Source organism: Coffea arabica, chromosome 11c, assembly GCF_036785885.1.
Source record: "Coffea arabica cultivar ET-39 chromosome 11c, Coffea Arabica ET-39 HiFi, whole genome shotgun sequence".
NCBI classification, from domain to species: Eukaryota; Viridiplantae; Streptophyta; class Magnoliopsida; order Gentianales; family Rubiaceae; genus Coffea; species Coffea arabica.
In genome coordinates this window covers 3,664,007-3,736,095 of record NC_092330.1, presented here as the reverse complement: position 1 = coordinate 3,736,095, position 72,089 = coordinate 3,664,007, and the positions used below count along the sequence as shown (strand labels likewise).

General features: G+C 38.1%; 2 protein-coding genes and 1 long non-coding RNA gene across 4 annotated transcripts in view; all 3 read left to right on the top strand.

The window, feature by feature from the left end:
* Positions 1-18,549: 18,549 nt before the first annotated feature.
* On the top strand, positions 18,550-20,257 carry LOC113715682 (uncharacterized). The gene has a single exon (XM_072070978.1). It carries the CDS (start codon positions 18,815-18,817, stop codon positions 20,093-20,095), a length of 1,281 nt encoding a protein of 426 aa, XP_071927079.1. The 5' UTR covers positions 18,550-18,814; the 3' UTR covers positions 20,096-20,257.
* A 27,128-nt stretch (positions 20,258-47,385) lies between these two features.
* Positions 47,386-51,522, top strand: LOC140016425 (uncharacterized). The gene is made up of 2 exons (XM_072069940.1): positions 47,386-48,744; positions 48,850-51,522. The coding sequence occupies exons 1-2, from the start codon at positions 47,386-47,388 to the stop codon at positions 51,520-51,522; spliced, it is 4,032 nt and encodes a 1,343-aa protein (XP_071926041.1).
* A 10,893-nt stretch (positions 51,523-62,415) lies between these two features.
* LOC113716610 (uncharacterized) overlaps positions 62,416-72,089 on the top strand; it is a 10,518-nt gene continuing 844 nt past the window's right edge. The window contains exons 1-3 of one of the 2 annotated variants that reach the window (XR_003454159.2): positions 62,416-62,673; positions 64,833-66,513; positions 70,753-72,089. The exon at positions 70,753-72,089 is cut by the window's right edge and continues 429 nt beyond it. This is a non-coding gene — a long non-coding RNA (uncharacterized lncRNA). Of the gene's footprint in view, positions 62,674-64,832; positions 67,067-70,752 lie in introns of those variants that run through there. The other variant, XR_011822849.1, reaches the window with a different exon arrangement.

Sequence of the window (72,089 nt, the reverse complement as noted above, 5' to 3'; positions counted from 1 at the left end):
TTATACCTTGAGAACAATATGCATATTAAGTGTGGGGGGAAAGGGGGGAGGATTGAGATTATATGCATTGTGTGCGATTGATTTGTTAGTTGTAAATATTAGACTTGTACTTAGAAATTGTTTAAAATAGGGTTTGTTGGCAGGGAGTTTCGTCCATTAGAAGGGGAAACTCTGCCAAAATTTTTTCAAAATCTTGTTCAATTTTGCAAAATTTTCCCTAAAGGTTCCAAATTTTTACAATTTTATCCAAAGGGCAACAAGTTCCATACCATTAGTAATTCAAATTCTTTCTACTTTTGAAATAAATAAATGTGACTTGAAAACTTCATTTCTCATTTAACTTGAAAATGACTATTATGTGATTATAATTTGCATTTGTAAGAAAGTATATCGTGAAAAGTGGAGAAAATTATGCCTAAATTTGTCATGTTTAATGAAATTTTTTCTCCTTACTTGATTTTATAAGTTAAGTGATAAATATGGTCAATAATTGCAATACTTTTCTCTTGATTATTCTTTTGTGGAAATAATTATTATCTTTACTTAAAAAAATAATAAAATGAAAAGAAAAAAAAGTATAAAAAAAACAAAGCAAAAAAAAAAAGAGAAAAGAATAAAAATTGTTCTATTCCAATGGTTCTTGTACTTAGTAACCGGGAGTCTTCATTTACAAATGTCAACATTCACGTAAAACGGTACTTGAATTAAGAGTATGCAAGATAACTTAAGTATGTGAAGTGTTGAGTAACCGGAAATTTTCATCTGAAAATGTTAATTTTCGCGTAAAAAGACACTTTTACAACTAGAATATATATTTAGATATACTATATAAGTAAATCTCTCGTTGAGCTTGAGAAGAAGATGATCATGGGCTTAACTAACATTTTCATTGACCATATGAGTCACATGCTTGTAAAATTGGGTAAGGATGAGAAATTGAGTTGAATTAGTTACAATTATGGCATAATTGGCTCTCCTTTACTTAATATTATGAGTACTTGAGCTATGTTGAGTGATTGCATAATGGTTATTTACCTTGTTTTGAGGAAATGAAGTTGAATTGTGCACATGTGTTTATTTTTAAAGTTTTGGATCATTGTTGGTTTGTATTTCTTAATTGTTTGAAGACAAGCAATGGTTCAATTGTGAAAGAGTTTGACAAGTGTGTATTTTACATGTTTTAAGTGTTTTTTATCATTTAGTTTTGGTGTGTTTTATTTAGTTTTATAGTTAATTAGCTAGGATTCTAGTGAAAATATGCATTTTGTGGTTTAAGTGGTAAAAATTGCATTTTTATGGATTTTAATGGTGAAAACTTCATGTTTTCGTAGGTTTAAAGATTCAATCATCAAATGGAGTGCATTGAGAAGATAGTTAGATGATTGATGATGATTTGAAGTGATAAAAAGAGAACATGAAGTGCAAAATAGCCATATGATGAAATGCAAGTTTTCCAACTTTGACACCTTGTGGTATTTTGGCTATATCTTGAGTTAAAAGTATCGGATTGAAGTGATTCTTATACCATTTTGAAGTAAGAGATAGATCTACATTTGGTATGAAGTTATTGAAGTCCAGTGTAGTCGTTTTCCTTGTCAAAAAGTTGAAATACAAAAGTGCATTTTTATGGTCGAAAGCTGAAACAGAGTTCTAACCAGTTAAGAATATTTTGGTCATTTATAGGTCCACAGAACTCTAAATTGGATGATTTTTTATCTATTGGAAAGCTAACTCAAAGAACTACAACTTTCATATTTTGTACAAGAGTTAGTTCAGCCTCTATCATCAAGAAAATATCAGTTGAATTTGGACAGAAAACAAAGCAAGAATGAATTCTACCCAGAAAGTGCAAACTTGCAAAGGAGAAAACGTGGGGTTCAATACACGACCTTAGGTCGCGTATTCAAGGTTGCGTAATCTAGTTTTTCCGCTACAACTTGCTCTGCAATTTGTTTTGCATTCACACAACCTTTCCAACTCATCTACAACTCAAAATTTTGGTTGTATCTAACCAAGAAGAGTGTGGAAACTTGGAGAACAACTCTTGGTGAGTTCAAAAACCAACTTTGCCAATCAAGAAACAACTCACCTTAAACTTGAATTCTCTATAAATAGCAGCCTTTGGAGACCATTTTCACAACTTTGGAAGGCTAGAGAAACTCCACAAAAATGTAGTTTTCACTAAAGTTTCCTTAGTTCATTAGTTAGGTTAGTATAGTATAGTTAAAGTAGTTTATCTTTCTTGTATTTGTAGTTAGATTTGGAAGAAGATTGAAGGAGTAAAGATGGAGAGTTAGAATTTATGTGATAAGGGTGATTTTTCTCCAATCACTTTCTCTTTTGTATTTTAGTTCATGTTTAATTATAATACAAGTTTGGATCTTGTTTTTCATGTTTAGTTAAAATTTATACCTATAGTATGGATGAACTTTTCTATATCTTATTTGTGATATTTATTTGATTATTTGGTGATATTATTTTGAGCAAATTATTTATCACTTTTGCTTTCTAATCATGATTAACCAGCCATTAATTGTGATAATCTTAAGGTGTTAAGTTTGCAATGAGAATTGGGATTTAACACTAGTTCAAGAAAGTGATAAACGTAGGAAGTACACTCACGAGAGTAGAGGTGCACCTTTGTAGTTTTAGGGACTTGTTTCATGTAATTTCATAGAAGGAATGAGTTTATAGTTAATTTCAGAACCACGAGAGTAGGTATGGCTTAACTACAAGTATAGTTGATTTACTACGAGAGTGGGTTTTACATACATTAGAAAATTACGTCATAACTAGCCAAGATAATAGCATTCACTTGATCGGTAATTTCATTCGCAAGAGTAGAAAGAAATTCCATACCTCTAGGAGTTTTTTATTGTTATTTTTATTACTTTTATCTCATGTTTATAGTGTAGATTTAATCTCTTGCATTTGTAGTAGTCTAAATAATAAAGGAGTTCGAAAATCATCGGTAATTGACAAGTTTCCCTATGGGATCGACGCCTTAATACCCCCATACTCAATAAACGACTCATATACTTGTGAAAAATCGCATGTGAGATATTTAGAAATTTATAAATGTAAAACTTGACTGTGGAATGAGTTTATTGTTATATATATACCCCGCGCTTGTTACTTTTGTGAGGACCTGAAAATTCCTTTAGAATTTCCTCCCGTTGTTGAAAAATTATTTTATATTTCCTTCTATATTTCTTTACTTGACTATTTAACTATTTACTAGCTTAAAATTTTATAGTGATTTCATTAGTTGAGTCAAGAGTATTACTTTTACTTTTAAAGTTACAGTAAGTTAGGGTTTTGGTGCATTGTGGTAGTGTGTTCGAATGGTGAGGTGCATGCATTAAATTAGGTGGATAAGAACGAGTATTAAGTAATAGGAAGTATGTGGTTAAAAAGTGCTAAAAGTAAGTTAGTGAATTATAAGTTAAAACAAAAGTACAAGAGAGTTAAAAAAATAAGTTTGAATCGACTTGCGCTGTTTGTACCGGTCGAAGGCACCACTTGACAAATACTTTCTTATCCTAATTTTCTTATTTTTCTTTCATTTATTCTTCCCTAATAATTATCCTAGTGTGGCCGAAATTTTTGACCAAAGAAAAGGGATAGACATTTCTCCTCTTATTGCCAATTGTCAACAAGCTCTCAATGTTTGACTAAGACTTGATCAAGACTAAGCTATCATTCCATCACGATTTTTCCTCCATTGCTTCCTTGTCTTGGCCGAATTTTTGAAGGAGAAAAAGAGAGATATTTTGGTCAATAAATGGACATTATTTCTTGCCTTCACAAGTTTCAATCAACTACATAACTTTGGACGAAGACTTTGACTAAGATTAGTCTTGTCTTTACTTTGGAGTAAACTTCCATTTCACCACAAAACTCAAGCTTTCTTTCCTCTTGATGGCTGAACTATTGTGAGAGAAAAGGAACCAATTTCTAACCTTGATTTCTTGCTCAATCCATGAGAAATCCAAACACTAACCCTTAATCCATATCGATTAATCTTGAGTTAAGCTTGGAGGGAAGCTTTTGGTGGAGTTATTTGGGGAAGAAAGCTCTTGAGTTGCTTGTTATCTTAGAGTTTTGAGGTAAAATTTCTAGAAAACATCTCTTTTTACTTGTTTCTTGAGATTTATGCAAGATATGTTATGATTGAAGTTGAAGGAAACATGTTTATGATGATTTCATGGTTTTGCTAGGGTTTGGTGAACTTGTTGCTAGGGTTTGGTTAATTTCCAGCTTAGATATATATTGGTTATAGCTAGTTTTGTGGCTAAAATAAGTACTCTATGTATCTTATACCATGTGAACTTGATTTGGGGCTGTCTTGTGGTGAGAATGAAGCCTTGAAAATGGCTGAAAATTAGGGAAAATAAGGGGAAGTGCTGCCGAAAATTTTTCCACGGGAGACCTTGAGCAGTCTTGGGAAATCTGTTATATCTTGACGTAAAAAAATTCAAATTGAGTTCCATTTGTTACATTTGAAATAGACTCATAGTCTTTTAACTGTGAAAATTTCAGAATTTTTCTAAATTCCTATGAATATCTGTGATTTTCCAAAGTTAGCTGAATTTTCATTCCTGTTCTGCCTTTCTACTGGATAAAGCAGCCACTTGAGATTGGATTTTGACTGACTTGTGGACAGAATCTTGCAAAGGTGTCTTCTGAGAAATTGTAACCCTTTGAATCTATTTTCCAACGATATAAATTTTATAAATTTTGGACTTAAGAAACTATATGATTTTTCAAATAGTATCGCGCAAAACTGAGAAAAATTCTGTTTTCTTAAAACTGTCCTTACTTTCACTTCCAACTTCAAGTTGGAGTTGTTGAACCAATTTGAGCTTGATTTTTAATAATGTGACTTGGCATAGTGGATCTCATGGCACTTTATAAATGTGATTTTAGGACGTGGAGGTGAGGTCGGAAGTGCACATGAGGCGAACACTTGAACTTATACCATGGTGAGTGATCTTTGCATGTGTATGCTTTAAATGACTATGTGAAATGTTAAATGCTTTCCAATGATTGCTAAATGGATTTTGCGATAGGCAAGTGTGTACTTTATCGCACTCGATCCAAGTCAAAGTGAATTTTCAATGATTGAATGCTACTTGTGCATGAATGTAAGCCTTTTTGGCTGAACTGGGCCTTTGCCCTTCGTTGCTAGTTGACTTGAGCCAGAAGCAGACTCGGTCGAGCGGCTGGTGACCCTAAGACAATGTTTGGTATACTCGAGTATCACCACGAAATCTGGTGGAGAATTGGCCAATGAATTCAATGCAATGAAATCAATGAATGAGTGACAATGAATACTGAAGGAGTTTTCACTGTTAAATGTTTTCAAATGGCGGAGGAATAAGGGAAATGGTCGGCGACTGAATGACTGAATGAATGGCTCCAAATGAGCACATATCCTTCAAATGAATGAATATTTATTTCTTGAATGACTTATTATGCAAAGTGTTCACACTGTTAAATACCATACTTCCATGGTTTCTCTACCTGATTGCTTATTTGGAAACCTCACTGGGCTTTTAGCTCATTCCTTTAATTTTGTTTTCCTTACAGGAATGGAGGTTTGGAGCAATTAAGTGTGACCTAGAGTGTATAACCCTCTTGTACTTATACTCTTGGTTGATAGAATGTATTTTGACATTTGACGTTGTATCATACATTTGACTTTTGGGTTGTAAATAAGTTTGCATTTTGGTTGAATGGTAAAACTTAAATGTTATTTTGGAGGCTTGAATGATTAATCTTGAGAGTTGAGTGAGTGAGTTTTGACGAGAGATAGGCAGGCGGTCCGCCAAATCCTTGGGTACGCCCTAGAGGGAGGTGGGGTCGTCACAACTTTTACTATTCATATCTACTTTATTATAAGTTGTAATATTCTATGTATTTGAATTATTGAATGCTAGATTATATTATGTTTGAAAATATAAGTAAGAGGCATATAATTTGTTGTATTATAATATTGATGAAGAATTATTAACAATGAAATAAAACAAGTTAGAGAAAAGCAAAAGAATGCAATTAGAACAAATTTAAAACTCTATTCTACGTACACAAAATATTAACAAACAGAAGTAAGTAGCAACTTGACAACAACCACCAAAAAAAATAGAAATAGGGGAGAAAAATAGCATACTCTTAAAAGGCATAATAAATTATTATAGAAGTTGAGCAAGTTTAACTATTATTGTAAAAGTAAAATGAGCATGAGTTTTTATTTTAAATTTTTTGTCTTTTAAAATTTAAAAAATTGATTGAAAACACATAGATGAAAATTTTGAATACAAATTGGTCAATGAATTATTAACACATGTCCAAATGCAAGTGGTTGGGCATATGTGTATGGAATCTTATATTTATTGTTTAGAATTACTTTGAAATAAGTTGGGTATTGGGTGTCCAAATAAAAAATTTAACACGCCCAATGAATAAGTTGGATTTTCTTATCCAACTCAATAACCCAATTGACCCTACCCATCTTTTGAAATTAATGGGTGGGTTGTCGAGTTATGAACTTTTTTGCCAACTCTAAATTTAACTAATAAAAGAGTTTGATAAGCTGTGGGATCAACACTAAATCTACCAGATACTAGTGTATGTTCTATGCACTTGCAAAACAAGAAGTCAGTTAAATGAACTTTGCCTCATGTATCATGCAATTTTCTTTTTATCTGGTAGTGAGACTAGAGTACATGTTTTATTTTTCTATGGAGCTAACGTTTCATCTTCTATATCTTGTGCCCACTTTGGATTTATAAAGGAATTTGCACTCTATTTAGAACTTTAGATGAGCATACACTTTGCACAAACACCTCAAGTAGTTCTGACAATTTCTAAGTGGTATTACAAGAAAATTAACTTTTAGTGACAAGATTTGCTGTGAATCCAAATATCTTATCATTGGACAACCCTTATTGTGACAACATTTGAAGTTGACACTAACAAATTCAAGCTTCAAGTTTATGGTTAGTGACAGCATTGACTTGTCACTTCTTCTTCTTTTCATAAAATGCTTAGAGCGAACTAGAGGAAAAGTTTTCCATGACAACACGTGCAATTGTTGTCACTATGCTCTACATAGTAGTAACGACATTCATTATTGTCACTAGTCCTCTACCAAGTTTCTACTTGTGACAAGCTTCAATTATCACAACAAAACTCATATGATAATTGTGAGGACTCAAAAATTTTCACATTTTCTCAGCATTATTTTATTTCTTTGACTATATTTTATACTTTCCTTGGAAATATTAAATTTTCTATGCATTTTTACAAGTAAGTACAGTTTTAAAATCATCTTCCTAGTATGAGTTAGTGTACGTTGAGTTTGAAGTGTATTATGGACGTGGGACCCGCTAGTGCGGTAAATGCGATATATTTTTGACCACTTGTTGGAGTTTGGTTAAGTGATATTATTTTACAAGGTGCTAAGAGATAATTAGAAGTTACCTATATGGATTAGTATTAGAGAGACAAAGAGATAAGCTTAAGCAAGCAAGGTGCCAAGTGTCACAAACCCATTGGATGTTGGATTTGACCAAGACCTTCTTAACTTTCCTAAAATCAATTTTGACTCAATTTTCTCTCATTTTTCTTATGTCTTGGCCGAACCTCTTGAGGAGGAAAACAAGAGAGAGCTCTTAATTTCTAGCTTCCAAATCTGCTCAAATCTTGAGTTTCAACCAACTAAATCACAAACTACACCATACAAGTGATCATTAGGGAAGGTTAAAGGTGTTGGTGGAGTTGTTTTGGGGGAGGAAAGATTAAGCTCCTACCTTTCTTGTGGTTTTAAGGTATTTTGCCAAGAACATCCTCTTTACTTCAATTAATTGCTTATTAGTGGCTGTTAGTTGTTTTAGATGTTGTTTTGTGGAAGATTAGCACTTGAATGCATGAATTCCAGTTTAGGGTTTCATTTTCACCCTGTTCTGCCTGGACCTGTTAGGCCATGATGGAGGCCAAATCAGCTCTTTCCCAAAACATAAAAGTTGTAGAAAATGATGTTTTATAGTTTTCTGTAAAATTTCAGCTCAATCGGAGCAATGTAGCCTATGACAAGACCGAAATACCCCTGCTGCCCTGTTTCTGTCCGAAACTGATAATCAGGTTATGTAAGTGTTTAGTTTGACCAGGAATATTACCGAATTGGTTGTTGATGTCTTCTTAAGAATTATAGCCTTGTATCTTAGCTTTCAAATGGCTTTAGAATTACCTGAATTGGAGTTGTGTGTGCTGAGATATGAGTGAATGAATCAGGACTGCTAGTTGAATTTCACAGTGAGCTTCGAACTAGAAAATCTGGAGTTGTTTTGATAAATTTGACCTAGTTAGGGTGAGAACTGGACTAAGTAGTCTTCATCAAAATTATAGCTCTTTGTCTTAGCTTCAAAACAGTATATATTTGACCTCAATCCGACAAGCATAGCCTGGGTTGTGTTCATTACGCAAAACCACGTCAAATCTGTCCTTTTGCTAAACTTCATTTCCGCACATGTCGTTAGCTTGATTTTGTACTTGTATGACTTTGAGCCTATGGAATGGCTATTGAAATGAGATGATATTGTGTATGAATTTGGGATTGATTGAGGAAAATAATGAAACCATAAATGGTTGGAAAAATAGGTAAATACAAAGGGCGTGCTGCCCAAATTTTCGCTCGATGGCTAAATTTCTATTTGAACTTGTATATTTTTGTTTCGCAAATACTATGACCATTTTTTTCCATCTTAAAACATGATCCTTCTTCAATTGGAAACTCCAAATGTTTACTTACTCTTACAAAATAAAGAGGAGTGGTTTAGGATTTTCTTGGGTATTTTGACCTCCCTTTTTCATGAATTTCATCAAGACCTTTAGTGTATAATATCTACTTGAATATGAGATGATTTTGAACCATATAAACAATTCCGAAAACAGTAGTTCTTAGCCTATCTAGTTGGATTCCGACTTGTCTTTAGTTCAAGTGTTTCCATTAGAAAATTTTATAACCCTTTTGAGTTTGGTTTTATGTTTGGTCTACGAAACCCTAATTATTCTTGTCCACGGGTCCAAAGGTACTCGTTTCACTTTAAAGTCTTTTTATACGTTCTACTCATCAATTGTCGAGTTTCTTTGATTTCACCTAATTGTTTGTGCTAGATGAGCTGTAATATTCTTTCTCGTTTAATCTTAGGTTTTCTCGGTGATTAAGGATAATTTCCGGAAGAATATTTTGCACGTTGTTTTGCGTACATAGGTGAGTGTTCCTTGTTTGTTATATCCTCCTTAACTTCATGATTTGTTGTTATTGTTTGATAATGTGTTAAGTGTTTCCAATGATTTCCAAAACGAATTTTCCAGGCGAACGTGTACTTTATCGCGCTCGACCTAAATGAAACATGAAATTTTCAACGATTTAATGATTGATACATTAGTTGTGCATGATGTAAGCCTTTTGGCTGAACTGGGCCCTACCCTTCGTTACCGATCGACTCGAGCCAGAAGCGGACTCCGTCGGGCGATATGGTGACCTTGGGTGTGAACGCTGGTATACTCGAGTATTACCTTGTAGATTGGTAGAGCCTGGCCAATGTCCAGAAGGGGGTGAATGAAATGAACGATCGAACGAGGGTTTTACTTACAAAAATGTATTTTAAATGATTGGAGGAATAAGGAGAATGACAGGAGAGCGAACGAACGAACGAACGAATGGCTCCTTGTGAGCCCGTATCCTTTTAATGTATGTGTTATTATCGCTTTCCATTGTAAATGTTTCTTGAATTATTGTTTATCGATGGTTAATGTATTGGCTTTGTTGTTGATTATGTGTTCCGAACCTCACTGAACTTTTAGTTCACCCCTTTAGTTTGTTTTCCTTAACAGGGGAAGGCGAGCAAGGACATGAGCTCGATATAGACTAGCCAGTCTAGTTCTTTTGTTTCTTTTGTAATGGTTCTCGCCCTAGTGCTTGGCACGGGCTGGACGTATGAAGGATTAAGAACCTTTGTATATTCGATGTTTATACTCCCTTTTGGGGATAGCAATGTATATAAATTCCGCTTTAAGTTTTGGATCGTTGTCCTATTTATTCTTGTGATTTTATTCCGATTTTAATTGAGAAATGTAGAGAACGACTGAGTCCCGGCGAGAGTTGGACAGGCGGTCCGCCGAACCCTCTGGTTCGCCTTAGGGGGAGGTGGGGCTGTCACAATAATGGTACTCTTTGAAAATTAAGTTTAATCTATAAAATTCTCCAATATATTACTTTTAGATGTCTACTTTTCTGAATTCATTTTTTGAATTTTTCACACTAAATTTTCTTCAACATATTTTTTTGGTTGGGTCATAATGCTTACACTATTAGTATCATTATTTTTTATTTTTTTTCCAATTCTATGGCAATTGATATGACTACCAACTAATGCTAATTTACTATTTTGGCAATACTACTCTAATTGAAAAACCTAGAATAGAGCCTACTTCTAATTGATTTAATTGATGAAACTCTTCACAATTTTCCTTGTAATGCATAATTTAGAGTAATTATACTATGACACTAATAGTATAATTGGGGCCCCATTTGGTCCTACTATATCTACTATGACACCAGCGATATATCCAAAGCCCTACTAGTTTCTATTAACGCTAATATGACAACCTACAACTATAATTTAAGCGCTCTTAGTTATGTTAATACTATAAAAGATATCATATACCCAAATAACCCATGTCTGGTATGTTATGTATACTCGCAAAGCTTTTCTTGATTTATGTATAAATCTCAAGTAATTCTATAAGCTTTCAATTTACTCCTATTAATAACATCTATGTAAGTTTCTAATTTGACTTGGAGATAAAACAAAATGAACACTATATAACATAAAGTAAATTTGACACATTAAATATAATATTTGTCTGTGTATGTACAAATATATTCCTTTTGTTTTATATTTGTATTTATAAAAGAAAAAGAAAAATGTAGAGAAGACATATATGTAGGGTGGCCCTCTTAAAAATATATATATATATATATATGTAGGGTGATTATATACATCATAGACAAAGGCATTATAAATCTTATTGAACTTTATTTTCTATACACAATATAGTTCATTTATTGAACTTTAGATTTAGTTTGTTTAAAATTTTGCTGTTTATGGTATCTAAAACTAGCGTACACATAACTACATACATATCAGTAAGAATTTGTATCTTGTGTTTCATAATTTTGTATAAAGCAATTTGTTGTTAAGGTATATAACCTTTTTGTAAAAGTACACTATAAGTTTTTTTATAGATATGTACAAGAAATACCATAAAAGGAATTGATATTGATCAATAAATAATCTTTTAGATTATTATACTTCTTATTTTCCAAATATACACATACACACACAGAGACACACACACACACACACACATATATATTTATGTATGTATGTATGTATATGTATTTATGTATGTGTCTTAAAATTTATCTTAACAAGAGCTAAAAAAATTAATTGAAAAACATATGATTTATAAGTTATATCTATCCTAGGAGAAAAATATAACAACATGAAAGAATATATCCAAAAATTAAAGTAAAATTTTATGTAGACAAATTTATGTAATCTAGGCTAATATTTTCAATAAAACTTCTACATTTTGATTTTCCTCCTACAACACACGGACACATGCATAGTCCATACATATCCTTGTATTCTTCTCACTTTATTCAAATTGTGTTTCCTCCTCTTCTTCCTTTCTTCTACACACAGATTTACCTTATCTTTCCTTTAACTCTCTTTTCATACCTCTAGACTCTGCATACACCTTCTCCTAAAGCTGCAAATCAAGTGCACATATAAACACTATCTCCCTAAAGCCACAAATTAAAGGAAGATGAATTTGGGTACAAAGGAAATAGATCTAAGGAATAAAAAGATGGGCTTTTTCTTTTAATATCGGAGTTCATGATCAAGAAGAGACCTAAATCTTTGTGATATACCACAAACACAAGTTTTTCCTCATATTCATTGTGTTTGGTTATGTTTGTTTTAGTGTGTTATTATTTAAGTTCAGCAAAGATGGAGAATTTGAACTCATGCGATAAGGGTGATATCCCTCCTAACACTCTAACTCTTCTATTTGATTCTATTATTAGTTGTAATACAAGTTTGGAGTTTTCTTTAATTTCTATTATATTGTGTTAAGTTTCATGCATATGGTTTGATTTAATCTCTTCTTTGTTGGTTGAGTTGTACTTGGTTGTTGTGCTTATCTTTTGAGCAAGTTATTTCATGCTTTTAGATTTCATGTTTGCAATTAATTGGCCACTAATTCTAAACCATCTCAGGTGTTGGATGCCGAAACAAAAGTTATTGTTCAATGCTAGTTTGTGAAAGTATGAAACTAAGGGAGTTTATTCATGAAAGTAGAGGGACACCTTTGTGACATTGGTGGCTTGTTCCATGTAATTTCATAAAATAAATGAACCTATAACAAGTTTCATAGCCACAAAAGTGGGTATATAGTAGTTATAGGTATAATTGATTTACCAGTAAAAGTGGATTTCATGTACATCAAGAAATTACACCGTAGTTTAGCCAAAGAGATAAAACATGATAACCAAGTTACTTAACTAATAAGGTAGAGAGAAAACCAACCCTAAGTGCTATTTATTATTGTTTCTAGTTCCTTTTATTGCATGTTTGTAATGTATTTTGAATTGCATTGGTAATTGATCAATCTTTCTTGTGGAATCGATACTCGAATGCTCGCTATACTCATGTACAACCTAAATACTTATAGTAGCAGGAGTTAGAATTTAATTAAAACTTCTCAACAAGTTTTTGGCACCGTTATCAGAGAAGATTTTATGTAAATATCGGCCTAAAAAGCAACTTTATTAGTTTAAATATTTTACTTTTTGTGTATGTTTATTGAGTTATTTATGTGTGCGTTTGTGTTAGTCATACCCTGTCTTGTTATTTTCATTGTTTTGGTTGATTTTGTATTTGATTTGTTTTGTGTGTTATACTATTTATCTTTCTTACCTAACCTTGCTTTTGAGTGTTTCAAGGCATTTTTAAAAAAATTAAATGGATAAATCCTTTTGAGGGACAATACTTGAGAGGAGGAAGAGAGGAAATGAATCCTCTATGCTTTAAAGGCTACAACAATAGAGAAATTCATAAAAATCATGTAGCTATGTCCTTTGATGATAGCATGTGGAAGTTAAATGCTAAAGTGGACAAGTTGATACATTTGGTTGAACAAAATACGAATGTTAATACTTTTAATTCTAATCATTTGGTTTGTGTCTTGTGTGGAAGGTACCATGCTAATTATCAGTGTGTGCAATCATAACATGTGGATCATTTTGATGAATTGGAATATTGCAATCCTTATGTTGATGAACATCATTCTCGTTGGGATAATTTGCATGATTATGGTTGTTATGATTATTGTGCTTCTAATGGTTCTCCAAATTTTTATGATTTTTATGATTTCCAATCTAAACATGTCCAACAACAATCTAAGCCATATTGGGAGTTAGCAGTTGAAAGATTAGCTAATGAAGGTAGACTAGCTTGGGTGCTAGCTCTAGAAAAGTTAGCGAATAAAGTAGATTTAGACATAGAAAAATTTGCTAGCAAGGTGGATTTAGATTTAGAAGTGCTAGGTAATATAATTTCCTACTGTTTTGCTAGGATTGAATATAGAACAAAAGAATTGCTTTTGCACTTCAATAAACTACATGATTAATTGCATGAAGTGTGTGAAGTTATTTTATCTAGTTCTATGCAAATTGTTTCTAAGGCTAATGATGTGAATATTACATGTAGAAGTAAGGTTTGTTTTGAAGAAGATGATGAGATTACTTCCATCTCTTGTGAATATATTTTTGGAACTAATTTTAATACTCAGGAGATAACTTTGAATGATGTATTTGTCACCCCTCTTGAGGATTATTTATTACCAACAGGTTCCAAAAATATGATTGAATATGAAATTCCTGCAGCACTTGAAATAGGTAAACTGCTTCCATCTTTGTCATTTTTAAGATATATGGCTCAAGTGATACGAATTCAAGTTCTTACTATCAAGATAGATAAGTAGTAGTGTAGCGATCAGGTATGAAGTTCCAAACTCCCTTTGCAATGTCAAATAGCTTAAAAAGATGATTAATGGCAAGCACATAAGTATTTATAATTCAAGTGATAATTTTATAATTATCGCTATCCCATTCTTTAAAACGAGCATCAAATTTTTCATAAGAATCTCCGACGGTAGCAACAGGAAGCGTTACACTACCAATGACATATTTTTATAGTTTATGACCACGGAGAGAATTTTGAAAAGCCTGAGCCCCGTGAGAATAGTTAGTGCCATCAAGAATAATGTGAATAGGTTGAGAGACATAACCTTAAGCCATGATATAGGTGCAAAATTAAGGGCAAATAAGCAACACTAAGTGTAGAAACAAAATTTGGCAAAATGGAGGCCAAAATCGAATTCAGAAGGCCAAAAACCCTTATGAACCAGTCTAAAAGTTAAGAAGAAATTGGAGCAACAATGGTTGAACCAAACAAAAAATAGAACCTGATTGAATCGGATGAAATGAACTACATCTGGTAAAGTCAAGGGCAGATCACATCAACAGACCAGTGGAATGGGCCTCCGGTTGGAACACGGAGCAACACGCGAATTTGGGGCTGTTCACCGGTCATGGAGCAAATGACGGTCCTGACTGCATGGGTCGTGGACTAGTACAAGAGCTCATGAAAGCTGGAGAAATCTTTTTGAGTCACGAAAGCCTGATGACCCAAAAGGTGCATAGATGATCACCAGCAAATGGAGATACACAGAGTGCTTCTGGTAGCCAATGAAACCGTCTGGAAATTGACAAATTGGAAGAAACAATCGTGAAGAAGAATCTCTTTGTTGCAAAATGGGACACCTATAAAAGGGCAATAGTATAAATTCAAGGCTATAAGAAAAGTCCACTTAAGAATTTCAGGTGATTTAGATTCCCTCTTTTATTCCATGAAACAGATTTGTGCCATACAACCTTAATTCCCTTTTCCACGGTAGGTTTTAAGATTCTAAGGCATTTTTAATTCGGCCTGTCTAACGAGTTATTTCAGGTGATAAATTTTTAGAAGTATAAGGTTAATTAAGGAAAACATATAAATGTAAGGGGATTAATTATGGAATAGTGTATAAATGCAAGAGAAGGTAATAAATTCAAGGCTATAAGAAAAGTCCACTTAAGAATTTCAGGTGATTTAGATTCCCTCTTTTATTCCATGAAACAGATTTGTGCCATACAACCTTAATTCCCTTTTCCACGGTAGGTTTTAAGATTCTAAGGCATTTTTAATTCGGCCTGTCTAACGAGTTATTTCAGGTGATAAATTTTTAGAAGTATAAGGTTAATTAAGGAAAACATATAAATGTAAGGGGATTAATTATGGAATAGTGTATAAATGCAAGAGAAGGTAATAATTATTAGTGGGTACATATACATCGTAGATTGGGTAGAGTGTAGGTATGTTAACGAGTGTCCATTGGATATCTATTACAAAACCCGTTTTAATTCTGTAAATTTGTTTTTGGGAATGTTTTGCGTATTGTGATAACGGTAAATCTTTTATGCAATAGCGGGTATAAATGTATGTTACATGTGTAAAATTTGGTATTCAAATTTAAATTAAAATGACGTAACATATATTTAGATTCGTCAGTGTACACATGGACAATGTAGAAAATATTAATTCTTGTGATAAATGAAAAGTGATAGAGAGTGTTTGGATATGGTCATTAAAAGATTTCGCGAAACAACAATTGAAATCTAGAGGAGCAGAGTTTTGTTTTTTGGTATCATTTGTGGCATTTCTTTTACTTCAAAAAGCTTTTTCCACTTGTGGTTTTTTTTTTTTAACAAATAAGAACTTGTGCTGGTTTCTGCTTGCGTTAATCAGCCACTTGTGCTTTGTCGAACGTTAACTTTCACTCTCTCTAACTTGGAAATCTATATAATAGCTCCTCATGGAGTTTGTTAAAGTGAAGTTTGAATGGAACACGTCTAAATTAGCAGTTGCTTGCAAAATCTTCGAATTGCCTCTTTATAAAAAAATACATCAGAAGATCTTTCTCTCGTTTTCTTGTTATGTTGTTCGAACAATCGAGACAGAGGCAAAGCAAGAAGAACTCTAGTAATACAAAATCACAAAAATCTGAAATTCTTTCAGCAATCTATGGAGAATTCCAGCAAGGTAAATCCAGTGTTTTGAAAAATTAAATCAAACCGGCTGGTTTGATCGATTGAATGACAAATTGATCGTGACACTATTCTAGTTCATTAATAAAGTCAAAAATCAACTGAATCAGTCAAAAATCTAAATTTTTTTTCTTTTTTGTGAATTGTCATTGGTGACCCAACAAGATCATAAGGAATCGACGGGAAGTGAACCACCAACCCATAGGATATAAAAGAAGTCACATTAAGTGGCAACTTTGATAGAAGATAAAATTTGAATTTTTCATGCGGTGGCTAACTACTTTAGATGTAATTAGTTAGCCAAAACCTAATTGAACAGGTCAAAATCGGTAAAAACGGACTTTCGAATTGGTTCATTCTAAATTTTTTTCCAAAAAAAAAAAATTAGTTCATTCTAAAATTTCCTTTTTCTTTTAAATTTTAAAGTCATCTAATTTAGATAATAAATTAAAAATTTTTAAAAAAAAATTGATCGAATTAAACCTTTTGAACCAATTTGCATCTTGAATCGGAAATACATTCAGGGTGTGTTTGGTTCCCACAGAATTGGAGGCTTAGAATTAGAATTGGAGCACCGTTTCCAAATCTTCGGTTTGGACGCTACCAGTGCGAGAGAATTAGAATTCAATTCGAATTCTATGGGCCATCAATTCCACAAATTTAATTCTTTGGCAAGACCTAAGAATTACAATTCCAATTCCATACTTTCACCTCCTATTCGGGTTAGTACGCGGATCCTAGATGGATTAAATCAGTAAATTTACGGGTCTCCATATAATGAACAAAAGCAAAACTGAAATGAAAGTCTCTCTCTCTCTCTCGTCACAGACCAACCACCGTTTCTTGTGCAGCTCTTTCTCCTCCGCATCTTCCTTCTCCGCCTCCTCCCATACTTCCTCCTCTGCCTCCACCTATACTTCCATCGCACCGTTCCTGTTTTCGTGCGCTGATGCGTTGGAAATTGACGGGCGTGACTTCAAGATGGCGGAAGTTTGTGGGGCCACGACTGCTAGCCGGGCCATGGGGCTGAGGTCAATGGATGGGAGAAAGAAGATGGGGGCCATTGGTGGTGGGGTGGCCATGAGCAATCCAACGGCTGCAGCTATCACTCACGTGCTAAATAACAAGCAAGAATTCTGCAAGGGAGTGGAGGATTTAATAATGGTGTCTTTGGGCAATGGTGAAATGGATTGCGCTGTCGGAAATCACTGGAATTCTTCCCCGGCGGAGTATTCTTAGGAATGCTTTAGCACCAGCAATGTTTATTGACTATCAAATTAGACAAGACCATCATGAAGTTGAAATTTGATAGGAACCTATTCGAATTTAATTTAATATTAGAATGACCATTTATTAAAAAATAGTAGTAATGTAAAATTGTGTTTTTCTTTCTCTTTTTTCTTTTGGCTAAAATTACTTTGTTTGCATATTCATCTATTAAAATTTCTTGTAAGATACAAAGTTCAAACATTTATAATAGGTACAAGTTATGAATTTCCTTCCTTATTCATATCATAGAGTAGTCATTTGATTTTCTAAAATTTAAAGTTCTTAACTTTAAAAAAAGTATCAAGGTTTTAACTTGATAAATATTAACTACATTTTAAGTTAGAATATACAATTATTTTTTATTTAATATAATTTAATTAAGAAAAAAACAAGAATATTTTTTTTTTTTGCAGAAAAGGAACTAATTTGTTTTTTTTCTTTAAAGCTTTAGTAAAAATTAGTTAAATGCAAGAAAAAATAAATTATTAAAGGCACTAATTGGCTTTTTCCTTAAAGCTTTAGTAACAATTAGCTAAATGTTAAAAAATTATTATATAGTAAAAAAAAAGAATTTTTTTATGTAAGAAAATGTTAGTTGGAAACAATTCTAATTTTTAATGAATTCTTCTCCCATCCAAACAAAGAATTTGGAATTCCAAATGAATTATGTATCAATTCTATGCATTACCCAAACAAAAGAATTCCAATGTTTTGGAATTCCAATTCAAGAATTCTAATTCTATAGAATTCCAATTTCAATTTCAATTCAATTCCAATTCTGTAGAACCAAACGCACCCTCAGTTCACTAAATGGTTCGAATTTAAAACACTGGGTAAATCATCACATCGCATAATCTCCTGCAACATTTTTTTAATTTCTTTTAAGAAAAGAAATAAGTACCGAGTTTAGTGCTGTGCTTAGTATAGTAAATCACTTTATTCTAAGTACTTTTTTTTAAGCTAACGTAACGTAACCTAAATTATCACTCAACTTTTTCAGAGACAATTCAAGATAGTGGAGCAGATGTCTCTGTTTTAATGGGGTGGCACCTACCTCCACGTCATCATGCGTGTCCTTTTGCATTCATTAAGCAAGTCAAACCTTATCTTTTTACGGTTTGGATGATTTTCATATAGTCCAAATTCTTCTCGTGTCCCCCTTTCATACCAGCATCAGTGCATCACCACTTGCTCTTCCCAATTCGTGTCTGAGTTCGGCACTCAAAATCTTTAGCCGATCTCCACAAAATTCCAGCCACCATGCCTTCTACCCCATCTCCATCAGAAGATAAATATCTCCATGACCTTCTGCAACTCGCCCGTCCTTTCCTCCGTGGAGAGCTCGAAAACGTCGACAAAAACCTTCCTTCTCTAGTCTCAGTCCTGCGCTCAGTTGGGGCAGGCGAGTGCTGGCACAAGCATGGAAGTTTTCTTGAACATTTGGTTGACATATATCGCATTCTCAAGCTGTGGAAAGCCCCTGATGCTGTTTGCCTTTGTGGGCTCTTTCACTCTGCTTATTCCAATTCCTATGTCAATCTTGCCATCTTTGATCCGTCCACCGGTCGGGATGTAGTTCGTTCCCACGTCGGAGAAGCTGCTGAGAGGCTAATCCACATGTTCTGCATCGTCCCTCGTCAGCCTTTGATCCATGATGATCTTCTATTTCATTATAACGATCAAGAATTGGTCGAACACCTCAAGTTTTCGGAGATTTCTCTGAGGAATGCGAAGGAAAAAGATTTGTTCAACGAGGACGAAAGTTGGAGACGAAAACTCAACTCTGTTCTGCCTGCTGATGGGGTAGTAGTGAAGCATATCAAAACAGGCGAAGAAGTTCCGGTTTCGCGAAGATTGGTAGCTGTGTTTCTCCTGATGACAATGGCAGATTTTTCCGACCAGCTGTTCTGTTTTCAGGATGTTTTGTTTGAGAATTCCAATGGCCGTTTAGAATTCTCAGGCAATAATTTCTATGGTCTATGGCCAGGTGATGGCAAGCCGGGATTATGGCTGAATTCAATATCGAGGATGGGTGCGCTATACACCTTGATTGTGAGAGAAGAGGAGATTATCCTTGAGCAAAGGAGAAGAAATAATGGAGGGGTTATTGTTTTAGCAGATGATAGAGATGAAGAGCTTGAGCTAGTGATCCCACCTGTATTTGAGAACTGCACAAGGGTCTTGGATGCAGAAGAGCAGAAAATTGGGAGGGAGCTGTATTGGGAGGCTGTTTGTGAAGCAGAAAAGGTTGGGTTACAGAGAGCTGTGGAGTTGTTGATAAGGGCAATTGAGAAGAACCCTTTTGTTGGAGAGCCTCATGTGGTTTTGGGTCAGATTTACTTGAGCAAAGGGAAGTTTGAGGAGGGTGAAAAAGAAGCTGAGAAGGGGCTGAGAATGATATTGGAGTGGGGAAGTCCTTGGGATAAGAGGATGACTTGGGAAGGATGGGTTGCATGGGCTAGAGTTTTGGTGATGAAGGGCAAGGAAAAATCATGGCCCAATACTTCTTGGGGCATCCTCAACTTGGGACTTGTTAAGTGAAGGGTGTCTGGATTGGATAAGATTGATCACTACTATGTTTCTTATTAACTAGTGTTAATCTTGAATATGGCACGACTAAATGTTCAAATAATGTTTGTATCTTGTCATTTTATCAATAATACTAGGGAGAAAAGCCCGCGCGACGTGCGAGAGTTTAGTGCCTGTAATTAAAGATGATTAATAATTATTATTTGATATTTTGTAGTATAAGAATTGAAGTATGACAATTTTGTTATGTGATATTAAACAGAAAAATCATAAATTACATGCTGAGTTAAAAAATATAATACACAATGAAATAGAATTATAATATGCGATCAACTACTTTGCATCAAACCTAATAAACTAAAAGACTTACTTATATCTGCTTATGAACATTATAAATATTAAAATTTGTTGTTTAGTTTGAATTTAATTTTGATATAAGGGCAATTCACCATATTATCTTGTCAAACAAGTGAGATTTGAACAATTAGCATACTTGAAGAAAATCATTGCTAGTGAAATTTCGGTTCTTGCAAGCCAAATTCTTGAATTTATATTGATTCCAAGGACATATCATCACGAGACCTTCACATTGACCAATCAATCAATTATGATTTATTGTATGATTTAGAACATATAGCAAAGCATCTCCTTTTCGATAGGGATTACAATCACGAAACATCAATTTTTGACCTAGTTGCAAAAATATACAACAACTAACATGCTAATTTAGAGGAATAACCACATCAAATAAAGTACTAAAACATCTTAGACCACTCAATTCAAGAAAACAATTAAAAGTAATGAAGTACATACTTTAGATTTGTGGCCAAATAGTTTTAAGTAGATAGCTAAACCTATTGACAAATCAAATGAAGTGAAAAAATTGCCTAAATAGAATCATCAATAAAATAGCAAACAATTTGAAAATTATCATAACTAATAGTTAAAACAACAAAAGTAGATTCAATCTGCATATGAGAAAATTTATGATGATAAACTTACTTTAAACCACAAATAATAATTAACAAATGTGAGCTCCTCTCTATCATGCCTATCTAACATGGATAATTGAATTAAAACAATAAAAAATTATCGCACATACAACTTGCAAGATTACAGATTTCTTACAACCAAAAAGTAGATTGGTTAAAGAAAGTATACCTATTGAGATTTCTTACAACCGAAAAGTAGATTGACTAAAGAAAATATACCTATTGAAAAAGGTGTTGCAAAATGGAAAAGATGAGTAGCTAATGTAGCAACATCCAAATTCAATGGGCTACATGATTGTGGTGGGAAAAATCTGTAAATATATGAAATGAATTTGAGCAGATGGGGGTAATGGCCAAGAAACCAAACTTCTCTACTAATTGGCATTAATTGTGTCTTAATATCTATATATCATAAGAAACCAAATAACTGCTGAAAAAGGCTTTAGGAAATTAAGAGATTTGGATGTTAATACAATTAAATGATTAGAAGGGCTTTTATGTAATTCCACTAAAACACAAGCAAAATTTAGTTGTACCCTGAAGAGGTGATTTCTGGATAGGTAGCTGAGCTAACCTAATACGGTTCCCTCTTAAACGAGGTGACTTTGTGCTGTAATCTTCCTGACCGAAGTAAGAGGCAGTGCTTTTTCCCCTGAGATCACTCCGGCGGTCAAGTCAGTTTAGTGAGAGAAAATAATAATACTAATTGATTTGAATATAATAGTACTCTTACTTGTTTTGGAGGGGGGAGATGGTATTTATAGGGTACCGGTTGGAGGGAAGAACTAGGAATTCAAGTCTTAGGGACCCACAACCTGTATATACGGCCTTGTCCTGACACGTAACAATAGTCTAGGCTCACTGCCATGCAGGTACATGGTTTCCCTATAAAGCGTCCCGATAAAGCAATATTTACTACTCACCCGTTAGTCGAAATGATGAGAACTAACTCAGACATCATTTGTGCGGTGGCAGGATGACTAATATTGTGCGGGAGTTCCATGTTGCATTAGGGACCCGAGCTAAGATGATCTCGGACCGAAATGATGAAGATGACACCGGGCTCGGGTTCGTAGTTCGGGGAGAACCGGTCGAGGTGATCGTCCTCAATAAACTCCCCAAGCCTCGGGAATGAGAAGCCTAGGTACCTTTACATCCCAAGACTTTCTCATTCCGATGTCTTCACGAGGATCAACTGTAGTTCACGTTCTGTCATTATAACGCATCAAACGTGGGTACAAAAATCGGAGAGACGTGGGCTGACAAGACAGTTACTAGTAATTAACATGATGTGAGATCGTGGGGACAAGCGTGTAGTAGTCTATTAGAGAAACGACTGAGCATTAATGAGGAGAGAGGGGCACGTTCTTTTTGAAATTTAAAGTTGCCACCTTTCCACCTTCCCTCGCACCCTATAAATAGGGAGTTTTTTACACCGCCCGCTCTATCATTTCTCTAGTAGTAAAAAGCCAAAGCAGATACCGGAGCAGCCATTTAAAGTCTTTTCTGTCGGTCGACGTCGACTCTTCTCAGAAAACAGTAAGTCACTTCTTCTCATCCTTGATAATGCATGACTCGAGTGGCGCGTACACACAAGGAGACCGTGAGGCCGAGCTACCAAGAAGTGGGGAGGCCTGACCCATCCGAGGAGGAAGAGGCATCTCGTCCAGCCCTGAGGTGGAGGTAGCTGAAGTGTTCCAGGAAACGGAGGTGTCTCATGAAGCAAAGGCATCACAAGAAGCCAGCCAGGGGAGGGTCTGAGGTGTTATACAATGACGCCCTCGGAACCGAGGTACCTTCCGATGAGAGGGTACTGGAGCCAGCCACCCTACTAGATCTCGCCGCCGTAAACTTCAGCCAGCTCCCCATATTCGTAAATGTGATAGGCATGATCAAGGCGAATGCGGTGGTTCAGAAGTACCCATTCAAGCAGGGATATAGTATCTACCCTTCCGGGCTGACTCGATCTGCCGAAAGGCCCCCAGCAGGTAGGGTGGCGGTTTACACTGATCATTCGGAAGTCGGGTTGAGGATGCCAACCATGAGATTCTTCAGGGACAGCCTCAGATATTGGGGGGTAAGGATCACCCAACTGGTCCCTAATGTGGATCGAATCCTCATTGGCTTTGAGATATTATGCCGAGAACAATGAGTGATCCCAACCGTCAACCTCTTCTGCCGATGCTACACAATCAAGAACAGCGGAAGTGACGAGGGTTGGTTTTATTTCGGCAACCGAAATAAGAGCATCCCGAAACTTGTGGTAGATGCTTCCACTTCGATAAAGAACTGGAAGTACAATTTCATCTTCATCCCGACCGAGAACTTTCCTCGAGGCTTTTGGTGGAGACCTCATGATGCTCCGGCCGATCCTTCTCTGGGCGGAGCAGATGAGAGGGACTTTCAAAAAATTATAAGGTCAAGCCTCATGATCAACAGTTGGTTCTATCTCGAAGCAGTGCTAATCGATGGAAAGATCAGTTGAGTTGTTATCGATCCCGACAAAACTCCATATTTTTCTTCCAGACTTAAGAAACCTTGTAAATTTTCTTACATAACTTTACTTTTTACTTCGGCTATTTTAAATAGTAATACATCTCTTGTGTGTAGTGGTGAAGGTATCCGATCTGATCACCGCGGAATCTGCAACCGTGGACAAGAGACCAAAGAGAAAAGCTACAGGGGAGACTTCTGGGGTTCCCAAGAAGAAGAGTGCCCCGGGCCTCATCGTCGAGGCTTTGGCCGAGGTCAGCATTTCGGCCACCACTGCGATAGAGTCAACTTCTCACAGTTCATCTGTTCCAAAAGGGGTTGCGACCAGAGGTGTTACCATCGCCTCTTTTCCCCCTAACCAAGGCAAGCCACCTCAGTCTTCACAAGCACCGGTCACAGGTTCATCCTTGTGGAACCGCAATTATGTTCGGTCCCAATCTGCTAGTGATGATACAAGACACCCCGGCGGGCACTAGTGCCTGAACTGGGAGTTTAATGTCAACGATCGCTACTCGAATTCTCGCGCTGCCCATGAACTTCCTACGTGCTCCAGTTTGCCAAGAGATATGGAGTACACTAAAAAGCTGACTCCTCCCAAGCTGGTCTAGAGTTTGATGGTGTCGTCGGCTTCCACCTCGGGGTTTATAGTCGTGATGTCAAGGCGATATGCCGATTTACTCAAGCAGTAGCCGTCAGCCGAAATGCATGACATAATCTCCAAGTTGGATAAACACCTGGCTTTGGCCGAGCACGAGAAGACTCGGGTTCAGGAGAAACGTGACGAAAGCGTAGCCAAAAAAGATGAGACCCAGGCAACTATCAACTCTCTCAGATTGGCCTTGGACGAAGAGCAAAAAGGATGCCAAGAAGAAGAAAAGTCATATTAGGAGACACTTAAAAGGGCGGGCACCTCGGCTTTAGATGCCTTCAGAAAGTCCGAAACCTTCACTCGAGACCAGGGTGAGTTAATATTGCCGAGCTTTATGTTCAAGTACATTTCGGCTGTGAACGAAATGGCCTCACTTCTGTCCCAAAGAGGATTTGGATTCCTTAAAAAACAAGGATAGTTATAATGAGGACGCAGAGGAACTCTGCGACCGGATTGCTGAAAGTATTCAAGCCGGCAAAAACTTAGTCGATGTGCATGAGAAATTTAATCGGTGGCTCTCTGAGTTTGAGTTGGATGTCGAAGAGGAAGCAGGCATCGAGGAAGGAGAAACCGGCGGAGCAGAGATGGCTGCTGGAAAGACTGCTGGGGAAGGAGGGAGTGCTGGGGGCACCGAGGCAGGAGATGCCTAGGAGCACTCCTGATCTCGGGCCCTTGTGCTTGTAAAATTCTCTTGAGTTCCTTATAACAATCATCAATGAAAATTATCTTTTTCTATCTCGTTTCTTCTTTCTCACTTCTTCCTACTCCTGTCCTCTTATTTTTTTAGTAGCAGATAGTAATGCTTTTAAAAAATAACTAAATGAGATCAAAATTAACATATCATTAACATTCTCATATATAATATAATCTGAAATTGTCGGCATGCCAAATTCTCGGCACAAGAGTACTATCTCGGTAAGTCAATTTACAATAACCATTTCGGCTAAATTCAATGACTCGGTAAGGCCCCTCCCATTTCGGAGCTAGTTTACCTTAAGGTTCAGTTCAACTAACCGAGTTCTTCTTCAGAACCAAGTCTCCTGGGTTAAATCGAAGGTGTTTGTTAAGATATTCTTGTATAGAACTACCCGATCTGCTACAACGTCCCTCTTCTCTTTAATCAAGTCGAGGTTTGTCCTTCGTTCCTTTTCATTTGCCTCAGCAGCATACACCATCATCCAAGGGTTTGAAAGGAGGATTTCGGCAAGAATTACTGCCTTGGATCCATAGGTCAAGGAGAACGGAGTTTCTTCTGTGGTTGATCTCGACGTAGTCCAATAAAACCAAAGGACTCTGGGAAGTTCGTCGACCTAGGATGATCCAATTTGGTATAACCTAGTCTTAAACCTATGTAGGAGAGTTCGGTTAACGTTCTCAGTTTGTTCGTTGGTTTGAGGATGTCCTACTGAGATGAAGTGCTGGTTAATACCTAGACTTTCACACCACCATTCTTTAAACGGATTATCAGCGAACTGTTTCTCGTTATTCGATATGATTATCCGTGGTATTTCGAAATGACAAACTATGCATTTTTAAAAAAATTTCTGAATGGCCAGGCCGGTTATGCTTCTTAAGGGCACGATTTTGACCCATTTCGTGAAGTAATTAACAGCTACCACTAAGAAAGCATAACCACCAACGGCCTTGGGAAAAGAGTCGACAATATCTATCTCCCATTGTTCGAAGGGCCAGGGCGAGGAGATGGGGACCATGAGGTTGGTAGGTTGATGATGTTTAGAGGCATGGAGTTGGCACGAAGAATAGCTAAGGATTAGCGTCTGGGTATCTTGTCGGATAGAATGCCAAAACTACCCGAAGAGTAGGGCCTTTTCAGCTAGCATTTGATGGTCGATGTGGGCTCCGCATAGTCCCTCATGTATTTCGCAGAGGACAGGTTCTCCTTCCTCTACTGCGATGCATCATAGCTAGGGTCCGAGATAAGATTGTTTATACAATTCTCCTTCTCGGAATGCATATTGAGCAGCTTTGCGTTGTATCTTTATTGCCTCTACTCGATTTTCGGGAAGGATTCCTTGGTTCGAGAATAGAATGAGTGGCCTCATCCATGTGTCCTCTGAGTGAACAGGGTAGGCCTTTTCTTCCAAATACACCGGCTTGGTAAGGATCTCCACAAGAACCGTTTTATTGAAAACTGAAACGAAATGGAGGCCAATCAGGACAAAGCATCAGCTCACCTGTTTTACGACTGAGATATTTTTTAGATTTCAAATGACTCGAAATAAGCAGCAAATTGATGGACTTTAAAGAGGCATCATTGCATGATTTCCTCTTTGGCTTTATATTCACCAACCACTTGACATACCACGAGTTGAGTGTCACTATTAACTTGAATTTGCTGAGCACCGAGCTTGCTGGCTAATTGCAGTCTCGCAATCAAAGTCTCGTACTCGGTTTTATTGTTAGTTGTTGGAAAATCGAATCGGAGGGTATAGGAGCAAGCCTCTCTGTGAGAATCTTCGGGGAATAGCCTTGCTCCGCTACCAACACTGTTGAAAGATCCGTCAACATATATGTCCATTTTGCCAGTTCGGACGGATCCAAGGTGACGTCTTTGCTCACCGAGAACGTGAGTTCGGCTAAGAAATCTGCTAAAACTTGGGTTTTGATAACTATCCGAGGCTCATATGATAGATTGTACTCTTTCAGTTTGGCAGTCCATTTGGTAAGACGTCTTGAAACCTCGAGACGTAGAAGGATCTGTCAAATTGGTTGATCTGTCTTTACGGATATGGGATAAGCCAAGAAATAGGGTTTCATCCGCCGAGCTACATGCACCAGTCCTAACACTAGTTTCTTCACCTGGGTGTACCGGATCTCCGGTCCGCGCAGGACTCTACTGACGTAGTAGACGGGTATTTGAGTACATTCGTCTCGAATTAACACAGCACTCATTGCTTTGTCTGTTGGGGACAGGCAAAAATATAGTTTCTCTTTGGCCCGTGGGGAGGCGAGTGTAGGAAGATGATGCAAATATTCCTTCATCTAGTCGAAAGTTTTTTGGCAATCTTCCGTCCAAAAGAATTGGTCCGCCTTCTTTAACACTTTGAAAAAGAGTAACGCCTTCTTGGCGGATTGAGACAAGAATCGGTTCAGGGTGGATAGGCAACCTGTTAGTCTTTGTACTTCTCGGGAATTCCAAGCAGGTGACATCTCTTGAATGGCTTTTACTTTGTCAGGGTTAGCTTCTATGTCTCAGCGAGATACTAGGTACTCAAGAAATTTTTTCGAAGTGACGCTGAAGACGCACCTTTTTGGATTTAACATCATCCTAGAACCTCGGAGGACCCCGAATACCTCTCTTATATCGGATAAGAAGATTGAAATAGTTTCGCTTTTGAGGAGGATATCGTTCACATAAGTTTCAACAATTTGGCCTATCTGATTATTAAAGATTCGATTTACTAGCCATTGATATGCTGCCCCCGGCATTCTTCAACCTGAATGGTATGATAGTGTAGCAATAAACTTCTCGATCGGTATAGAATGTCATTTTTTTCTGATCCTATTCATTTATTCTTATCTGATAATATCCTTTGAAGGCATCAAGAAAGCAGATGACCTCATGTCCCATTGTCGAGTCGACTAAAGCGTTGATCCTGGGCAATAGATAGCAATCCTTGGGGCAAGCCATGTTAAGATTAGTAAAATCCACGCACATTCTCCACTCGTCAGTATCTTTCTTAACCATGACGGGGTTGGACAATCAGGTTGGATATTGGATTTTTTTTTATCATCTTGGAGAGTAAAAGTTTATCAACTTTTTCGCTGATGACTTTACTACGCTCAAGGCCGAAGTGCCTCATTGTTTGCTTCACTGGACGAACTCGTATGATCATGAGGTCGGGAGATACTCCAACAACCTCGTCAACTGTCTAGGCAAAGACATCTCGGTGTTCCACGAGTAAATCAATCATCTCTTCCTTAAGAGGCATAGGGAGACTTGTCCCGACTCGAACAATTTGGTCAGGTCTTAGAGCGTCCAAGGTTACTTCCTCCACATCATCTCCGGTCTCAAGTCTTCTAGACTTTCCGGTCCTCTAAAGATCAATGCAATCTACAGAGAGAATGTTTGACCTTTTCACCTCGATTTTTGGCTCGACTCTTGAGGTAGTCGAGACCTGCGTGGTGGCAAGATAACATTCTCGTGCTGCCCACATCGCTGCTCACTTCAGCTATGCCAGCAGAAGTTGAAAATTTAAAACTCAAATGGTAGCTGAACATGGCTCTCAGGGCATTGAGTGTGGGCCGACCTATCAATATGTTATAAGAGGAGTTAGTTTTACCAACAATAAAATTCACAGGAACTGTTCGGCAGTGAGGGTGACGGCCGACAATTACCATCAAAGAAATCATTCCCTTCCGGGTGAACTACGTGCCTCTTAAACCCGACAAGGGGAGTCCTCACGGGAGTAAGCTGCTCTCTAGTGAGTTTTAAACTCTCGAAGGTTCGATAGTACTAGACGTCCACTGAGTTGTTGGGGTCCACATATACTTTCTTTATAATGTAATTATTAGTCAAAACTTCTATCACAAGAGTTTCATGATTGCTAGAGGCTGGCGGGACGGGGGTCGTTGGGTCCATAGGTGATAACCTCAGATAGCCGGGAACTCGACTCGGTTAGATCCAGGTTGGCTTGTCGGTAAGTCCTCTTGTGGGAGTTTTGACTGTTCCTTCCCATCGAACCCCCTTCAATAGTGTTGATAATCCCAACTATGTTTGGTCCATAGTCTGAGGATCTATCTCAGGAAGATCTCCCAGACTCTCTATGTTCCTTGGGGTTCGGCTATGACTTTTTCGTTCCCGCTGATCTTCCCTACGCTGATCTCCTCGGTTATCACGGCGGGAGTCACTCCGGTGGATGCCCCCGTCCCTTCGAACGAACTGCCTTGTGCCCTTTTTTTAATCAAATTATCAATCGCTTTCTTCAGATTATTACAATCCTCCGTCTAGTGCCCAATATCTTGATGATAGGCACAAAAGAGGCTGGCGTTCCTTCTCTCTCTTTCCGGCCATTTTTGGAGGAGCTCAACCGAGGTGATTTTGTTCCATCACGGCAAGGATATGCGATCAGCTAGTTTTGAGGGAAGTGAGATCAGAATCAGGGATAGGCTATTCCCTTTTGCAATTCTATCGAAAACATTGCGGCGATCCCGCAAGAGATTCAGGAGTTCGTTGTTGGGATCTCGATCACCTCGGTCGAGTTCCTTCTTTCTACGGGAATCCTGGCCTACTCGCGTGGCTTGGGTTTCTCTCTTCATTCGATTTTAATATTCATTCTGTATGCCTTTGTCAACTTTCTGTCAGAGTTTCTGAAGTGTTCGGAAGTATTCCTTGTACACTTCGATGTTAAACACACTGACAACTAGTCCGTTTGTGAAAGTAGCTATGGTAACCTACTCGTTAGGGTCTGATATTTGTATATTTTCTTTGTGGAATCTCTGCACGTATGAGTATAGAGACTCCCTTGGAGCTTGTTGTATGTTCAGTAAGTAGACCGAAATTTTCGTCATCGGCCGAGATGACACAAATCGGGGGATAAACTTGTCTGCAATCTCACCCAGGGATAATATGCTCCTAAATTCTAGGTTTCAGAATCATTTTCGAGCAGTTCCTTGCAAGAAGACGGGAAAGACTCGGCAAATGATGGAGTCAGGAACAAAATATAATCGAAAAGCGTAGATGAAGGCATGGAGGTGGTCTATGGGTTCACCTCGTCCATCCTACTGCTGCAAAACTGGAAGTTTGAAGTTGGGAAAATTATTTCCCCATTTATATCATCAGTGAAAGATGGAACTCTCATATAATTGATGTCCAAACCCTCTGGTCGTCTTGGGGTCTCCTCGGGTCGCCTTCTCCACTGCTCTCGGAAAAACACCTTTGAGATAGAGGCAATCTTGGAAGTGGTCTTAGAGGAGGTACGTTTAAAGTTGCTACGGAGAGGATGACTGTCATCAGACTCCTCTTCAGATGGAATCTCGAGAGATTTGGCCGACCTCTTCTTGAAGGATTCAGTTTTTTGCTTGTTTTGTCTTTTGAAACACCTTCTCAATTATTCAAAAATGTTTCGATTTTCAGCTACAAACTCAGTCATTCGGGTAATGACTTCTTCGTTTGCAGGCTGAGTCCTCTGGGACTCTTGGTTTTCGGAAATATTTTCTTGCTGAGAGGTAGTGTTTGGTTCAGCTCTGGTGGGGGGGACCCTCCTGCTCCTAGAGTGCGTAGATTTTATATTTCAAGAGTATTCTCGTTTTTCACAGACGGCGCCAATTGAAGAGGTGATTTTTGGATAGGTAACCGAGCTAACCTAATGCGGTTCCCTCTTAAGCGAGGTGATTTTGTGCTGTAGTCTTCCTAACCGAAGTAAGAGATTGGGTTTTTTCCCCTGAGATCACTCTGACGATCAAGTCAATTTAGTGAGAGGAAATAATAATACTAATTGATTTGAATATAACAGCATTCTTACTTGCTTTGGAAGGGGGAGATGGTATTTATAGGGTACCGGTTGGAGGGAAGAACTAGGAATTCAAGCCTTAGAGACCCACAACCTGTACATACAGCCCTGTCCTGACACGTAGCAGTAGTCTAGAATCTCTGCCATACAGGTATGTGGTTTCCTGATAAAACGCATCAATGTGCCTTCCTGATAAAGCAACATTTACTGTTCACCCATCAATCAAAATGATGAGAGGTGAATTGGCTTTGACATCATCCGCGCTGTGGCGAAATGACTGATATTGTGCGGGAGTTCCGTGTTGTGTTAGGGACTCGAGTTGAGATGATCTCGAGCTGAAATGATGAAGATGACACCAGGCTCGGGTATGTAGTTCGGGGAAGACCAGCCGAGGTGATCGTCCTCATACCCAATGTTCAATCAGATATTGAACATTGGCCCTATTTGGAACCCAAGTTTTTGAGCAAGTTTGTTTGCTATTAGTTTTTTAACAACTTTTGCTGCAGGAATCCCAAAAAATTCAAAACTTTCGGCTCCCTTTGTTAAACTTTTACGAAAACAGCATCGTTTTGACACTTTCTTTTGAAACCTCAGCTTACACAGCAAAGCAGAAGACTCTTTCTCGTTTTCTTTCATTGCACAGAAGGCTTGCTCTATACAATAGTTTTTCGGAGTTAGTTGAGCAATACGAGGAAGTGTGGAGCTGATCGGAGCAAAGAGAAGCGGCGGGAAACAATTTTTTCTTGGTGAAACCCATTTGGTGTGCTTGATTGGTCGAAAACAAAGGTTCAGAGTAGCTTGGAATAAGCAATCTGTTTTGGCACTCAAGCGTTGGCTGATTCATTCCCTCCACCACGCTCCGCCCTGCAAGAAACGGCTGTTGTCATTGCCAAAGGAAGATTGCTATGCTTCCATTTAGGTGCATTCCCTTCACCCCGTAGCTTTGAATTGAGCTCGGCATTTTTGAATTTTTTTAACACAGCATTCCAGTCAACAATTTTGGGTATATTTGTTGATTACTCCCTTTATATGGCGTACTAATCAAGGATTATTTAAGGTTTTGTTATTAAATATGCTAAGTTTTTGGGTTTAGGCTGCTGCGTTAATTAATTAGAAGGCAATTCATCAGAGTAGTATGATGAGGATGTTTTCAAAACTGGAATCTCTACCTTTGTTTTTCTCTTTTGCTGCTCTTTACATTCTATACATGCTCTGTGTCCGTGTGTTTGTCCTCAGAATGTGGCCATGTATCTGACCTCAGAGTTTGCTGGAATCCTTATGCCTATGTGTTTGACCTTATGGCCGTTTAACTCTGCATGCGAGGCTATACGAAAAACAGCAGAGCCCTTTAATCCCTGACCCCCCCTTTCTTTAACTGCTGCTTCTTCTTCTTCTTTCTCTAAAACTGAAAAAGTATTCATCCATCCAAGTCTTCATCCATCCAATGTCAACATGTTATGCGATCTGTGGGATCAGAGCACCTAGCCCCCCAATCACCTTGATGAACGCCTGTAACTTTTGACCTTGTGCCCTTTCAATTCTTTCTTTGGATTGATCATTGATGGAAGCCTATGAAGCTTAGCTCTGCTACGCATGATAACAGTAGTATAGTATAACTTTTGAATTCATTCACCTCGTGATCCAATTGCTTGGTCAAGCACTACTCCTTAGCTAAGCTCTACAAAATTTACTTGATTTTCGGTTCATTGAATGCGATGAATTAATGCTTAGTGGGTAAAGATATGGCTTTGGCTTACTTTTAAGCTTCAGAATCTATGAACCAGCAAGGATTCCAGCAAAATTCCTTATGGCCGTGTCTCTGACCTCATTTTAATCTATCCCCTTGTTTGCAAAAGCTATTGCTTCTTTTCTTCCTTAGAGGATTGAATCACGGAATTTGACTGTGACCAGATTGTTGTATATTTAAGGTTATTGTAAGTAAGCTTAAGTAGAGATACGACAGAGATAGACAAATGATTTATCTTGCTTCTGTGGTCCAGTTTTATAGATCCCATGGACGTGTCTTTTAATTACAGCAGCTTTTACTTACAATTCTATATATGTCTCTGCTATGGAGGGAGTGAAAATGGGTGACCAATTATTACTTAAGGTTATTATTGTTGTGTATGTACCATATCATATATGCATTTAATTTTTAATTTGCAAAGCTATTTTTGAAGTTATTTATTTTTCCACTTTGATGCAATTTTCTGATGTAGGAATGGAAGAAGCCTTTTTTAAGGTCGATCCCTGTTTGAAGACCTTCTTCTTCTTTTTTTATCCTATCAATATGATTTATGTTGCATTTTTTTGTCCACTTGGATACTAAAGCTTTGATGCTTGGTTACTTTATACTTTACAAAATCTGAATCAAAACTTCCAAGAGTGGCAATCATGGCTTCATTTGCTTCCATTTGCCGTGTTTAGATAAAAGGAGGCCGTAGGAGTTGTTTTCTTTTTGAATTGAATTTGGTCTATTAATTTTACTTTGGTTTAATTAATGCATGAGTAGTAGTACTATTTTTCATGGTTTTATTGGATTCTTGAATGATAGGGGGTTTAGCGGAATTGGTTCAAATTCTATGTTTTCTTTTTAATATTTGAATGTGGAATTTCATTTCTTTATTTAGCGTAGTTTTCTGTTTTATTATAGAAACAAGTAATTAAACTAAATTTCAAAATTTGAGATATAGGCATACATTCTTTTGTTAACAGATTTATGTCGTCGCGCACTAGATCCATTTCTAGAGGTTTGTTTTGGGGATATATTTTTTTGGCTTTGCATGTCGGACTGTTAAGACATTGTAAAGGCTAATTTTCACTTTCGCTCATAGTCAGAAAACTCATACTTCCTGATCTTGTGAGCGCTGCCTGGTCCGAGTGTGAAGAGAACGACTTACAACTTTACATCACTAATTATTTCAAGGTATTATTGTGTATGTCTCTTTTTCCAACCCCGTCACTAATTACTTCAATTAATTATTTTGTGTGTCCCGTGTTCGTGATTGGATGCGTGTTGTTCATTGGTATTATTTACACATGTTTTTCACCTGTATTACTTCAATATTGCTATATATGCTGTGAAAATAGATGCATAACTTCTTTCTGCATCCTTAATGGCCAACTTTCGCCAATACATTTGTCCTACATAAAGTGTAAAAAACCAATGGCTGGTAAGGGTATTTCATCAAGGCAAGGTTGAGCTCAATTTCCAATGGAGAGAGAACTTGAATTTGCAGAATACTTGGTTGAATTTAAACGAGCTAATAGAATGAACAAGGGCAATCTAAAGAGTGAGGTCTTCTCGACAATTGTTGATAAATTTGCCAAAAAAGGATGCCACTTTGATCCATCTCAAATCAAGGTGAAGTATTATGCATTGCGCCATCTGACACAACAATACAATCGCATGCGATTGAGGGTAACTGAGGCCGGATGGGATCCCCTCCTATAGACTGTAACCATGGACGAAAGCAAATGGCAAGCTGTGATTAAGGTTGAAAATTAATTTTTCCTGTTGCATTACATAAGCTTATATAGTGTAAAACGTTTTTTTAGCCTCCATCTTATGTTCTTTTTGGTGTTAAATGTGTAGAAGAATCTATCCTTTGAGAGCTACCACAACAAAGATTGCCGTGTCTTCTACATATTGTCGGAGGTGCTTGACAAAATGGATGCCTAAGGGTGATATGCAAGGGATTCAAACCAACCACCAGTTGACATCAATGACGAGATAAAAGTGAGGCAAAGTCAACCACCTAACAATGTGGGTGGACAGAGCACAGAGCACGTGGACTTGACTGACGATATGACCCCGCCTATGCAGTCAATTGGAAAATCGGATGCTAAACATTCAAAAGGCAAAGGCAAGGGAAAAGGAAGACTCCGGAATTTTCATCGGCCAGAGATCAAGACGGCGACCTCTTGCCTGGTCTAAGTCGCACCTCCTACAATAATGCAATATCTTGGATAGATGCGATATTTGCTTCCTATCGGAGCACGTCCCAGAACGTTGATGCCCCACCTCCCCCACCTGCAGCTACTCCTGCTCCTCACGTGGATGATGACCCTTACTATGTGGCGAATGCAGATGAAGCCTTAGGAAAAATACAAGGCTTGCCGGATAAAATAGCAATCATAGCAGCTTTCCAGTTGGCTGATTCCACTGCCCATCGGAGGATGTTTTCGAGTCAGAAGAGTAAGGCTAGGAAGCTGTTATATGCACTGAAGATTGGGGGGGCGAACTACATGACTGAGACCTGCATGTGCCTAGGGGGGTTAAGCACTAGTTGGAACGCTTTGATAGCATGTATTAATGTAATAGATTTTTATTTGTGATTGGAAGATGCTTGTTTTCCCTTTTGGGACAAGAATTTGCACTTTCGTTATGTTATTACGTAATTTGGATCATTTTAAGACTTACTATAATATTTCTCCATTTCAAATATTTGACTTGTTCATGGCGAATAATAAATGCAAGTTTTACTTCAATATAAGAGTAGCTTCTAAGTTCTGATCTTCCTTGTTATGGTTCATTTGGTGCTTATCCGTTACTTTTTTTCAAGGTGCAGGTGTGTTGCCCAAATAGAACATAAATGGCTAGGGCTCCGCCCAATTTTGGAGTGAATTTAGATGACCTAGATGATGCAAGACAAGCCGCAACTGCTGTGCTAATACTATCGTGGCACTTTCAAACATATCAGGTACCAAGGACAAGGCAGCTAGTTCGAACAAGTGCTATGTCAGGTCAGGGTTGGGTTGACGAGCTGTTGGAGGGACATTGCACTAGGATACTCGAGAACATATGTATGAATGTGCCCACGTTTATTCAACTATGCCGGATATTGCGGGAAGGTGGATACATTACTGAGGGCCCCTGTGATAAAGTGACTTTAGAGAAAGGAGTAGCAGTTGCTTTATATGACGTGAGCCATGATTTGACATAGAAAGTTCTAGGTGAGCGATTCCAGCATTCTACTGAGACAATTCTTCGACACGTGCACCGGTTGTGTCAGGCCTTAGTCCAATTAGTACCTATTGCACTCTGACATAGGAACACAGTTACTACTCATCCTAGAATACGGAATAATCGACAATTTTATCCCTAGTTTAAGGTACGTGCCCCTCATCCTAAAACTAATAAATTAAATGTAGGTTTAATGTACCGAAGCTTGAATATAGGACTGCATTCGAGCTATTGATGGAACCCATATCTTCGGCAAATGTGCCAAAGGAGGAACAGGATACCTTTCGTAATCGAAAGGGCACGATTTTACAAAATATTTTAGCTGCATGTGACCACGATCTGCGGTTTGTATATGTCAAAGTTGATTGGGAAGGTAGTGCACATGATAGTCGTGTCTTGTTGGATGTTATTTCCAATGCTAGTGCAGTATTTCCCATACCACCCATTGGAAAATATTACGCAGTTGATGCAGCGCACAGACATATGCCAGGTTTTATGGCCCCTTTCAAGAGTGGTCCAAGAGGGAGATCACGAACTGCATAGAAAGGATTATTTAATCGCCGCCATTCTTTGGTTCGGAATGTAATAGAGAGAACGTTTGGAGTATGAAAAATGAGATTTAAAATTTTGGAAAGTACTATGAAAAACTATTCTATTCAAGCACAGAAGAACATTGTAGTGGCATGCTGTGTACTGCATAATTTCATTAAAGAGATGTAGCCATACGATGTCTACTTGACGGATGAAGCTAATATGGATGGCGGAGGTACCGAGGGAACTCAAATGCCACAATTCCACGTCATTCCAGAAGCACTCCATGATTGGAAGGAATTACGAAATGTAATGGCTGATCACATGTACCTTCACCGAAACGAATAGTATATGGTTGCCACATCTAATTTTCAAAAGGATTACTTGATTCCTACGTAACCCAAACTAGTTTTTTGTATAATATGACTCTTTTTTAATATTTCTATGAATATTTGGTCATGTAGCAATTGAAGCCTTCTGATCATGTACTTGTTTACCAGATTCCTTTCCACTTGTATGAATGTAATAGATTTCACAACATTTCCAAATTATTTTGCTATAACAAATTATTTGCATACAGGTTTTTAGATTCCATATTACTGTGAAATATAAGAAAATATACATGTTTACCAATTTGTATCAACTAGTTGAAAAAAGTCATAATAATTTTGCTACAGTAATATGGAGCAAAATTTTTTTGCTACAGAAAAAAAATTTGGAAGTTATTAAAAATTTTTTTTTGCTACAATAAAGTTTTTTAAAAACTTATACAGTAACTTTTTCTACAACTTCTACAGTGATCTACACTAAAATTTTAGACAAACTACCAAAAAACTTAGGATCCAAACAAGGCCACTGTTGCATATCAAACTTACCCCTAGTTTTAAATGTTTAAAAAGACATCTAAATAATTACAAGAAAACTAAATTAGCTATAATGACTTATATTCAATACTTCAATTGCAATTCAAATATTCTCACATTTCCAAAATAACTCCACCATTGCGGTTGAAATCCAAAGAACATTTTTGCCCTAAACTCATTCTTATATAGTATAAGGATATTAGTGTTCTATAAGATTACCAAGAATATTTGGAAATGTATTGTCTGTAAATATTCATGTGTTTTTCACTACAAGAAATTTGGCCTTTTGTGAAAATATTCTCTGCGACAAGAGAGAAAGTTGTCATACTTTAGTGACGATTTTAATGTCGTCATACTTGATCGTGGGTTCACCCATCAGCAGTGACAACACGGGATAAGTCGTCACAATACGGATGGCGCGCAACTATCCAGTATGGCGGGAGATTACCATTGTGACGACTGGAAAACATGTTGTCATTGAAACTTGTCCTACAGTGACAACTTAAAATATCGTCACAATATGATTGTCAGTTCTAAATTAGTGACAATAACTAGTCGTCATTGTCCAAAGCATTTATTCCCATCTCACTTTCACTAATTCTACTATGTCACCCTAATATTTTCAATATGGTCCATATGTTGTAAATAAGTTTTGTTAATTCTACTATGACACCCTTATATCACCTTAATTTTTTCAATATGGCCCATGTGTTGTAAATAAATTTTATTAATTTTGCTATGACACCCTTACTTTTACATTTTAACCCCATATACCACAATTTTTTCAATATGGCCTATGTGTTGTAAATAAATTTTATTAATTTTACTATGACACCCTAACTTTTACATTTTGACCGCATATACCACCTTAATTTTTTCAATGTGACCTATGTGTTGTAAATAAATTTTATTAATTTTACTATGACACCCTAACTTTTACATTTTAACCCCATATACCACCCTAATTTTTTCTATATGGCCCATTCGTTGCAAGTAAATATAATTAATTATATTATGACACCCAAGCTTTTACATTTTAGCCCCGTATTTGGTAAACTAATCTCATTAACTCTACCATGACACTTTATCTTTTGCAATTTAGCCTCGTATGTGATAAAGAAAAGTTTTATTAATTCTATTATGGCACCCTATGCTTTTACACTTTAGATTGTGTTTATCATTAGCAAAATGAGGAATGTACTGTAAAAAACAATGTTTACGTATTTTTTAATTATTCCAAACATAGCTAATACCTTGCTATAAAGTTAAAAAATATCATGAATTCTTTATTTAGTTCTCTTGACAACATATGGAAAATTACTGATTAACATAGTGTGAAAATAATAGAAGAGAATAATAAAATTTAATATGAAATTAAGTAAAAATCCTGACAATTCCGTGACTGGAGTTTGTTATGTATTACAATTTACAATAATCAAATTGTTTATGGTTTATGAATCAGTACATGTATCAAATAGATTTCGTGTTTCATGCATGTATTAGTAAACTATTTTGGTTATTTGATCAACTAAACAAATTGTTTGGTCTTGTCAGACCATAATTCGTGCATAATTGATAAAATTATTTAATTGATACAAAAAATATTTGCATTAAAATATCTTTTTTTGAATCATAAACATATTTTTAAAGTGCTTGTTCCTAACTCACTTTCATTATTTCTACTATGTCACCCTAATTTTTTCAATGTGGCTTATATGTGATAAATAAATTTTATTAATCTTATTATGACACCCTAAATTTTACATTTTAGCCCCATATGTAATAAACTGATTCCATTAACTCAATTATGACACCTTATCTTTTACAATTCAGCCTCGTATGTGATAAACCGATTTCATTAATTCTATTATGGCACCCTATCCTTTACACTTTGGTTGATGTTTTTCATTAGCAAAATGAGAAAGATATTTTAATAAAATATATATACATATTTTTATAATTGTTCCAAACTTAGCTAATAACTTGTATCGAACTTAGCTAAGGTTAAAAAATATCATGGATTCCCTATCTAATTGTCTTGACAACACATGGAAAATTATTGACTAGTATAGTGTGAAAATAATGGCAAAGAACAATAAAATTCAACATGAAATTAAGTAAAATCTTGACAATCGCATGGCTGGAGTTTATTATCAATTACAATAGTCACATTATTTATGGTTTATAAATCGGTATTTGTACCAAATACATTTGGTGTTTCATGCATATATTAGCAAACTATTTTGGTTAATTGATCAACTAAACAGCTTGTTAGGTCTTGTCAGATCACAATTTCGTACATAATTAATAAAATTATTAAATTAATACAAAAAATATTTGCATTAAAAGATTTTTTTTAATCATAAACATATTATTAATAAGACACTAAATATTCCAAAAACACTAATTTTTAAAAACACTAAATTAATCCCAAAAACACTAAATTTTCCAAAAATTATCCAAAAAACACTAAATTTTCAAAGTTTTAATGTAACAAATAAAGTTCCATATACAACTTGTGAAGTAAAAAAGCTCAAAATAATAACCTTATTGTTGCAATTTTTTTTCGAACAATAATTTGATCAATTAGCACTACAACAAAAATGGCTTTTCCTGACACGTCTATAAGGACACTTATTGGTTTGTGTCATTATAGCACTTCTATTATGACACTTGTTATCAATTCAATAATATATATTTTAATTTTTTTTTATTTTATCTGATATAAAAATAATAATGTGTCTTTAGACTCCCTATCATGACGCTTGAGAAAATATGAGATACACCAAAAAAGTTAAAACATAAAACCATGTCGTTTGATTTTGGTAGAGGACTCCTTTGCCTGCCAAAACACTTAGTCAAATCTCAAAACTTTCATTTTGCCGGCAAGTGAAATTTTGGTTCTTCTCATCTCTCTCACAAACTCTCTCATGGCAAACTATCTCTCAAAACTCTCAGCCAACATTTTCCTTTCCCCACAAAGTTTTTTCTGTTGAATCTCTTTGCAATCAAACTACCCTTGCTTTCCTATTGAAGGTATGGACTGCAGAAAGAGGATCTGGGACAAAACCCACCACACGAAAGCTTTGAAAAAAGTAAAAAGAGAGAAAAGAAATTCCCAAGGAAAGAGGAGGCTCTGTCCTTGAAACCTGACTAGTTTGACTTTTACCAAATTAGCATTTTGAATTTTATGATATGACTATTGTGAATCTCATTCTATCTTTTATTAATTCACTCCAATTTGTGCTGAAAAAGAAATTTTGTGTGTTTATACACGAGGCAGCAGGTCCATTGAGTACAACTTGGGACTCCAGAACTTCGAAAGAAGACATGGAAAATATGTGGATTCATCCTAATGTTAATAAGGAATGGATGAAGTCAGGAGAGAAAAAAAGGAAAAGTTCAATTTTCTCATGACACAGAGAAGAGGCCTTATCTTTTCCGTGTGGAACTAAGGGTGAGATATTGTTTATACAATACGTATTTAATGACTGACCATTGAATGTTAGCCTTTTTCTTTAATTTGATCTCTTTTTGGTACATATTTTGCAATTTTCTTTTCCATTGTGCTCTAAGTTCGTTTTCTGCATACCTGTGTAGTTTTACTCCATGGTAATTCCCCTTTAATGCCAATTAACTGTTTGTGCTCACAAGTAGACACGTCATGGGCTTTTCTTAGACAAAAATGCTATAGGCTTGTGGGAGTTTTTAATTTCTTTTAATAGCTGGGTTGACTGACGTATTGAGTTTTGTTTGTACCTATGTTCTTTCAATTGCTATGATTTAATCATAGGATACCTTAAAGGGGACAAAACAAATACTCAAGCAAATATCTTAATGTTATTAATTAGTTCTTTAATTCGAAAATCACTCCCTTATCCTTGTTTATTAGTATTTGATATGATTACTTACTATATAGTCTAGATGTGCTAATTGGGACAATCCAGTGAACAATTAATCATTCAAACTTCTTCATTGAGCACTTGGATTCGTTCATTTGTGATGTTAGTGCTTCATGAAATTTTGTCCAAGATATCTCTGCTGTTTGACCTTTCCAGTGAGATAAGAGGAACCAGCTAAAGATTGATGGAGTATTCGTGTCAAAGGCAGAGTAAGGATTGCAAAGTAAGGATTTTTATTCTTGTCATAAGGCAGAGATATAATTTGCTCGTTCTTGGCATCCTTGATTCTCTATGAATTTCTTGCATTTGTATATTGAAGCGCTAATCTATAAATATTGAGTGGTTGATTTCTAGATATCATATGTGATTTTTTGAATTCTTCAATCTGATTATGAGAATAATCAGATAAGTTTTCTAGTAATATGCTTTCTCTTGTGTACTTAGATTATAATTTGCCCTGGTGAGTTGCTTGTAGTCATGTTAATGCAATTGTAGGAATGGTATTTTTGGCATGGACTAATGAATGTTCTGCTTTCTTTGGGTTACTTACTTGAATGTATTAACTATTAAGAGGGGAACAGAAAGAAGATTCTAACTTTTTATCTCAAACTTAGGATTAGTTATACAGTGCTTAAGAATGGATATCTGATGGAACTTTGCTTTCTTCAAACTTGTGGACAAGAAGGTTGTCTATTTCATTTCCTGACATCTTCGTCTTCCCTTTGTAGTGGCTCCAATTTTTTATGCATGAACTATAATGAGGGCATGGAAGTACTGCCCTGTTCCTTTTTTTTTCTTGTTTGTTGTGAACAACAAGTGTTTTGATGAAATTTTGTTGCTAGGTTGCCAGCTTGTGTCCGTTCATTTTTTTGGCTTTTGCCTACTACTGCCCTGCTATTAATCCTTTTTGTCCTGTTTGTAACTAATCTTTGAGAAAGCAAGAAGAGAAAAACTGTAAATGGAAGTGAGTTAGCAAGCAAACAAGAGGATGGACACCATGCTTTTATTTTCAAATGAAGTAGATGAAATCAAGTAGAGTGGTTAAGGACATTGTTGCAAGAACATTGAGGGTACATTGCAATTCGTTGCAAATTCAATTATGTGCTATATGTGAAGATCACATAATTTAATGGCCATTTGTGCTCAAGTTGTAGTTACGCTTGAATATTTTCATTTTAACAAGTCATTGCATTCAAAAACACAATAAAATCATCAAGTGACGTGGTAACTGAGGGGGAAAAATTTTTGGTACCTTGACGTGAAGCAATGAGTAACTTTTTAAGTTGTGCTCAATATTTGTACTATTACAGAGTGGAGTAGATTGCTAAAGTACCGGGGTAATTCTTTGTATGTTGCATATTCTGCTGAATTTGGAGTGAAACAGTCTACCATTACTTGGCCTTCTAATAAGTTCTTGCTCTAGCTTCTTTTGGTGCAAGTTTTATACCTCACAGAGATTAGTAAAGCATTTTCAATGTATTGAGTTTCCTAGCTTGTATCTTCTCCATCTCAATCTTGTGAATTGGATTTTCAGATGGATGTCACACAACGACTTGAAAAAGCTAGCCCTTTTCGGTTGCCCTTCTCTTGGCAAGAAGATTGTCTTTTCCTCTAAAGATTGCGTAGATTCTTGAAACTTCAAGAGAACACTGTGAGTCGATTCCCTAACTTTTGTTATTCGTTTTGTAAACCATTTAAATTTTGTAAATGGTTGGTTTAGAATTGAAGCTAGAAAACTGTTAATTTAGTTGTTCTCTTGTGCAGATATTAAACTAGAAGGGATGTTTTTTATTGAAAGCACTTTCAAAACTACATAAGATATATCTGTTTTTCACATGATATATCACCTGGGACTTCAAAGGGTCGTGGGCTATGCAATTTGGAGGTTAAATGTTAAATGTTACTAAACTTTGCATCTTTGAGTTTTGAACATGGCAGCATTGGCTAGTTAAATTCTTGATGAGATGCCGCATCCTTTTCAACTACATTTTGAGATGGAACAAAATTTATAACTTTCCTGCAAAACTTTTTAGAAGAAATTTGTTGTATGTAGTTGTGTTCATAACTGTGGAAAATAAATTATCGGTGTGGCTTTATTTGAATTGTTCAAAGTGATCATGTAATTGTCTTTTTCACTGCTACTGTCTTAAATTATCTCAATCATCCCACTTTTATCTATTTCAACAAATGAAATTGCCTGGCACAAAGTCCCAATTTGAGTTTCCATGTAATTGTTATGTTGGATATGAATTTGAAGAGTATAGTATTAGTGATTTTTTTCTGGCCAATATGCAAAAGAGGAATGGCAAAAGTTGTGCTTTTCGAACCTGTTCTTAGAATAAACTCGAATATGTTGATTATGCTGTTAAAAGTGCTGACCTGTTTGCAGCATATGTTGATTATTCATTCAAATTCAGTAGTGTAAGGTTGTAATAGCATATTTTCTAATTAAAGTATACTCTAATGCATTTAATAGTTTATTTTCAATGCAGTCTAGCTTCATATTGATCATGAGAAGACTATTGGATATGCTGATAGAGATGACTGAAATTTGACATTGGTGCTGTAATCTATGCTTTAGTTTAGAAATCTAGTACTATATCTCTTGGGAAGTATATGTATTGGTCATTATTACTTGAACTGATTATGTGGGATTTGGGACCCAACATTTGTGATTCACTTTTGTTTTGATTAATTTAAAGATGCGTTATGACCATATATATGAATTTGCGGCATATCTTTCATGTTGATTTTGTCTTTTGTCAAATTGAATGTTTTACTATAATTGTTGAAAATGCCATGGCAATACTATATTTGTAATGGTCAATGTCAACTCTTGAAGACAAAACTCAGTGACAACTTTCAAAGGAAGGTTGTCACTAGCATGCAAGTTCACCAAGCCTTTTGTCAAATTGAGTTTTGCTTCAATTGTTGGAAATGCCGTGACAATGATGAACAATTGTAGCTTGTTAAGATAAAGTTCAGTGACAACCTTTATGCGAGTTCACTAAGTGACGATTATTCCTGTCACTGAATACTAGAACTGATAGTGACAAGTTCAAGTCGTCACTGTAGACTTCAAATTTGTAACGACTTTTGCTCCATTTATGACAAAAAAAATATGTGAAATAGTGACAAGAAAATTTGTCACATAATGATAACCATTAGTGACGACTTTGTCCTCGTCATTAAATAACAAGATTTAATGACGACTTTTAAAGGGTTGTCACACGTACCCATTTGTGACATAGAATTAGTGGCATCGATGTGACAATGGAAAAAGTCGTCACTATACTCATATAATGACAACTTTTTTATTTTTAGTGATGATTTTTTGTTGTCATAAAAGGCCAAATTTCTTGTAGTGTTTGAAGTGAACTTGAACTCTTTGAGTAAATCTTAAATCAATTGAATTTAAGTAAAAAAATAGATCCCAAGAATATATGCTTCAAATACTTTGTCCCAAAATTACCAAAATTACCTTTACCTTTTGTCTCATCTATCTAAATACGTATTGATGCATTGATAAATCTAAGCAAATTTTTGACTTGTTGACTGAGGGAAAACTTAAGCAAACCTTTGACTTGTTAACCGAGGGGATCACTTCAAATCCTTTGTCCTATCAATCTAAGCAAACCTTTGATTTGTTGATTGAAGGGATCATTTCACATCTTCTGACTCGAAATCACCTTCTGTCTCGTGTTTACAAAATTACCTTCTATCTTGTCTGACCCTTGTTTATATAGCTTCTGTATAAATACAGGGTATAAGATAATTTCGAAATAGAAGATTTGAAGCAAGGATTATATCATTTTCTTATGTATACCTGACAATTAGATGGGTTGGATGGATTTTGGGCAGGTTGATATTGGGATTTCACTTAAATGAGTTATACTCAACTCACTCAACTTTAGATTGGATTGATTTTTGGTTGGATCATATTGGATCATCTCAAACCCATGATCCAAATATGATCCAATATATTGATTAATATATTGTGATACATAAATTCTCTCTTATACATTTACACACAAAAAAAGATTTTTTTCACATATATAAATACATTTTCACATACATAAATATATTTCACACACTAACACACTTTCACACACACAAACCCACACTCATTTCTTAAACTCCTTGGAAACACATCATAAATAGAATAATATTTTATATTGCTTGTATTGCGAATTTTAGATAATAAATTGTACATTTAAATAGATTAGCTAAAAAAATTTATTTACTTTATACTTTTTAATACCACTAATTGATTGAAACTTATTTTTGTCACAACTTATTTGCTATTCATATTTGTTCTATTGTAAGTTGTAATATTCTATATATTTAAATTATTGAATGCTAGATTATATTATGCTAAAAAATGTAATTAAGAGACATATAATTTGTTGTATTATAATATTGATGAGGAATTATCAACAATGAAATAAAACAAGTGAAAGAAAAAGTAAAAAAAATGCAATTAGAACAAATTTAATATTCTATTCTAGGTACATGAAATATTAACAAACAGAGAAGTAAGTAACAATTGAAGAACAACAATAAAAAAAAAGGGAGAAAAACAACATACTCTTAAAAGGTATAATAAATTATTATAGATGTTGAGCAAGTTTAACTATTGTTGCAAAAGTAAAATAAGCAGGAGTTTTTATTTCAAGTTTCTTTTTTCTTTTAAATAAAAATTAAAAAAATTGATTGAAAACATATATATGAGAAATTTGAATACAAATTGGTCAACGAATTGTTATCATGTGTCTAAATACAAGTGGTTGGGTAGATGTGTATTGAATCTTATTTTTATTGTTTTGAATTTTTTTTAAACAGATTAGGTATTAAGTGTTCAAATTAAAAAACCTAACCCGCTCAATAAATAAGTTGAGTTGTTCTTACTTAACTCAACAAAACCTATAACCGAACTGACCCAACCCATCCTTTAAAATTAATGGATGAATTGGGTGGATTGTTGGATTTTTTGCCAGTTCTATTCTTATGTATATATGTTGGGGAATTCCCCAAGATTATATATACTGTCTTTTTATTGAGTTATCCTGCCAATTCATTAAACTAATTACAATAACGTAACATCAAATTGGAAAATGCAACGAACACAATAAGTGGACCGAATCTTATGGAATCATTACTGCACCGACACACCATCCTTAAGTAATTCATAGTCTCGAAATCAAAACCACTTAAACTTTTTAATTAGCCCCCACAAAAATAAGGTAAAAGGGAAAAGGCTAACCTTTTAGAAACAGATGGATCAGTCTCATGTTACCGTAAAGGAATAGGGAGACAACAATAGCCTAGCCACGAATGTGAAAAGCAAATTTTCGTGCCTTTGCACTTTTTCTCCCATGGCCAAGTTTTTTATAGAGGAAAAAAATTGTTTATTCTGTGGTTAACAATTTAATCTCTTTTTTCCCTGGACCACATTTACCACGTCTAGACAAAGCATAGATTAAATTTGGTAATCAGATTAATAAGAAATGAAAGCTTCTTTTTTTTCTTTCACGTTGTTAGACTTAGAGGCACTTTCAATTATGCTGTACACTAGATGAATTATGGCTGGAAAACTTTTGGTGTAAGAGATGGAGTGGCCTTAAACACTCTTTCTTGTCACCCAGAAGCCCTCCAAAGGTCTAGAGTTTCTATTTGGAAAAAAGAAAGAAAGAAAAGAAAAAATAAGCTACTTGAAAAGATCGACACAAAATTTTGTTTAATCAATTGCACTATTTTGAAAAAAAAAATTTTGGGCCTTAGGGCGACCCTAGATTTATTATTATTATTATTTAGAAAAGACATGAGAAAATTGGGGTTATTAGTACTGAAATAGCAAAATGATCTCGAGAGACTGGGCTTTGCAAACTCCTACAAAATGTCTTTGTAGTGGGGCAAATCTGCACGTGACACGTGTCAGCTCGGCAGGTTATACGCGTCAGGTCGATGGTGGAGACCTCACAACTCGTGGGCGCCAGCTCGGCATGCGGATGCCAGCTCGGCCTTACCTGTTGCTCCTTGAGATGGGCCTATGGGCCGGGCCTCCGAACTTGTAGGAGCCGCCGCACGAAACCCTAAGAAGACTCCGAACCCTAAGGGGACACTGACTCCAACAAGGAAACTGCAATCCATTCTGCTCTATATATAGCAAGCGTAAGGACAATACAAGGTACGCATACACAAGTATTCTAGACTATTGCTCCGAGTACAAGCTTACTGACTTGATCGTCGGAGATATTCCGGGGACACCAGTCCCGCACTTGATCTTTCTTTGTAGGTACGTTAGCTCGGCTTCCTCTCTCAGGTCGATTGCGCCTGATCAGCTCGGCTCACTACAGCTCAGCTCGGGTCTGATTTTTGGCAGTCGCATCAATTGGCGCCGTCTGTGGAAAACACGTAACTTCTCTTGCGAATCATGCCAAGAACGAGGTCTCAGAGGAATGCCGATGGATCCAAGGGGAACGGAGGAAGCGGCCCCCAACAGTCTGCCCGGAGTCCGACCCCTGGAGGCGAGGGGACGGGACTCTCGCGGATCCCGCCGGAGCAACTGGTTCAGGCGGTAGTAGGAAACCTGCCCACTTTCGAGGCCATTGTGAATTACCTCAGGGGGCAGACAGGAGGGCATCTGGGCCAGGAGCCGAAGAACTCGGAGGGTCCAACCGAGTCCAGGACTGGGAGCCGCAACCCCCAGCTCAAACGCGTGCGCCGGGAGCCCTCAAGTGAGCACATCGACGTGGGGGAGCCCCCTCACAAGCACTCCCGAACTGAACACCCGGAGCCTGTCCGGAGGTATTCTAAGGATGAGCCCTCACCTCGGAAAGAGCAGCTCCAGGTGCAGGACGAGCTGGACCTGCTCTTGGATGCCGAGGCGGACAGGTACATCGCGTCCCCTTTCGTGCCTGATATAGAAAACTATCCGTTGCCCGCGAAGTTCAAGATACCTAACATGAAGCCTTACGATGCGACCACGGATCCGGAGGATCATTTGTTTGCATTCCTGACCCAAATGCGTCTGCAAACTGCCGCAGATGCGGTCAGGTGCAAGACTTTTCCCATGTTTCTGGAGGGGAAGGCACGTCAGTGGTTCCAGGGGCTTCCCCCCAGGTCCATTAGGTCCTTTGCTCAGCTAGCTCGGCTGTTTGCAGCCCAGTTTGTCTCATCACGAGCCTTCTCCAAGAGCACGGCGCACCTAATGACCATTCAGCAAAGGCCTGAGGAATCCTTACGCGAGTATATGGTGCGTTTCAATAACGAGTCCCTTCAGGTCAGGGATCGCGATGACAAGGTGGTCATGGCAGCCTTCATCAACGGGCTGCGCAAACAGAAGCTCTACACCGAGCTGGTGGAGAGACCACCCAAGTCAGTTCGGGAGATGCTAGACCGCACGCACGAGAAAGCCAATGCGGAGGAGGCCAATCGCTTGAAGAGTGCGCAGGAAAGACTGAGAGACGACAAGCGCAGGAGGGGCACGGACCAGGTGGATGCGCGATCTGGGTTGGGCAGGAAGAGTGCCTACGACCGACCACCCACGAACCGGCCCATGGGGGGTGACAAACCCTGGACTACACTCACTGCGCCCCGCGCTCGGGTCCTCGCGGTGATGGAGCAGGAGGGGCTGTCCCGACCTCCCCGACCCCTGGGCGGGGACAAAAGTAGACGAGACCAGGGGCTATACTGTGCATATCACCGATACGTAGGGCATGACACGGAGGACTGTCGTCACCTTAAGAAGGACATTGAAAAACTGATCAAACGAGGTCACCTGGGGCAGTTCGTACGAGATGAACGAGCTGATCCCTAACGGGGAAGGACTAGGTCGGAACGACCGACCTACCCCCAGAACCGACCTCAGGGGCATCGAGGCCGAACTCTCGAGCAGGAAACACAGAATCTGGCGGGGGTGATTAACACCATTGCCGGGGGACCTGCCGGCGGGGATAGTCATACAGCTCGGCGGCACAACCGCCCCCCTCCCACGCGGGAGAGCTCGGCGAAGCGATTGAAGGTATATGAGGAAATTATCTATGGACCTGAGGATGCAGTACCTCTGGCTTCTAATAACCACGAGGCCATCGTGATAGAGGTCGTCACCTGTAACTACAAGGTGAAAAAGGTATACATAGACAATGGAAGTGCCATAGATGTGCAGTATTACAAGACCTTCAAGGAGCTGCAGCTGGAAGACAGGCAGCTCATCCCGGTGCGAACTCCGTTAATCGGGTTTGCGGGTCCTCCCGTGAGGCCAGAAGGAATGGTAACCCTCATGGTCACAGTGGGAGTTTCACCGAGGTGCCGGACTGTTCCGGTGAACTTTGCGGTGGTGAATGAGCCCTCTTCATACAACATGATACTTGGACGGCCTACCCTGAATGCCCTCCGAGCTGTGTGTTCCACTCTACACCTCAGTATGAAGTTCCCCACTCCGGCTGGGGTGGCGGAGGTTCTCGGAGACCCGGAAGTAGCCAGGGCGTGCTACATTGCCACCCTCAAGGGCAAGGAGAAGCTGATAGCACAAACTACTTGTTTAGAGCCTTGGGAGCCCCTGGAGAAGGGGGAAAGGCTGGAGACGGATGAAGGGTTGATCGAGCTGCCTGTCCGCCTTGGCCGACCTGAACGCACGGTTAAGATTGGCACCTGCCTGAGCGAGTCAACTCGGAACTCCCTGCAATCCCTCTTAGAAGAGTATGCAGAGATATTCGCCTGGAGTGTGGACGATATGCCAGGGGTCCCGACCGAGCTGGCCGTTCACAGACTGCATGTAGACCCCGACGTCCGACCAGTAAAACAGAAGAAAAGAAATTTTGCTCCAGAAAGACAGGAGGTCGTCAAAGGCGAGGTGAGCAAGCTGCTGGAGGCGAAAATCGTTAAGGAAGTCTACTACCCGACTTGGCTGGCCAATCCGGTGCTGGTCAAGAAGGAGGAGAAAGCTTGGAGGATGTGTGTGGAATTCACCGACTTGAATAAGGCCTGCTCGAAGGACTGTTACCCACTTCCACGGATTGACCAGCTCGTGGACTCAACAGCGGGCTATGAGGTCTTCTGTTTCTTGGACGCCTTCAAGGGGTACCATCAGATAGCCATGGACGAGGAGGATCAGGAGAAGACCTCGTTCATCACCGAGGACGGCACATATTGCTATGTCACTATGCCCTTCGGCCTGAAAAACGCGGGTGCGACCTACCAGAGGCTGGTGAACAAACTGTTCAAAAACCAGATCGGTCGCAACATGGAGGTTTATATGGACGACATGCTGGTCAAAAGCCGAGCTCAGGAGCAGTTCATTGATGATTTGAGGGAAATCCTTGATATTCTTCGGAGCTCGCGAATGCGGCTAAACCCCAAGAAGTGCACCTTTGGGGTTAGGTCAGGAAAATTTCTGGGCTACATGATTTCAAAGGAAGGAGTGAGAGCCAACCCAGATAAAATCAAGGCAATCATGGACATGGCCCCACCTCGGAGTATCAAGGAGGTGCAGCGCCTGACAGGGAGGATGGCAGCCCTGAATAGGTTCCTATCCAAATCGGCCGTTCGGGGGTCACCTTTCTTCAAGGCTTTGAAAGGGGGTCGGCAGTTCGAATGGAACTCGGATTGCCAGAGGGCATTCGATGAGCTGAAGGCACATCTCACTCGGCTGCCATCCTTGACCTCTCCTGTGCTGGGAGAGACTTTGTTCCTATATCTAGCCACGGAAGAAGGGGCCATCAGTGCAGTACTAGTACGAGAAGTTGACAAAGTGCAGAAGCCCGTATACTATGTTAGCCGCGCCCTGCAGGGGGCCGAGGCAGGATATTCGGCAATAGAACGATACATCTTAGCGTTAGTACACGCAGCTCGGAAGCTCCGGACATACTTTCAAGCCCACCCCGTGCTGGTCATAACGAGCCAGCCTCTGAAGCAGATCCTTTCCAAGCTTGAGTCATCCGGTCGGTTGGTGAAGTGGGCTGTGGAATTGTCAGAATACGATCTGGGATACCAGCCCCAGACGGCCATCAAAGCTCAAGCACTGGCAGATTTCATAGCAGATGGCATCTCTTTTGGGTCGACTGGAGGGGAGACAGACCAGGCCAGACCGGATAGGGGAGTTAAGGACGCGTGCGCCGCCAGAGCCACACAGATCCCGGAGACTACCAAGGCCGTGCAGGTCAGAGAGGCAGCCGAGGTCCCACGGACCAAAGACACTGCTGAGGTCGCCCAGGCCAGTCAGGTAGCGGAGGGCGGATCGACCAGAGAAGCTGGGGAGACCGGACCGGCCCGAGAGGCTGCAGAGGCCAAGCAGGCCATAGACGCAGTGGAGGTCCAACAGGTCAGAGACGCAGCTGAGGTCGCATATCCCGAAGAGACTGCCAAGGCCGAACGGGCCAGGACAGCAGCCCGAGACGGGAAGGCTAGGGAAACAGTGGAGCAAACAGAGCCCACGTGGACGCTGTATGTGGACGGTGCGTCAAGCAAAGAAGGATGCGGAGCAGGACTTCTCCTAATCAGCCCTACGAGAGAGGAGCTGCCTTACGCGTTAAGGTTTGATTTCAGAGCCTCTAATAATGAATCTGAGTAAGAGGCTCTAATTGCAGGAATGGAGATGGCTCGGAAGCTAGGGGCCAGATCGTTGAAAGTCTATAGCGACTCGCAGCTGATAGTTAACCAGGTATGGGGAAGCTACGAGGTCAAAGAGGGGACGCTGAGGAAATACGTGGCCAAGACACATGAGCTGAAGGGCCTGTTCGAGCAGTTCGCGCTAGAGCAGATCCCGCGAAGTCAGAACAAGAGAGCTGATGCCCTGTCCAAACTGGCCTCCACCTCGGTTGGCACCCTAGGTCGGGAGATAGTTGTGGAGGTCGTCAGGAGTCGTGCATATGACCAGGTCAGTGCTGCGGTCATCCAGGTGGTGAGCTCCTGGATGGACCCCATTGTTCGATACTTGGCGCAGGGGGAACTCCCCCCGAGCAGGATAGAGGCCCGTAAAATCCTCCTTAAGTCGCAGAGGTACACGCTCGTGCAGGGAGTCCTATATAGGAAATCCTACTTTCAGCCCTGGCTGAGGTGTATGACACCTGAGGAAGGGAGCTATGTCTTGCGCAAGTTGCATGAGGGAATCTGTGGCAATCACGTTGGCTCCAGGGTATTGGCCAAGAAGGGAATGCTGGCCGGATACTATTGGCCCACCATCTTCAGAGACTCAACCGAGCTGGTAGCTCGGTGTAAGTCTTGCCAGCTACACGCTCCAGTTCATCACACTCCCACTCAGGAGATGATCCCTCTCAGTAGCCCATGGCCGTTCTTTCAATGGGGAATTGACCTGTTGGGACCATTCCCACGAGCTCTAGGGGGCTACGAGTACTTAGTGGTAGCCATTGATTACTTCACCAAATGGGTGGAGGCCGAGCCACTCGGCACAATCAGCAGTAGGTCAATTCAGAAGTTCCTATGGAAAGGCATAGTCTGCCGATTTGGCATACCTAGGGCCCTCGTCTCGGATAATGGCCGACAGTTCGCCGATCACTCGCTTCAAGAGTGGTGCACTGAGCTCGGCATTCAGCAACACTTCACCTCAGTAGGGCACCCCCAGGCCAATGGACTGGTCGAGAATGTTAACAGAACCATCCTGCACGATTTGAAGACAAGGATAGAATCTGCTCGGACGGGTTGGCTGGACGAGCTGCCCACTATACTATGGGCTTACCGAACTACTCCTCGAACAGCTACCCAGGAAACTCCGTTTGCTCTGGCATATGGGGTGGAGGCAGTGATCCCTGCGGAAATCGGGATACCATCAGCCAGGGTGCAACACTTCGTGGCCCAGGGCAACAACGAGGAAATGCGACTCGACCTAGATCTACTCGAGCACAAAAGGGAAGAAGCGGCTATAAGAATGGCTAAGTATAAGAGCCAGGTCGCACTTTACTACAACACCAGGGTGAGGCAACTCTCCTTCAAGACGGGGGACCTGGTGTTGCGCAAAAACTCCGTGAGCCGAGCTGTGGGCACAGGCAAGTTAGACCCAAATTGGGAAGGCCCCTACGTGGTAAAGGAAGCTGACCGAGCAGGTTACTGCAAACTAACTCGTCTGGATGGAAGCGAAGTCCCACGCACGTGGCACAACTCAAATTTAAGGCTTTTTCTCTAAGTATCCTGCCCGAGCTGAAAATGGTCGGCTGGACAGGTCTGCTTTTACTTTAGTAGTTCGGCATTTGGAATTATGAATGTATTCAAAGCTTTGAAATAAAAGAAAAATTTTACAAGTGTTGGGAAAGAAAAAGGCCACATATATTCAAAACCAGAAAGCATGTACAGGTGGGGGGCCATACAAAATCGAGCTGGCCAACTCGGACCCTACTCTAGCCTAACATCCTACAAGGCTAGTCTAAGCCCTATCTGCTTAGTTCTCCCCTTGTTGCTCTTGCTCTGGCTCTGGGGAGAGTGCGGGAAGAGTCGGGTCGGCAATCAAGGCAGCCAGGTCGCGGCCATTGGAATAGCCCGTGACAAGCCTGTCAATTTGGTTGGTGGATTGGGGGTTGAAGTCAGGCCATTTGCTCAGGTCAAAGCCCGGCAACTTCAGGGACTCTACATCCACCAAGGCTTTCGTGTAGCCGAGTTGCAGGACAGGGCCGTTTAAGAGGGTCAGGTCGTTCATGAAGCCCTCAGACTTCTTGAACTCTTTGACGCCTAGCTGGCGTCCTTCTTCCCTTGCCGCCTCCACCAGCTCGGCAGATTTTTTCTGCTCTGCCTCCAGAGTCGCAGCCAGTTCGGCCGCTTTCTTCTTTTCCAGTTCGCATGAGGAGTTGGCATCTGCAAGTTGCTTCTTCAGGGTCTCCAGCTCGGTCTCTGCAGCCTCGAGCTGGCTCGACAACTTCTCTTTGGCAGCGTCAACCTGGGACAGGTTGACCCCCATGTTCTCATACCGCTGAGCCAGCTCGGCCCCCGCAACATTGAGCTGCATATTAGTTACAGGATAAGTAGGCAGCAGGACTCGAAAGGATGCCAAAGAAAGTGCTGAGGTAGAAGTGCTCTAGCAGCTCAGCATTGGTGACAAGTTGGATAAAGTGGTGATCGCGGGGGAGTACCGCTCCCTTGACGAGCTCCTTCGCCACTTCAGGGAACTGAGCTCGGTCATTCACCGACAACCTCCACTTCGGGCAGAAATGGAGGGGGTGTGGGTGTGAGCCCAGTTCGGTAGGGGGCTTCATGGGAATCACATTCCTCATGCGCCACATAGCGGGGGGAGATTGTGACGAGGCCTGCTGCTCGGCGGAGCTCACCCCGTAATGAGAGGCAATGGCAGTAGAGGGCTCCTCCTGGGACTGGGGGGAAGCCGCCTCTGTCCTGGCCTTCTTGGCCGTTGACTTCTTTCTTTTCTTCTTTGATCCCTCCCCTAGTGAAGACTGAGCGACAATTTTGGGGGTGGACACAGGTGGAGGTAGAGGCACCGTGCTGCTCGGCGCAGTGGAAGGCGCAGGAGTTGGCGTGCTCGCACTACCAGTTCCGCCAATGTTCAGCAGCTGGGAAAACCTCTTCACTGCAGGACAGAAACACTTAGTCAGTTAGGACGATGTGGACTCATGGAAAGAAGGAGGTCGAAAAATTACAAGCTATCAGCTCCTCGGGGGTGATAGGTCGGAGATCAGGGGCAGGGTCGTTCACCTCAGCTCGGATTAGCCCCGCCGACCAGAGCTGGGCATTGTTAAATTCCTTCACCTTCAGTTGAGCTTCCGAGCTGACCAAGCGGTCTAGCTCGGCCTCGGGCAGAGGAGAAGGGGTTGGATCGGTTACCTGGGTATCCTCCCTCCAAGTTAGGGGAGGAAACCCGGTATTCTTCACAAAAAAGAACTGGGCTTTCCAGCCCTTGATGGAAGAAGGCATATGGGTGAACAGCTCGCGGGTAGGGAGTTCCCCTCCGCTCCTGCGAGCGAAGTAGAACCAACCATGAATTGGGCCGCTCACCTTCATCTGAAAGAAAGACCTGAATAGGTCCAGAGAATAAGGGATTTCAAGAGCTCGGCACAAAATAAAGAAGCCGAGGATGGACCGAATGGCGTTGGGAACGACCTGGGTGATTCGAATGCCCCAGAAGGTTAGGATGTCATAAAGAAATTGGGGAATGGGAAGGCGAAAACCAGCCACGAGCTGATCCCTGTAGATAGCCACAAACCCAGGGGGAGGTCGGCAAGCGTACTCCCCTGGCTGGGCTGCCCTAGCCTCGAACTGGGGAAGGATGTCATACCTCCCCACCAGCTCGTCTACGTCCCCCTGGTCGAGAAGGGGGGGAATAATTTCGACTTCTCCAAAGTCGATGTCTGGCCCCCTAGGGGGTCCTACCCTAGAGCGAGTTGGAACTGCCTCCAGAGGAATCCCTGGGACAGCAGCTCCAGCCCCGGGCTGAGCAGATGGGCCAGGTTGGTCCATGGCCATAGCGAGAGGTGGGGCTGGGAGAGAAAGGTATTCAGACTCAGACGAGCTGGAAGAAGAAGGACTGGAGGAGGGTATTTCTATAAGTACAGGTCGGGTAATCCTACGTCTAGGTGCTGAGCTGGTAAGGTCTGAGTGTGTGGAGGAAGACGACATAAAAGGAAAAAGAGGACTTACTGGTGGATAAAGGAGAGGAGCTGAGGTGTGCTTAGAAGGTTACCCTACTCTCGGACGACCTCACCGAATGCGGGGCGAGCTGAAGAAGACTGGAGGAGAAGAGAAAATGAGAAGGAAGGCTTGAAAGTGACGTTTGGTGGGGTCTATTTATAGGCTCCCTGGGCGGGAAGCCGAAGAGTCCCGAAGAAGGAATTTGAATTTATTGCAAGGGGGCGGTTACCTTGGAAGACGCTTGAGCTGACCAACCGCCATCATGAAGGATGTGACCCTTAAAGTGACGGTTGCGACGACGGACGTGGCAGTTTTTCGGAGGAGGTACGTGATCGTGGGATCGTGGGTCCCGCACGAATCCGACGTGACGCTTCGAAATTTGGTCCAGACCCACATGACTCATCAGTGACTCTAGACTCAAGGGGGCTAGTGTAGTGGGGCAAATCTGCACGTGGCACGTGTCAGCTCGGCAGGTTGTACGCGTCAGGTCGATGGTGGAGACCTCACAACTCGTGGGCGCCAGCTCGGCATGCGGATGCCAGCTCGGCCTTACCTGTTGCTCCTTGAGATGGGCCTATGGGCCGCCGCCTCCGAACTTGTAGGAGCCGCCGCACGAAACCCTAAGAAGACTCCGAACCCTAAGGGGACACTGACTCCAACAAGGAAACTGCAATCCATTTTGCTCTATATATAGCAAGCGTAAGGACAATACAAGGTACGCATACACAAGTATTCTAGACTATTGCTCCGAGTACAAGCTTACTGACTTGATCGTCGGAGATATTCCGGGGACACCAGTCCCGCACTTGATCTTTCTTTGTAGTTTACGTTAGCTCGGCTTCCTCTCTCAGGTCGATTGCGCCTGATCAGCTCGGCTCACTACAGCTCAGCTCGGGTCTGGTTTTTGGCAGTCGCATCAGTCTTCTTTTTTAATTCAACCACAGACATTACCAAAAGCTCGCAAATGAAGATAATACGGTCAAATCACTCAAAAAGAAAAAAAAAAGATAATCAGGTCAAACATGACGAATATCTTAAGGACAACATGTGGTTATAAATATATGTACCTGAACTTTCCTTTTTTCTTTTTTTTTAGCAGATGTACCTGATCTTTTCTTGTGGCTATTTCTTTCTCAATGGCTAAAAAAAGAAGTGTGAGCAATTCCTTGTTCGTCAGTGCTGTACTTGTTGCTATTTTTTTCTTGGGTCAAACTAGTATGGTAATCTATTCGCAATCATATGCTGCAGAGCGTGGAACATTACAGTCCACTGAGTGGTTATTTTGAACGGGGGGAGGAGGGGTTTGGTGGTAGAGGACGAGGGTGATAAGTGATTATTTTGTATATTTGTAATATGTTTTATTATTTAACTTTTGGTATGTTATGTAGAATAAAAGAATAAAAATTGATTTCTTTAAGTAATTGTTTCTTTAAGTTGTTAATTTTAGTCAAAACTTGTATTTGAGTAATTTAACTTGCAAAATTATATAATTTTTGTAGGTTTTGGTGGATGTTTGATTCGAATCAATGTGAAGTCAAAGTAATAAATTGGAGTTGACTCGAAGATGATTCTAATATGAAATCGAAGCGAAAGGTGAAGAAAAGTTGGAAACAAGAATTTGGCAGTCAGAAACATAGATTGCGCTTCATGTGTATCCAATTCAAGGATCCAAACACAACTTCTCAAAAGTTGAAATAAGACTCAGAAACGCGAGCCACGCCTTATGGATCCCTGAATCTCGCGTTTCAATGTCAAGAAGAAACATGGGAGCAATGTTTTAAAAACCGGACCGTTAATTGAACCGGTGACGTGAAAGGGTCGAGATTCAATCAATCGGACCGGTTCAACCTCGGTTCAATGAATTTTAAAAAAATAATTTATATAAATATTTATGCACAAAATAAGACATATAATGGACTAATTTAATACATTATATGATGAAATGTTTATTATTTTTGAATAACTTGATTTTTTAAAAATAAAATTTTTAAATTATAAGTTAAAACAAATAAATTTCATTTCAATTTCAATTATATCTACCAAAAAAATCTTAGATCTAACCCAAAAATATCATAATATTTTAAAATTATACAAAATTCATGTCTATGAGAATTTAGATTTTGTGAACTAAAATTTTAATTTACGTTTTGGGATTTAGAGATTGTAATTTAAAAAAGGAATTTTGGAGTTCGAAAGAAGTCAAGAGAATCGAAAATAGAAATGCAAACTTGATAAGAAATAAAAAATGAGATAAAAGTGAGTGGTTGTGGCATTAAATAATTTGAGTTAAAGAAAAATAATTGTTTTTTAACCTTTTTCAATTTAATGGACAAAAATAAAATTAAAAGATGGAAGAAAACATCAATAAATTAAAAATAAAGTGGTTTGATTAAAAAGAGAGTGACAAAAAAAAGAGGAGAGAGAGTATGTGTGTGTGTGTTGAAGATTAAAAAGAAAGAGCCATGAGATAATTAGATTTTGTAAAAAAAATGAAAAAAAGAAATATGAGTTTTTGTTTTATATAAATAAGTTATCAAAACAAAACTAATAAGATGTGATGGTGCAATAGTTACTACATTAGTCTTTTATTACAAAGGTCTTGAGTTCGAATCTTGATAGTTGCATTTTGCAAAACGTAAAAAAAAAAAAAAAAAAAAAAAAAAAAAAAAAAATCGAAAACCGAAAACCGCCGGTTCAATCCGGTCCGGCAGTTTTCACGGTTTAACCGGTTTTTGACCGGTTTTCTAACCTGGTCAACTATAGCATAGAATCGGACCGGAGCCATGGCCGGTTCGCGATCCAACCGGTTGAACCGGCCGGTCCGGTCCGGTTTTCAAAACACTGCATGAGAGGCGATCCGTTAGGTACGCTCGCGGATCACCGAGTCAGTTTTGCAACTTACACTTTTCACACAGCTTTTTAAATGTTTACTGTAATCAAATTTTGGTGGAAATTGCGTAAGAAATCATGAAGGCTTGTAGAATCAGAGAAGTATTTATCTTGCATGATTTTAGTGTGTTTTATTTGACAGGTGTCGAGATTGTACAATAATAAATATCTACTCAAGAAAAATATAATTTTTGTATATAGCAGTGAGTAGGGTCGAATCCATAGGGATTGGGGATAATTCGTTTCTTCTAGAGTCCTAAATAGGGGAAATTTTAGAAAATATAAAAGTAACTAATTAACCAACTAATAAAATAACTAACGAAAATAAATAGAAATTAATCAATAGTAGATACGACTCTAGTGAAATGTGCAACTTTTCATACACGATCCATTCAACTGATCATCAATGCAATGATTATTCAGTTACTTATTAATAGATTGGTTATAATGGTTATACACGCAATAAACAACCAACTTTACCTTAATTTTTCGATAGCCAAGGTACGATCGCTAATTATTTCCCTAACCAAAAAATAATCTTAGGTACGACCGCAGGATTTAATTTCTCGATTACATTAAGAATTTGAAAAGTCTAACCCTAACCAATAAACATGCTACGAGGGTTTGTTTCAATTAGATCATACGTTTCTCTAATATGGAACCAATCACGCTAGTCACCACTGGTATTAAGCAATCCAATAATTACGAATTTAACCGATTAATTTGGCAGTAGATTATTAGGTTAATTCGAATATCGATCTCTTGACATTCAAATAACAAAACAATCATAAAAAGTTAAACAAAAAAAACGTACGAATACCAATGAATAAAAGAAATGAATAAAACTAATTTGATCTCACAAATATTTGGAACCACATCTTCAAGTTAACCCTTGACTAGAAAAAAGAACTTAGTTACGCATGGCCAATTGAAGCAATTTGCAAGATTTTTCCAAAGCCAGCCGCATAAGTCTTTGATAAAAGAAAAACTAAAGAAAACTAAAGACTAGAGAAAAATCAAGCAGCCGCCCTCTTCTCTCATTGTTTCTGCCCTACGAAGTACTAGTCAAACGGGAGCCGGACTTTTCTCCTCCTAAATTCTAGTTCAAAACAATTCTATGTGCTAATTGAAAAGGAAAAACTTCCGAAGATAATGTGAATTGTTTCCTAAAAAATTAAAATAACTATTTGAAGAAATTCTCTCAATCTTCAACTCCGTGCTCGCTTGGACTTCGACTCGGATTTGGAAACTTCTACGCGCGAATCCCAAATCATCTTGTCTTGGCAGCAATTTAATGAAAAATATCCATTTTATTCCTTTTTTGGCTCCACCTCCCTATAATAAGCACCAAAGGCCAAATATAAATAGAATCCATCAATTAAAACAATATTTGGCTACAATCAAGGGAAAATAATCATAAATGAATAGTAATTTTGCACGCTATCATTATTATTTTATTTTTATATGTTTTAGTCATTTTGATAGCTACTTAACTAGGTTTCTAGTGAATTTTGCATTTTGTGGTTTAAATATGAAAAATTGCATTTCTATGGTTTTAAGTAATTTAAACTTTATATTTTTTATAAATTTTAATGATTCAATCATCAATTGAAGTAAAGTGAGAAGATATTTGGATGATTCGTGATGATTTGAAGTGATTTCAAGTAAACAAAAGTGTGAAATGTAAGCAAGTTCAAAAGAAGAAAAGTTTGACTACCTTGATACATTCTGGTAGTTCAGTTATAACTTGACTTACAAGCATTGGATTGAAATGATTCTTGAACCATGTTAAATATAAGATCTAGAGTTACATTTTGTAAGTTTAGTTCATATGTTTTCATGACCAAAAAGCTGAAATACAGTCTTGCATTTTTGTTGCTATACTTTGAAGCAAGGTTTTGACTTATTGAGGGTATTTTAGTCATTTAGTAGCTTACGAACATTCAAATGATATGATTCTTGATGCATTGGAAAGGTAACTCAAAGCATTACAACTTTCATGTTTTGTGAAAGAGTTAGTTTAACTTCCATCATTGAGAAATTTGCAGCTAAAATTCATGTAAAAATAGAGTAATTTCTAGAATCATCAGAAAAGTGCAAACCCGATGGGGAGGGCAACATGCTAGTCAAATATGTGACTACCCAACCATTTTCCACCCCTTGTCTTCATATTTCAACAATGCAACTTGCAACTTGTTCACATAACTTTTTGGACCATTTTTCTGATCAAATTTTGATGGAAGTTGCCCAAAAAATCATGGAGACTTCAAGAATTAACTTTTGGCAATTCTAAGAAATAATTTGCACAACTTAAAACATAATTGCTTGAAACTTTAATATTCTGTAAATAGGCCTCTTCTGAGCTTATTTTGGTAACTTTGGAGTCTAGAGAAACTACTACAAAAATGTAGTTTTACTAGTTTTCCTTAGTTCTTTAGTTTAGTAGTGTAGATTAGTGTAGGTATCCTATTTTTGTATCTATCTAAACAAGGGAGGAGATTGAGGATGAAGATAGAGAAGTTTAGAACTTAAGTGACAAGAGTGACATCTTTTCTATCAATTTATTTCTTGTATTGATTGTTTTGATATAATACAAGCTTGGTTCTTGTTTTCCTTTACTTTATGTTTAACTAGTTTTTATACCTAGGGGATCGATGAATTTTCTATGATTGTTAATTGAGTTTTTTATGCCTATTTGAACTTATTTCTTGAGCAAGTTATTTAAAACTTTTGTTTTACAATCATGATTAATTTGGTACCATTAATTGTGATTATTCCATATAATTTCATAGAATTTAATGATTCTATAACTTGTTTCATATCACGTTAGTAGGTGTGAAGTAATTATAGGTATGGTTGATACATTGGTAAAAGCATGACATATATTTTGAAATTATGGCATAACTAGTCAAGGAAAAGAAACTCATTTAACAAGTAATTTTATTTGTATGAGTAGATAGGAATTTCAGAATTATAGGCACATTTTCTTGTCGCTTTTAGTACTTTTGTTTCATGTAATAGCTTAGATTTATTTGCTCTATTTGTGATCATCTAAATAATAAACGACTTTGAAAACCACTGATAGTTGATAATCCTTTTTATAGGATTGACATCTAATATCCCCTGTACTCGATAAACAATTTGTATATTTGTTGAAAATGAGATATTTAGCTTTTTAAAATTTGAAATTAAGTAAAAACCTCATCAGAATCAATTTTGAAGAATCTCAAGGAGCAACTAATGGTTGATGACATGACAACTGTACAATTTGACATCCTGTCTCATTTGACCAAGAAGCTAATGCTTTCATCTACTCTATAAACGGGGGAGTTCATGACTCATTTTAACAACTTTGGAACCTAGAAAAAATATAGCATTTCACTGGAATTTCTTAATTCATTAGTTTAGTATAGTTTTCATCCATTCTTGTACTAGCTAGACTAATTGAAGATTGAGGATTGAAGACAAAGAAATTGATGCTCACAAGTGACAAGGGTTTAATCTCATCAACTCTTTATTTCTTATATTTGAATCTCATGTTTAGTGTTAATACAAATTTGATGTTTGTTTTCATTTTCATCATGTTCTGTTAATTTTGATACCTAGGAGTAGGGGTGTCAACGACTGTATTCGCGAGCAGCTCGATGAAAAGATCGGCTCGAGTTCAATAAAATCGAGCTCGAGTCGAGCTCGAACTATTCGAATATTTCAACAAATCGAATTCGAGCCTAAAAATGCTATGCTCGATAAGCTAGCGAGCTTTTCGAGCTTAAGGTATATTTAAATATATATAATTTTATATTTATAAAATTACTTAGATATATATAGTTGTAAGCTTAATTACATGTTTTACCTATTAAAATTCAAAATATAATAGGGGTATTCTTGTCTTTCCAGATAATTCTTAAACAAAAAATAAATTCACATATCAAACTCTAATTAGGTCAAGGAGCTTCAATTCAATCTTGTCCGCCTCCGCCGTCTTCTTTCTTCTTCCTCACCTCAGTGGCTCCGTCCCTAATTCCCTATTCCTTAATCCCCATTCCTCACCTCAATCCCTAATTCCAATTTCAAATCAAACCCATTTGGGTTGCTAACTCCAGCAGTCCAGCGTCCAGCCGTTTCATTTCGCTGTTGCTAACTCCACCCATTTGTTGTCAAATCAAACCCATTTGGATTGTGCAGTCGGTGCAGCCGTGCAGCGAGCGGAAGCTTGGACCTTGAAGCAGGTGCAGTTGTGCAGCAGGTAAGATGTTATCCTTAAGTAACTACCCTTTCTTTTTCTTTTTCGTTTGCATATTTAATTAGCACTCCTAGAATGGTAGATGACAATCTAATGGTTGAGTTCTTCTCTTCCCTTCTGTATTTCATAATACTACTTCACAAGAACAAAGGCTCATTTTCCTAGTACTAGAACGAAAATTAGTGCCATCCCGAGAATGGCTGCAATTCTTCACTAAGACACAAAAATGCGTATAGATTGCTGCTAAAGTGATTCATCTGATGTTGAAAGATATATGAAGTTTTATGGTACTATATATATATTTTTTAAATAAGATCATTTGTATTCATTGATTTATTAATATGTTTGGGGTTGAATGTGTCATTTCCTTCAACTTTGGTTTTGTCTGAGTTTTACTGGAGTTATCAGAGAAGCAACACAACTACAGCGTGTTTCCTATGCATGTCAAATGATTTTAAAAAAAATCTGGTTAATAAACGGTCTACTTGGTCAAACAACACGCCCAAGTTACATTTCAATACTCTTAAACATCTAAATTGAAATTATTTAAGTAAATTACCAGCTTGAGTATATATATTCACTGGCCAGAATATACCTTGTTTGCAACTTTGTATGTGATTTTATCATGAAAAGGAAGACCATGCAACATGCTTGTATTCCCTGGCAATTGCATTGCCTTTCTTTCAGCCTCCACATGAACCTGATGCAATTTAGGACCTCTTCACGTGAGTATCAGTCAATATAACATGCAGTATGAAAGTTGAAAACAAGATGACAAGGTATCTACCCCAAACAGGAAAAGCAAGTTATTCAGCAGACTATTAGCTAGAACTTGCAAAATTTGCCACTTTACTACATTTAGCACTAGTCATGTTAAGTAGACATCCTTTCAACTACTAGGCAGTGAGTCTGTTTGCAAGCAGAAGAATTCTACAAGAAGTACTTGAAAGAGCTTTGATTTCAGGAATAGCACTTGATTAATGTTGAAAATTAAATATACAGAAAATGCACTAAACCATGAAATTCTCAATTAATATCTATCTCCTCCTTTAACTAAAAGATAAAAGCACTAGTTTTAAATAAATCTACCATCTAGTTCTAAAGGACAATTAAAGACTGCCTCCAAAAAACTAAATACTCATTTCTCTAAGCTGTGGTAAAGACAGTAGTGTGCAAAACAAAACAAAAAATGGAGCTAGTTGATACGATGTATATCAGAATAAAAACAAAGCAAAACTGGTGTTCAGTATCCAACTGCTTTCACATAGCTTATAATGTGTCTAGAGATTTCGGTAAACTTGAATTTTTAATATTTGCATTATTAGACATTTTTAGACATTCTCAGCTGCAGCTCTTTGTGACTCTTCTGACCTCCCTGCAGCAGCCAGCCTTTCTACTGCTAATCTCTCTTCCATGCACCTTAGCTAATTTTTTGATAACTCTGGAAATGACATTTTTCATTCATCATCTTATTAAAGTGAGAGTTCAGATTCCATAACCAATTTTTACTTCATACTTCCATCAGTTCTTGCGTTAATAAATTTCTTCAAGAAATGTATTCTCTATTAAAAGGCTTCTATTAACTGATATAAAAGGAAAAATCATTCAATTAGCTTTTAATCTCTGGTTATATCAAGCTGAAGACTTTTAATTCATCTCAAAATCAAGCATGTGAGTTTTAATTCAGTTGTCCTTTCAACTATGAAATTAAATATACAGAAAAGGCACTAAACCATGAAATTCTCAATTAACATCTATCTCCTCCTTTAACTAAAAGATAAAAGCACTAATTTATATCTATCTCCTCCTTTGTCATTGAAGTTAGTTTTAGTTCGTTCTATTTTTTATTCTCAATCTTTATTAACTCTTGGAAGAAAAAGAAAAGCAACCAACTTAAAATGATCTATGACTGGTGCAATGCCTGCTATAGTTCTTTTTTAACCCTCTTGATTATTTTCAAGTTTGTTACGTATAACCTTTTTTATCTTCATTAGTAATTTTCCTTGTATTATAGGAATTCACCGTATTAGTTAAAAATGTTCAACTACTGGGATGAACTCGTTATGGAATTCGCTGTACTAGTTAGAATTCGCTCTTTTTTCTCATCCAAGTGCAGCTTTTGATTCAAAAATCAGCTAAAATTTCTTTGTTATAATTTTCAGGTCAGCCCATAACCCCACTTGAATCTTATTCGAATCGAGTCTTGTCAGGGAAAGATTCCTCTAATGCAAATAGTGCAGAACAAGATTTGGTAAGAATGGAAGCCGATCCTCAAAACTCACACAATATTAGTGAGGAAGGTAATGAAACAATAAATCAAGAGGCTAACGATGACCAACAAGCTGAAAGTAGAGAAGATGGAGATGGAGAAAGTGGGCAGCTAGGTACAAAGGAGGCTGAAGAAGGCAAAAGAGCAAAAAAGTCTAAAGCTTGGGATGACTTTCGAGAAGTTGTAGTAAAAGGAAAAAGAAAGGCAGAATGTATTCACTGCCTAACTAAATTAGCCCGGACTATAACAGGAACCACTTCTAGTATGATAAGACATAGCAACAGTTAAAGATTCATTTAAGACAATTATCACAAGCTTCTCAACAATCAATGCTCAATTTTCCACCGGCTGATGCGGCTGTATTTCCTATTCCTCCACTACATTCTGGGAAGTTTGAGATGGAGATGATGAGGGAGGCAGCTGCTAAAAGGGTGTTGATGCATGAACACCCATTTAGCTTTGTAGAGGAAGAGGGATTCAACTACATGCAGAAACTAGGGATGCCGGAGTGGAAAAAATTTACTCTTAATACTTATAGAGCTGATTGTGTGAAGATTTATGAAGCTGAGAAAAAGATATTGAAAAATCAGTTGAAGGATGTTGAGAAAATAAGTTTAACCACTGATTTGTGGAAGTCCAAGAACCAGAAGATCGAGTATATGGTGATCACAGGTGTGAGAACCCTGAAAAATGGATATATAAACTAGTGTATATTTCATTTGCATTTCTTTTATTCTTGGATAATTTTTTTTAGTATTACTTTTAATTGTTCGCAATTAAGTACGTAAAAATAGGTTTACGTGAAAAATAATATAAGAATTTCTAGGAACCTTAATATTCAAGCTTAATCGATATTTATTCGATGAAAATGGTTTAGGTATATTAGGGTATAATTAGGCGTTCAAATCACACTTGGGGATAATTTTTAGAATTAAGGTGGAAGTGAGAAATTAAGTTGAGATTAGGGAGCAGAGTGAAAAGACAAAAATACCTTACCATTCCATGCAAACCAAACAATCCCTCTGACCGCAAGTTCAATTACCGCAACTATCACCAATTCTATACGCAATCGATTCTAATACACGAAACCTCTGCTCCTAAAACCGCGGCACCATATTACCATTCTTTCTATTTCACATCTCAAACCACATTTCCGTTTCTGCTGAAGTGCAATCTTTTCCCTCTACACATATACTCAACCTCCACTACCGCAAATCACTTCATTATTCCAGCCTCTACCACAACTACTCCACACCATTCTTCCTCACCTCGTGATCATCGACCAGGAGAGAGAGAGAGAGAGCTACACTCTGCAAGCCGAGAGTGAGAGTGAGGGAGAGCCGAGCTTCTTGTTTCTTTTCTTTCTGTCCGTAAGCTAGAGAGGGAAGAGAGGGACTTGCGATCCATTCTGCCTTCTAACCGTGAGCTGGTGAAGGGACTGAGGGCTGAACTTTCTCCATTCCAGCCGCCATCCAGAGCAAGGGAGAGAGAGAGCTAGTGGTCTGCATTTTCTGGGCTGCCGAAGGGAGGAGGATTATTTCTGCTGCTAACCGTGTGTGTGAGCTCCATTTGAGGTAACTTCTGAGCTGAAATTAGTTGGTTATAGGCAAGTGAGGTCAGCTATGGACTTGCATGTGGTGCTTGTGAGGTTAGAGGAGGATTTGTGACTTAAGAAATCTGATTTGGAAAAGAATTAAAGCTGTCGAAAGTTTGAAGCTGGAATTGCAGCTTGTTTCTGGAAATTTGCTGGAAAATGGTTGACTTTCACTTGGGTAGGTGCTTGACTAATTAAAATCAGAAGATTAAGCTTTGCGTGAAATTATCAGACCGGCTAAGCAAGAGAAATAAAATAAAAAGAAACCAAATCTGCTACATGCATGTTTCATCCGAGACTTGTTGGAAAATTCTGGAATTGTGGATGATAGTAGTTGCTGTCCGAACTTGATTTAAACCAGAGCTGTTAGTAATTTCCATTAATTAGTCATGCATGTTGGTTTTGAGTACTTAATACAAGGTTTTAGCTGAAGAAAATCCAGATTTGCGTCTAACTTAACTGCTGGAAATTTTCTGGAATAGCCGAGAGACTTCATGTTTGTTTGCATTTGTAATTGCTGTCAAATGGGAAAATTTTGTTATGAATTGCATATAGATTGTTAGCTTTAAGTATTAAGTGAAGCTTAATGGAAGAAAATCTGAGGAAAAGTTGAATTGTGGATTGAAACCGAAGAAAAATTTTGTTTATGACTGAGTAAATGCTGGAAAATTTACGTGACTTGCCAAGGGAGTGAAACCAGAATTTGCAGTTGTTTCTGGAATTTTTCATTAGCAAACAATGTTTAGAAATGCATGAAATATATGTGACTTAAGTCTTGTAAGATATTCAGTTGTAAAGTACTTGATCCGTTGGATAAATTGACCAAAAATGTTGAAACATAGCTGCTGCAATTTTTTTTCCCAGCTTAGCCGATGGTGGCTCTTTTGAGTTTTAATGGAAACTTGGTGAGTGGGCTCTATGAATTCCCACAATGACTTGGATGATCTGATTAGCTAGTCAAGTATTTGCTTGTCGGATTTGAGTACTTAATATCATGTATTAGCCGAGTAAAAAGTTGGTTTTATGACCAATTAGCTGCTGGAAATTCTGTTTAGCCGATGACAGATTTATTGTGGTGGAATTATTTGCCAAAATTACATGTTATTTGTTTTATTTCGTGTCGGAAAATTTTGATGGTGGGCTCTATGAACTCCCTCCCTTGGATTGATGATGGATACAATGCTAGTTTAGTGTTTAAATAGGTAGATTAATGATACCTAGCTAGTCTAGACTCCAAAAGATGCATCGTTCAAAAATGTTCAGATTTGCCCTGTTTTAATCGCACCCCTTTTTGCAAAATTTTGAGAGTTTCATGACTTGTATATCATGTTGATATGTTGAATATATGGTGTACAAAGTTTCATTGAAAAATATTGAGGTTTGGTTGGTCAAATAAATCGATTTAACAAAGCTAGTAAATCTGGAACTATTTCCGAAATGCTCTGACCAGCTTTCGTATTTCGGCCATAATTTTGAACTCCAATGTCAAAATCGAGTGCCGTTAGCGGCATTTGAAACTAGACATTCCAACCTTTCCGACGATATAAAATTCACATTCTGGTTCCATGTATGTGAGCCAAACCAACTATTTTAAGTCGGCTGTTCTGTCTCTCTGTTTTACAAGAACAAAATGCTGAGGCTGCAACTTGTGACTCGAATTCGAGCTAGTTGTGTGCCGAATTTCAAAATAATTTCTTCTATGAAATTATAGCTCTATGAATGTATTTTCCAACGCCTTAAACCATGCCAAATTCCGAGTTAATTTGAGTGATCTGTGATCAAAATATGAAACCTGCTCTGCCCTTGAAAACCCTGATTTTTAGACAGATTTGATGCAAGGTTTGGCAAAGACTTGCTAACTGAATATTTTGATGCTAAACACTTACCAAATGTACCATGAACCAGGTTTGGAGGAATTTTCCTTTGACCAAATGTCTGAAATGGAAAAACAAAAGGGTCAAGGCAGTTTTGTCTTAGTATTTGCGAAATTTTAGGTGTTTGATTGACCACCTTTCCGAAGTTATTTTTCCATGAAATTTGGTAGAGGAACAACCCTTATACGGTAGTATTATACTGCTAATTATGGTGTTATTCTGAGGCCGTTTCATGGGTCAAATAAATTACCAAAGTTCATGACTCGAGTTTGAAAAACCCATGTTTCACAAGGGAATTTTAGTAACTTTGAGCTACCGTATTTTGGTGCTCAAAACCCCGTTTCTCGTTCCGTTTGTTTTGTTATACTCTTGGATTACAACACTATTAGAGTTGAAAATTTCAAAAGCTAGTTCCAAACAAGTGAATTTTGCCGAAATTCCAAAGTTGGCCAAAAACCAACCTTAATCTGCCTTATGAACCAAAACAGTAACTTTGAGTCATTTTTGACTATCTTCCATTTTGAATCATGGAAAAGTGTATTCTAGGAACTTTTAGTACTTTCAAAGAGGTTTCCAATAGTACCAAGTTTTTCAATTTTGGGCTTGTAGAGAGTAAGATATGATTTTTCAAAGATTATTTGTTAAATTTGGAATTTTCTAACTTAAAGGAAACTAAGGGGTTTCGAACTCTTCATTTCTGTCAATATCATTTGATTGTTTTACATTTCAATCCAGAGATGGAAATCAGATTTGTCTTGTATTTTAAAACTCCACTTTTGAACCTCGAAGTTACACGAATTCTTAGGCTCGTCTCCGCGTTAATTTCTTAGATTGCACTAGCGTACAATTTTCATCGAAAACTAGAGAATTCGTAGCGATATTGAGTGGTACTTGAATTATTATTTGCTCAGGCAATCGAGGAGATCTCCAAGAGGAACTCGGAGCGGACTCCTAAAATGCTTGTTTGAGACCTATTGCGCTTGTTGGACTAGGTGAGTGTTCCATATAAGAATACGTAATTGAGTAAGTCTAGAACATGCTCATTTCATGATCGTTAAGTATTTACCATACTCGTGCCTATTTAAGAAATATATATATGCATTGCATATCGACATGAATTGGTTAAATGATTAACCCTATCAAATGATCTTGTAAACTCAATACGTGCTTAGCCTGCTTGTTTTATGCTTATTTGGTTAAAGTGCTCTTGTGACTCGTTATGTGACAATTTGGAAAATGAGTTCCGATCCATCGAAGTGCGCAGTGTGTACTTTATCACACTAGCCGTTCGAGTGGTGACTTGCGTGAAACATTTTCTCGTGAATCTAAATGTAGTAACGTCGTTGGAGTGAATCTCCTCGACTCTCACATGGTAAAAATGGGATAATGGCCAATGATGGCCTATTAATATGGCAAATGCCTGCCAAATAACCATCATTACTCAACCGTTAACCGTCAACCGTTAACCGTTAACCGTGAACCGTTTACCAACCCACATGACTACCTGATTACCTGACTATTTGCTCACATGATTTCTAATCTATATGATTATTCGATATCCGTGAATTATATGCTCCCATGAAATCAATTTGTATTGCTTACGTGCTAAGTGTCCACTTGATTACTTGATTATCATGAATCACATGTTATATGAAGTTGTCCATCATTGTTAGGCGAGTGTGTACTTTACCTCACTCGACCTATTCAAATGATGAATTTTACTTTTGTCGAATTACTTGATTCCCTGTGCATGTTGTAAGCTATAAGCTGAACTTGGGCCCTGCCTCGGTTACTGACCTACTCGAGCCAGGACTGGGCTCGATCGGGTAGGTTGGAACCCTGGACAACCGTTTCGATATACTCGAGTACTACCACTGGAGGGATAAGGTGATGACCAGTCAATCGTAGGGATCCGGGAGTTATAAGGTGCCGATGACCGACAAAGTTCCACTGGAACACCGTATCCTTTCGTGCTTGCTTTACTATTAATAATATTATTGCTCTCCTAGTTGGCATTCTCGGGTCAGACTCCTCATGAGCATTAACCTCTGAGATGAAGCAATCCTTGTAATGTTCTTCTAGTCGGACGAGCCACTATTTGTTTGACTGAAAATTTATGAAAATATATTTATATGGCCATTCATTCCAAAAGTACTAGTTCTACATGTGTTTTCAAAGTAGTAATTACCCGTGTAATGATTATCACCTCATAGTAACATGCCATTGTGTAACCTCGAATCATGCATATGATATGCACAACTTACTTGACATATTTGAACTGTTAGAGCGTCTTGGAACCTCACTGGGCTGTGTAGCTCATCCCACGTTGTGGTTTTCTTTTACAGGTTCTGACAACTGAGGAAGACTTGAGATCTACTTGTACTTTAAGCATGTAGTTTGAATTAAACAATGTAGCTTTTGTTTCGGGTTGCCACTTGAAGCTGGAAAGGTGTAAACCCTGGGTTTGTATGTGGCTTGTACGAACGTATTTGAATTGTATGTCTTGTTTCTGGGGTTGTAATCGGGAAGCTATTTTAAGATTCGACGTTTGGCTATCTTATAGTACTGTTATCTCTGAAGTTAATGTGATTTTAGAAATTGATCTATTTTGGGAGAATCGATGTTGTAATAGATTAGGTTATACTTCGGAAGGATTTTTGCTAGCTTGCTTGCGTGAGTCCTGGCGAGAGTTAGGCAGACGGCCCGCCAACCCTCTAGTTCGCCTTAGGGGAAAGTGGGGTCGCCACAACAGGGCACTGAATTGATTGTTCTTGGAAGCTACAAAAGAGGATCTTGAACTTTATCAATCTTCCTCCACCTTGAAGAGGTATTCACATTTCAGACGCTCTATTCAAATGTGTCAAAGAGTGGGGCATCGAGACCAAAATTTTTACAATTTCGGTCGACAATGCCTCAGCTAATGATGTGGCTGTCCGGTTACTGAAGGACACGTTTTCGAGGTGTAACCCCTTAGCTTGTGGTGACAAAATTTTTCATGTTCGATGCTGTGCTCATGTGCTGAATTTGATGGTGCAAGATGGTCTCGGGGAGATTCTAGACATAATAAAAAATGTTCGTGATAGTGTTGACTTTGTGGGCCGAAGAGAAAGTCGACAAATATTATTTTCAGAAATTGTGCAGCAGCTTCGACTCCCCCGAAGAAAGTTTATTCATGATTGTAGGACACGGTGGAACTCTACATTCGAGATGTTGAACTGTGCAATCAAATTCAAAGAGGTTTTTCCAATATATCGAGAACGAGACGTATAGTATTATTGTTGTCCATCCGAAGAAGATTAGGAGAAAGTTGAAAAAGTATGCAGCATTTTAGAGACACTTTGGGCAACTACGAACATCATTTCAGGTAGCGACTATCCAACTTCAAATTTGTTTCTTCAAGAAGTTAAGAGAATAAAGCTAGTTTTGGATAGTAAGGCTAATGATGATGATGATTTCGTAAGAGCAATGGTGAGAAAGATGAAATTCAAATTTGATAAGTATTGGAGAGAATGTAATCTATTAATGGTTGTGGCTGCTGTCTTCGAGTCTCGACAGAAAATGACTGCTATAGAATATTGCTTTCCTAAACTTTTTCCACGTAGTGAAGCTCAGCAAAATATTGAAAAGGTTAGAAATGCAGTCTTTGAATTATACAATGAATATTTGCAAGCAAATGAATTAC

Coding starts and splice junctions, on each gene's coding strand:
- LOC113715682 (XM_072070978.1), top strand. CDS start 18,815: ATGCCTTCTACCCCATCTCCATCAGAAGATAAATATCTCCATGACCTT.
- LOC140016425 (XM_072069940.1), top strand. CDS start 47,386: ATGCCAAGAACGAGGTCTCAGAGGAATGCCGATGGATCCAAGGGGAAC. Junction 48,745..48,849: donor GAGGTCACCTGGGGCAGTTC/GTACGAGATGAA, acceptor ACTCTCGAGCAG/GAAACACAGAATCTGGCGGG.